Source organism: Oenanthe melanoleuca, chromosome 3 (genome assembly GCF_029582105.1).
Source record: "Oenanthe melanoleuca isolate GR-GAL-2019-014 chromosome 3, OMel1.0, whole genome shotgun sequence".
NCBI lineage: Eukaryota > Metazoa > Chordata > Aves > Passeriformes > Muscicapidae > Oenanthe > Oenanthe melanoleuca.
The window spans coordinates 17,785,601-17,853,005 of record NC_079336.1 but is presented as its reverse complement, the minus strand read 5'-3'; the positions used below and the strand labels follow the sequence as shown (position 1 = coordinate 17,853,005).

Here is a 67,405-nt window from a genome sequence, read left to right as displayed (position 1 = left end):
TAGATGCCTTCCTGTCCGTCTCCTCTGCGCAGGGCTGCCCCTGAGAAGCAGCAGCAGAGGAGAGTGTGTCCCTGCATTGTGGGTGGCAGCCTGGCTTTTTACATCCAGCAGTCCCTGCACACGTCAAGTTCGGTGTCCAGCCTGGGGGGACCATCAGGACAGGAAGGACAGAGGGACAGGGCAGGCAGTGGGGGAGCTGTGTACTCCTTAAGCTTCCACTTCTCTTTGCCTGTGCCCGAACCCTTGAGTGCAATATCATAGCTGCCTTTATTATCTCAGGAGGCTGCTGTGAGTGGCAGCACTTTTTGGCCTCCTGCTGAGGTTGTGCCACTGTGGAGGGGAGGAACAGATTTGCTGGAGAGGGAAAGTAAGCACAGGTGAAGGTGCAAGCTTTGGTAACCCAGCAGGCAGGGCGGTCATCTGGGGAGGTGTAATCCTGAGCTCTGGTGCCAAAGAGAAATATGCAGAGATGTGAGGAAGGTCTCATTTGTGTGCAGCTTAAAATGCATTTTACTATGACATATCAGACTTCCACATGGTAGTAAATTGTGTTTCTCATGGCAATAGTTGTAATTGCTTTGCCCTAAATTATATTAACTATTTCAGGTTGTTTGTTCTACTTCATGCTTGGAATGACAGAGTTGAATTACTTTCTGCAGTATGTAGCTCAAAAGAGAAGAAAATTCCTAGTTGGGGGTGGGGGAAAGTGGTTTTTTTTCAACTGCAGAAAAAAAATGTTTAGACAGTGGCAAACTTTAAAGTATTAGCATCATTCTTTTCATATTATTTTTAATACTGGTTGGGGTTAGCTGCAAAACTTAGTGATTTTTGCAAATGAAAGAAGCTGTTCTCCACAGTTCATTTTTATTAAACTAGGTTGTACTCAATCTGCACTGCAGCCCATGAACTGGGGCTAGCAGCATTGCACCTGACAGAGTGGGTTAATTTTTAAGTACCCAGAGAGAAGAGGTTGTTTTCCTTTTCTCTCTTCTGAGAGCTGAACTTTGTTGTTCATATGCAGCCTTGTTTAAAGATTCAGGTGCAGCTTTTGTGCATCCAAAGGGGAAACTTTACTTGATGGTGTCAAAAGTAGAGCAAGAAGAGCTTGAGAGTATTTGTTCTGTATCTCTGCCATCTGTGAAACTCCCATTGTATGAAATACTTATTGCCTTCCCAGCACACAGGATTTTAAAGCATGTAAATCCCTCCTTGTTCTATACAAAATTGTGATGGAATTCAAGAGAATGATTAAGTCACAACAGAAGAACTAGGGTAAGGACAAAGAATATTAGCAAAATAGGGAGAGAGGAGGAGAGGGAGGGAGAAATTGAGGTAGAAAGGCTGAGCAAATGGAGGGTGGGGATATAGGAAAGGGATGGAAACTGAAAATAGAATGTGAGATCTGAAACAAGGGCATACATGATGACAATGAGGGATGTAAACGTTGGAGAGCTAAGGGAGGGAGAGTGTCCTTGCCTGGAACATTGGCCAATGCCTGTACCTTTGTTTGAGAATTAGAGGGGTGCTCCCTCTCAGACATCAGTTCTGAGCATTTGGAGGTGTGTTACTGGGATGAAGGGGAAGGAAGCAGGATGGAAACTCTGAATAGAGCTCAGTCAAAAGTCAAAAGGTAAAGCATTTCCTGGTGATGCAAGTAAGTTGATACAGTTTGTTACAAGCATAAAATTGCACAAAATTATTAGAAAAATGTCAAAGCTGGAAAGAAGAACCTTAAAAGGGTATGATCTCATATTTTAATCTCTTGCCCAGAATATTTAAATCTTATCAATTTTCAGAGTTATTTTGTTGTAATTTTGCTCTTATCCACTCACTTAGACATTAGGTGTATTCACTTAAAGGAAAGGATGAATCAGTTGTATCTCAAAGCTTTGAGTAATGTAGGGAACACAGAAAGATGAAACTTCAGGAGACAAATGAGATCAAGGTAAAATGTAGCTGAAAAGAAAAGAGGAGAAAGTTACTGAAGGGTTCAACAGAAATTAGTGAGGAAAAGCAAAATCAGAGCAGTCTGTTAAGGACACAGACAGCTAAGCTGCCTGAACCTATTGGCTTACACACATGGGTCAGGTTAACTTTGACTCATAATGCAGGTTTAAATCACAGACCACAACTTCATTTTTGCAAAAATGTTGTATCTAAGCATATCCAAAGCCTCTTGAATAACTCTTCTTTGCCATTTCATTCTTACCTGTTTAATTCTCTGAGAACATTTTTTCTTGAGAACTACTGTAGTTGATCAATACAAAATATTCTGAAATATAAAAAAAATCATTTTAGACATAGGATGTTGCTAATAACATTTTTAATGGAGGACCTTTCACATTTCTGTAAGAGAGCCCATGTAACTAAGGTACCTTTTTCCCTTGCCTGCTCAACCTTCCAGCATTTTCTGAAATGGCATCTGGCCTCCAGATCTCAGATTCAAAGTCTTCAGTACCCAAAACTGAGCAAACCACTCAGTTCACTGCATAGGATTAACCACAAAGTGTTGGGGTCTTATAGGAGGAGATGAGCTCTTGATCTTCTGCAACTCCTCTTCCTTGAATTGAATATACATTCTCAGGGCTAAAGGAGCATATGTACACCTGTGCAAGGTTGTACATATGGAATATCTATAGCTTCATGTACATCTCCTTCCTGCTCAGAGAAACATTCCTGCATCTGCTGTCCTGCAGCCAAGATGAGTAATCTGTTAAACCATTACCCAGACCTGGCACACATACTATTTTAAAAATAATGTTATGGCACAAGCAGTGGAGTGCAAAAGTCATCACAAACTATGGTCCCTGTGGGGCTCTGGCCGTCTGCTTGCTAATTATGTATACCACAGCCTGGCTGTTGCACAGAAAACAAACATTGCTGCTGGCAGGTTTGTTCTGCCATATAATTACTGCCACTGGCACAGGCAGAATTCCAGGAATGTTGTCTTTTTTTGCCCATTGCTGTTGTCATTTTTATGTGTTCCCTCTTTAAAGGACCCACCTGTTCTTTCTGCCACCTCGTACCTTGTTCTAACCTGCTTGCATCTGCCTTTCCCAGCCTGTGCTAATCTCTCTCTCTGACAGTTAAAGTACATCACATTAGCTAAGACAGGATTGCTATAGGCAAGAACTTTGTTCATAGTAAGCCAGTGTTGATATAGCAGTGGAATATTTAGCATCTTTGTGCATATTGAGCTAATGTTGATGTCAGTGGTGTATTTAGCAACTTGTATGCAACCTTTCATGAAAGTCATCTTTGTAATAAGGCAGATATGTTCACTGCCTGGAGAAATGAAGCTATTATTTGTGTCAGATTAGATATCAAGAGGTGACAGTTAATTCAGAGCAGTCAATTCTCTTTGTGGTCAAAACTCCATGAAATACCGGATTTGTACTCATCACCACTTTTCTTTCCTCCCCACTGCTTTGTCTGTGAATAGCTCTCCCCTCTGCTCAAGGAGTGGTTTAACAGGGGGCTGTTGACTGTGCTCATCTGTTACACAGAGGCTTGAGTCAGAACAACCTGTGGGAATTAGCACTGAGGCAATGCCACAGGCTGTTTGGGCTGGTGTTGCACTGCTGGCTAGTTATTCTCTTGCACAGACACACATATGTGATGACTTTTAATTAATGAAAATTCAAGTACTTGGGTGCTGTCATATGCAGCAACTGAAAAATAAAAGGTAAGCATCTAAACTTCTCTGTGCCTCAGGGGAAAAGAATAAGGACATCATTCTTAGATTTATGTATATTAAAAATGCTACCTGTTGTCATAATATTATTTGGTTTTAAATGATATATGAAGATTATAAACATGTCTGTATGAGTTACACACTCAACTTCAGGCCCTACTGAATAATTTCTGCAGGGAGAGGAGTCATTTCTTATTCATGGTTCTTCAAGAGTATTACATTATATTTGTCACGACCCAAAGCTTCTACTGCTCCTGTCATCAGTGTGTTCTTATTTATGAATGGATACCCACAACAAATTGATTAATCATGTCTTCCTGTTAGAGCTCTGGGAGGTTCATTTTCATTCAGAGTCCTTCAGAGTGGTCATCAGGAGAGCCTGGGGCTATTCTATCTATCACACCGTGTAGAGTCTGATATGCTTCTGTCTTCCACAGTGGCCACATTCAATCACCTTGAAAAATTGATTGGACAGCAGCCTTTATAAACCAAGCTGTTTCTCTAGTGAAGTTCTCTTCATCTCCCTGATACAAATAAATTAAACTATGTTAGGAAATGGTTGGGACTTGGGTGATGGTTGCCTCCAAGGAAAATTTGTGAAAATTGTCTCTGATATATTTCTGCCCTAGGCCAGTTAACAGTGTGCTTAAATGGCCCTAGGCATGGCTGAAGAATTAGCACAGGCCAGATGCTGTTTGTTACAGGCTGTGTAACTGCACTCATCTGGATTTGGAGATCTCCAATAGTACAGATGAAATCTGTAGTGTTTCACACCCCATCAGTTCTCTCTGCAGAAGCAGCTTTCCATGTCAGGGACTCCACTATTCATATACAAGCTCCACCATATGGCATCGGTACCTTGTATCAGAGAAAGGCATCCATGTCTTCCTTGCATGCCTTGTGAACAAGAAGTTCTTTAATTTGTGATGGCTTTGTGAAAAACTAGAAAAAGGAGCTGGGTATCAAAATCCTGCAAATTGCACAGTATAATCATGGTATGGACTTACAGGCCTTAATATTGCAGTAACATAGATGTGTGTTTTGAGGGCATTAAGCAGTCCAATACGTTAGAACTCTTAACTCTAAATAGCTAGAACTCTTCGGGAGCACATGTTGCCAAGGTGCTACAGCCACTTCCCATGAAAGGACATTTCACTCGAGTCTTTATTCCTCATTAATACAAATTTTATTATTTCTCATGGAAACTGTGAACCTCTCAGAATGCAAATAATTCTGCTGTCAAATACCATTGATCTTAATTGTGCATAGATTTGGTTTTTTGTGTTGTTGAAGAAAAGGATACCTTGTGCATCAGGGATGAACTGCATACCTGAAGAAATAAGGGGTACATTGTTAGGGAAACCTGACTTAAATGGTTTTCTAACTGTGGTGCCTACTATGACAAGCAAAAGCATCTTGCTGGTTTAGAGCAATGAGCTGATCTGCCAGACAAGAAAGACTGGATTACCCAGTGTCCATCTACCATTACATACCCTGCAATAAGTGCTGTGTGAAAAAGCAGCAGGACAGGTGGCCGTGGAGGGGGGTTCCCAGGCAGAGCTCCTGCTACCTGCAGTGAGCAGGGCTGGGAAGCTGGGCAGGAGCACAGGAAGGCAGCAGGTAAGTGTTGCAGGCCAGTCTGCAGGAGGAGTAATGACAAGATGAGGGGGGCACAGATTTGGTGTTCTTTCTGTCACTTCTTGTGTTTGTTCTCCTTCTCACAAAGAGCTGGCGTGACAGTGCTGGACACTGGGACCCAAGATAATTGCATGCAGGAGCCTGGAGCTAAGGCAGGCCTGGGGGTCAGGACCCTGTGGAGAAGGCTTTCTTTCTTCTCTTTCTTCTTCACTGCACACCCATGTAACCTCTTTCAATTTTTAATTTTATTTTTTGCTATTTGCAAGCTATGTTTTATTTCATTGCCAGAGTAGTTTAATTCCAGTGCAACTTCTTATACCTTTTTCTGCAGAAATGAAAACACGCTCCCTCTAGGATTTTTTGGATTTCTTTAAGTGTAAATACTCAACCACTTACAATGCCAAAATTCAGCATTTTCACACCAAACCAAGCACCTTCACTCCTTTAAGCCTCACATTGTTAAAGCTCACTCACAGTCTGCAGATCTCAAAAGAGGATGTGATGAACTTGTAGTAAAGTTATCAATTCCAAATATTCACCAGGTTGGTTTTATTTTTTTAATTTTATTTTTTATTATTATTTTCCTTTTATATCTCAGGGATGCACATTATTTCCTCTTGCCAGAACACTAGCCTGAAAAGCCTGTTGAGAATCAGTGATAAATGATTCCTTTATGTCTTTTTCTTTCTCCTGAGTCACAGCTTCTCCAGATTCTCTTATCACACGTTTATTATCTATAAAATTTATTTCCAAAGACAGCACTTTATATTTTACTGTATTAAATTTTTTTGATTTGTCAGTCTACCATGTTATCTATTATTAATTTTGCCTCAGTTCATGTATGAAGACTTCAGTGAAAAAATGTATTCTTTTGTTGTGTCTATCTCTGTGTGGGTGTGGGTGTGTGTGAGTATACACTTTTTAATGTGTATGTACATACAAATATATACACATACCCTTACCTGTTCCTTCACTTATTTGGTAACCTCGACTAATTTTTCACAAAGTACTGATTCATATTAACACATATAAATGTGATAGGTTTCATGCATGCTATTAGCTACTATTTAATGCTGCAGGATTATTAATTCTTATGTGCCTTTTACATCTGGATGTTTCAACACAGAAATCATAAAGCTGTAGCATTAGTATCTCCTGTTTGTTCAGTCTGAGAGTTTTCTAAAATGTGCTTTAGCTACAGAATGCTTCAAAGCCATCAGGGCGTTAAAAACAACAGTTCAAGATTTTTGAACCTTGACATGACGTCAAATAGCCAAGATGTTTTTATTGCTCAGCCATAAGGCTCACTTGAACACTAAATATTCCAGAAAGTAGTGCTTTGTGACCTCTTAATATCAGCACTCGTGAAGAATGTTTCATTTAACTTCTTCAGATCATTTACTTTCCTGATTTGTGACAGACTAATGGAAATTTGGAGATTAATTTGGAAGCATACTCATTTGCCTGAGTGAATATGAACTTGGATGAAACAGTTCAAGAGTAACTCATCGGATTTAAAATGTGGTTTTCAATTAACAAAATGTGTTTATAATGTGGGATGTGTCTAGTGAACTGTCCATTTAATGAGCTGGTGGCCATCTTGAGATCATCAAACATCACTGGCTGTTTGCTTCCCTTTGCTACCTTTTTTCCCAAACTGATAACTCCAGCTCCAAAATTATTTCTTACTGTGTTAATATCCACAATTTCCTTTATCACTGAATTGATAAAAACAAATAATTAAAAATTAAATAATAAAGCTGGAAAGTCAATGCCATACTTGAGGAAATGTAACCTACCAGGCAGGTCACTAAAGCAGAACAACAGAAAACATTTCAGTGTGAGGAGGAATCCAAGCACAGCTCTCCAAGTTATTGCAATATTTGTGTCTACAGAGGGGCTGCCACATCACAACCATCTGTAATGCCTCATTTTGGATGTGGTATACAGCCTAAAAAAACTCTGGCTTTCTGATTTCAGACAGTGCAGAGAGAGACTCTTCAGAATGGACTGTACCAATAGTGTCCTACTGAGATTTCTGACCCAGCTCGTTAGAACAGCTGAAAACACAACTACCATAAAACATTCTTCATGCTATTGTATTCACACTGGTGTCCCTTATGACTCCCTGTTCCTCTTCCTTTATGGATGTCACCTTTTATTGAGCACTTTGACTACACACCTTTTTTTCCTTTCTAATTAGGGGTACAAAATGCAAATATTGTCACTGTCTGGATATTCCAAATAAGTTGCTCCTGGGAGGCAGGAATTCAAAAACATTGGTCAGATCCTACTGCTATCCAAAGAGCTCTTCTAAAGTGGGATATCTCTTTGTCATGATTCCTACCCTGGAAATATTTCACTACAAAAGCAGGACAGAAACATCTGCCATCCTTTGAGTATGGTAATGAATCACTGTCACTACTTTCACTTGCCAGTTTTCCCTCTGGAATCTTAAATTCTTTTGTGGATTTGTCACTAACCATGCTGAGAACCTCATTCACAGCAGGCTGAATACTAAAATCCGTCTGTCATAATTTATTGTGTGGTCACTGCTTTTGTTTTGCTAAATCAATTTCCGTTTTCTCCTAAGTTACAAAAGATCATGTCTTTTATTTGATCACTTTTATGACTATATGACATATATCTACTGTATGTAGATACTGTGTATCTACTGACCATTCTTAAATCCAAGAAATAAACTTCATCATATGAAACTGCAGTGGTCTCTGCAAGAAGGCCATGCATTGGGAGAAAGCAGAAAGTTCACCATTAAGCTTGCAATTAAAATGATCTTTCTGAAAGAGCCTGAGTTTGGTCTGGAACTAGTTCTCTGTGAAGATGAAAGATTGACTTTCTGTCTCATTTTAAAAGGAAAAGTTTTTGTGATTCAAGCCACTGAATTTCAGACCTTCCATAGACCTTAAAAATTGTTCATCTGTTCCACATCCTTTCACATAAATCATAATTTGCTCATTAGTTAAGGCAGAGTTTTCAAACAGTGATATACAGGGTTTGCATTAATTCAGACTCAAGAAATTGAGCAGGTTCTTCTCTGCAGGTAAATTTATCTTTGCACAGTTTTGTTCTGCAAGCTGGGTTACTCCAAAACAACAGAACATCTGAGAGATTCTTCCTGTAACTACAGTTTTTAATGTTTGCTTGCATGAGATAAAACATCAGTGTGGGTTTAAATCAATATTTGAGGACAATCTCACGTTCTATAGATGTTACATTCCACCTGCTTCTGAGAAAAACTATTTATCTGAGAACATGCTTTCATCATCATACACTAAAATTAGTATGTGATGACCAAATTCAGCTCTGATCCAGCCTGTCCAGATCCCTCTGCAGAGCCTTTCTACTTTCCAGCAGATCAGCACTCCCACCCAGATTGGTTTTGTTAACAAACTGACTGAGGGTGCCTTCAATCCCCTTGTCCAAGTAATTGATGGCCCCAATTCTGAGCCCTGGGGAGCCCCACTAGTGACTGGCCATCAGCTGGATGTGGCAGCATTCACCACCCCCTCTGGGCCCAGCCATCCAGCCAGTCCTAAGGGCCATTCAGGATCATATTTTTTATTTGACAACAAAAAACCCAAACAATCAAACAATAATTACCAAAACCAAACCAAAAAACAAACCAAAAACCCCGCAAAAAATAATAATAACAAACAATAGTTAATGCCTGGGAGAAGCCTGTAAAAAAAATAAAAATATAAGAAAAATCCCAGCCATAGTTAATTTCTGATTCAGGTGTCCTTGTTGTAAATCTTGTACCTCATAGGCCTTAATATATTTTTATTCCATAAAATTTTGAAAACATTTCTATGAACTGATATGAATTTTTTTTTACCAAGCACAAGCTGTTTCATTGTATAGCTTTGTGTTGTCTAAATAACAGTATTTTTTTGTTTGTTTTCAACCTGTGCGACCTTCAGTTCTTTGCTTGAATAGACAGTGAATGGTTGTTGCCTATTCACCTTCTTCACCCCATTTCTGGATTCAGACACCTGTATGAGGTCTTCTCTATCTAAAGAGAGTAATAGCAAAAAGAACCCTTTCTAATAAATTTAAATTGATTCCAGAAAAAAACCTAAATACTTAAAGTAACTAGAAGTAATGGCACCATTGAAACCCAGATAAATTGATCTTTCCCACTGAACTACTTTTCTTTCACCCTTGTCTTGCCTTTTTTGACTTGTGTTATTTTGCTCAACATATTAAAATCAGGCTTGTAGCTGTTGCTTCTATGTTGTTAAGCTGGAACTTCAGCAAAATTGCTTCTGTTGAAGTATTGGGCAGTAATATGCACTTTTTGCCTCTTCTCTTGCAAGAGTGTTCTTAGAGCTTTAAAAGCCAGAAGAGATTAGAAACTAATTTTTCTGCTATAGATTAGGCATCCATATTAACAGTGTCCTTCACGCTTTGCTACACCCCAGGATTGTCACTAAATGCCACAAAACAGTGTAATCTGCTATCAAAAATACTCCTGCAGCAGCACAGATTTGTGTTGGAGGTCTCTCGTTCTAATCCAATGCTTGTAAGAGCTGATGATGCCTCAGAGAGCCTGGCAGGGCTGCGGGCTGTTACAGTGCAACTATAGCCTGTTTTGAGATTATAGAACTGTGTCTTTTTCCTCTATCAATCATCAGCTGCAATTGCATCATATTTTAAGTATGAGCTAATTTTTCTAAATACCATAGTAAGTTTGCAAAAATTTATATATGTGAGTAATCTGAAATTTTCCCCTTTGGGGTATTTACTTGAGCAGAATTTATCTTTCTATCATCAACTCAAAGATTTATTTTAGTGGTATTTAACTTTTAAGAACATAAATACAACATTGGTCTTCATGTGAATATAGCAATTTGAACAAATTAATTTAAAACTTAATATGGTTAACTGTTAAGGGTCACTGCTGCTTGTCTCAAGAGTTTTGTTTAGCATAAAGACTGTTTCATACTGTCTTGTACTCCATGTTTAGACCTTCATTGATCTGTACAGCTTCACTGCTGGGTATGAGGGTCAGGACACCCTTTTTGCAGGAAAAATGGCTTAAGACAGCTTAAGACAGAAAATCTGGAACAAAGGGGGCACGTTCAGCAGGATATTAATCTAAATTTTCTGCACTTATAACAGCAATATGTGAATCTTGGATTTAAAAAATTAAGGCTTTTCTTGAGTAACTAACTTTTACCCTCCTAATTCTCTTTCATCAGATTTCAGTAACAGGATTCTGATAACTAAGAATAAGGATTCAGCTGTGCCTGTCTGTGTGAGTCCAGTGTAATTAAGACTTCACACGGGTTTTAACTAAAATTGTATTTCTCAGCAGACAGCTAAATATTCATACTCAGAAAAATGCAAAATAAATGTTGCCATTAATTTTTTTCATCACAGACCAATTTACTGTATGTAATCATTTAAGGCTCACTGTTGACAAATATTTCAACTGCAACCAATGAGCAAAAATTAAGATCCTTATTCAAACAAACTTTGATGTAGGTATGCTCTTTTTTAGCTAAATGGGAAAGCTTTGATTTTTGACTGCGAAACAGCAAAGAAAATCAAACCTGTTTTACACTTTAAGAAAGCTTCTCATCTCTCAGAAATTAAACCTGTAGTACTTGTAGAGTATATGAAAGGATAAAGTGAAAGCTTTTTATTCTATTAGATATTTGGGATGGATCTGCTTTCCTCATGCTTTGCTCTGCCTTAGAAGAAGTCAATCTCCTTTATACCTTCTTATATAAGGAATCATGATCTTAAAAGATTTACAATTTGGAACAAGATAAAGAGGCATGGCAAATTTGACTACTTGTCTGCAATCTTAAATCCTCCAGCCAAGGAGCATAAGCCTACTTTTCCAGTGGAGGTTGTTCCCATTTGCCCTGTGCTTCCTTCTCAAACATGCCCACTCATCTTTGCAGTGAAGAGGTTGTGGATGATATTTCCCAACTGCTGGAACAACATCCTGGAATTTGTCCTCACATGTCAGTTCACATGCTCCTAGTCTTCCTTTCAGCACCATGGGCCACAGCCCCAAGCTGCAGGATGCTCCCTGACACCCACCCCTGCTCACCTTGTCCTGTGGCAGAGACCAAACACTGATCTTTGGCTCCACCTTGTGATCTCCTCGTGTGACCAGCAAAGAGTGAATGAGGGAATCCTCAACACTGACTCCAGATCTGATTTTGATCTCTATAGGAAAATGGAAAAAAAAAACAGCCAAGTAGATTGTTTAGGTCAAACTACTGACTTTAAAAGAAGCAACAGGGCTGAAAAGTGTAACTAAAGAAAAACAGCTAGGCTCAGGAAAAAAGGACTAAATAAAAACTGCTGGTAGGAAGTTGGTGGGCAACCTGGGGGTTAGCATCTGAATTCCTAATGGTTATTTTGAATAGATTCCAACCGGTAATTATAGAATGCATAAAATTGGAGACAAAGTTGCTTTTTAGTCAAATAAATTAAAACAAAAAAAAAAAAAAAAAAAAAAAAAACAAAACAAAAAAAAAACTAATGAAAAAGTTTATTTTATTTTACTGCATAACATGTCAATTATATGTGTGTATATATACATCATAGACATGGACATAGACATAGACATAGACATTTAATATGAACTTGTTTTCCTTCTCATTTACCAGAAAGTAATTCTAATGTAAGAACTGAATACACAGTTATCTTTTGGTATCCAGCAGGAAAAAATAAACAAGTCAAGTATTAACGTCAGTTTCTGCTTTGTGGGAACATAACTGTGGCCAAAAAGATTTTGAAATAATTTACACTGCTAAAGCTTGTGTGAGTACCAGTGCATAAAGCTGATATCATAAACTGGGCCCCTGGAAAGTACTTGGCTTTCATAATTCAGAGCAGTTACTGCCATCGATAAAGTACAGAACTCTGGAAGATAATCTCCTCAGCAGACAAAAGGTCAGACAATAAAACTTTTTCTTGCCATTTTCCAGAAGAAATTGATCATGTTAACTCATGAAATGTAAAAGGAAGGGCTGGGTGTTTTCACATTGAATGTTTATGGGCAATATAGCTTCTCTGAATTTTCAGACTTGATTTTTTGTTTTATTTTGATAGGATATGGAGCTAAAAAGATTTCAAATATTTCAATTTTCAGTTAACATAGTGTATGTGAAAAATTATACCTCTTGGAGAGTTTACATATTTGCAGTGCTGTGAGAATTGCCAGAGTACCAGTGCTGAAACAGAGAATGCAGTTCAACCCAGCTGAGTGAGCATATTCACTGTGCTGCTTTGATACCACAGTTATCTGTGTATAGAAGCATGATTAGGGTCTGATTAATTGCTATAAGTTTGGCCATTTCATTATCTTATGTGCACTAATTTACAATCAAATCAGTCTAGTGCACAGAGAAGTTCAGAATGAATGGGGGTAAAATTTTGATATTTTTATTGATGTTATCTAATATATAGGCTAAGTGCTGCTGATCTTGTGAGAACATATTATGTTATAAAATAAAGTTATGTGTATCATTGTGCTAGAAGCTTCTCAAAATGTAAAAGAAAAGTAATAAGTAAGGAAGAGAAAAAGATAAAGTGCATTACTTTGAACTTCAAAAACATAGTCAGAACATGGCTGGAAATCTAATTTTAAAGTAAAATTTGCCATATACAGAAAATTATTTATAGTCTGGTTTATAATTAGAAGATGAAGGTATCTATATTTTCAACTGTTATCTCTTCTTTCTTGTAGATGAAAGTTTTCATTATTTTGGGATTTTCAGCAGCTATAGCCTTCACAGCTGTTTTCTTTTCTTTCCTTCAAAGAGGGAAAGACACCATCTTTGGTAAGTAACAGTAAAAATGCATGTTAGTTTCTTATGTTGACTGTTAAGCTGAAAATACACTGACACTGCACAGTTCAGCAACAGCAGTATAGCTCCATCACTTTTTGTGTGCAAAATACACTATCTGGCTTCTCTGAGAATTATTCCATGGAGGTTTCCTTTTAAAATGCAGTTTCACAAACTCAGTAAGTAAAACTTTGTATGTGTAATTTATTTCAATCACTTCTTTGACTAGGAGTGATATTACTTTCTTAGTGGCATTCATATGTCAGATGACATGTTGCCAAGCACGACTGCTGGATTTCTTTCCCCATTTGCTAATCATCCTGGGCCAGAGGCAGTTGTTATAGGATGTCCCACCTGGCACCCTCCTGCTGTCCTACAGGGGTGCTTCTCTCCTGTGGATCTGTTGGCTGCTGGCACTCTGAGGATTTTAGAGCATCTGAGATTGTTGTAGTCCCTATGTTCAAAAAATGTAATCTTATCATTTTTACCATCATATGTATTTTATCAATTAGATCAGTTAAATTGAATAAACTAGAAGTGCAGCAGATGCTATACTGAATTTTAAAAGAAGTTTGATTTAACGTGAAATTAGGGCAGATACAGTAAAGAAACAGGATTTCAAACCACAATCTTATACTATCTAGCTGTATACATGATTCATAAGGGATACTGATATGATTCCCTAGGAAAGTTTTCACCTGAAGTTAGTGTAAAATAACAAATAAAATAAAATTACATGCAAAACAATTTAAATTAAAAACAAATTCCCAAGCTATTACTTTTTATGAGAAATCTTTTTTGTACCATTACTGCAAAACTGGAGATCAGGTTTTCTTTCCATACTGAATTCTTTACTTTGAGCTTCCATACAAAGTGTTTGGAAAGATGTGGTCTGAAATGACCATGTTATATCATATGTTGGTTAATACAAAACGAATTCAAGAATAATAGAATGGTTTAGGTTGGAAGGGTCCTTAAAGATCATCTACATCCACTTCCAGGAATGAGGCATCCACAACTTCTCTGGGCAGCCAGTTCCAGAGCCTCACCACCCTGACAGAAAAGGATTTCTTCATAACTTCTAATCCAAACCTGCCCTCTGACAGTTTAAAACCTGGGCCTTTCATTCTGTCATAGAATAGATGAAATGTGATTATTTTTATAATAAGTGTTCTTGGTCTGATGAGACAGTACAAGATAATGTTTATTACTCAAGAACCACATTTTTGAAGACACTGTATTGGTACCAAATTCATACTTATTAGAAAGTATTTTTACATCAGTCTGAATCAATATCACACGATGAGTGATATTTCAATCATATTATATTTCTCAGAGCTAAGCCCACTAAAAGCAATTTTAAAATATGCTATATTAAATTCTAAAAGAATTACTAATTGTATGGCCTATAAAAATCAAACCTGTTTTTTAACATAGACTCAAAAAGGTTTTCAGAAGTAGCAGAAGTCCAAATGATAACACCAAATGAGTCATCTGAATATTTTATTATGCATAGGTGAAAAAGAGAAATAACCACTGCTATACTTAGATACTGAAAACTTTAGTAGAGTATAATTTAGCCTAGGAGAGATTACTTCTCATCACACATTTCTATTCCTTGACCTGAGTGCTCTATTCATAAAATACATGATAGAAATAGCACAGTATGGACTACAGATCAAACATGCTCCCCTAAAATTACAATGTACATAAATGATGAATGATTGTACATAAATTTGGTTATTATTTTTTATTATGTGTTTTCCAAGGAAAAAATGGGCCATCCCACAACATTCAGATAGAAATAAAGCAGTTGGACTTTAAACATGACTGGTTCTTTCATTATAAAGCAACATGTACACAAAAGAGGGATAAGCTAAGCCTCATAATAGCATTATACAAAATAGCACAGTTGGAGTATTATTATGTTCACATAAATCTTTCCATTAAACATAGGTGAAGAAATAAGAATAGGGCTTTCATGCACAGGCCTACTCTTAGGTCTTAATTTTGCTTGAATATGGACTTGAATTCTTCATTTGGCACAACCAGCTCATATTACCTGTGAGGGAGAGTCAGGTTTGTCCTGTCAATCCAAGGATAGTTTGATGAAAAATACATATGGAGTCTAAGAAACACAGCTGCATATAGAGAAAACATGTTTCAGCTGGACCTAGTTTGGTCCTATGTGACATGCCCATAACTGGATTTATACTTCAAGCAAGGAAATCTAAATCCCCAAGTCTTATAAATTATGGAAGAATTTATTTGCCACCCTTACCTTCCCTTGCATTTCAGAAAGCTCAGAAGCCACAACATTAATTTCAGGAATAAAATATGGAGATAGCTTTAAAGAGAAAAAATTGTACCTTAATATTAGAAACTTGTATATTTTCTAATTGCAAATATTCTAATAAATATGCTATTTTTTGACATATTTATCTTTCTTTCTTTTTGTTTTTTTCCTGGTTGAGAACCAATTGAAGATAACTGCATTACTAAGGCTATCCAGAAGGGTTCTAGTCTGGTGAATTATGCTGCACATTATGAAATTAAAAGGTAAAAAAAAAAAAGAAGAATGCACTTAGAAAAAAAGCTTTCATAACAAAACAGTTTGATGTCAATCTTTCTGTTTGTTTGAGAACCTTTATAATCACAGAATCACTGCTCCCATTATATTTGAAGGATCTGGTCTGGGGGAAGGTGACCCTGCCCATGGCAGGGGGGTTGGAACTAGGGGATTTCTAAGGTTCCTTCCAACCCAAACCATTCCATGATTCTGTCACAGATCATCTGATCCAATATGACCTTGTGCATTATCACCATGTAAGTTGCTCTCTTCAAATGTGAGACAAAATAAGAAGCACAGAAATGAATATGGATACTTTTCTGGACTAAATAGCACAAGAAATTCCATTAACTTGGGGATCAAAAATCATACTTTTATGGACCTATTTGTGAATATTAATTATGTTTTTGCCAGTGCAGAATGATATAAGAACAGCTCCTATGGCATCAGGAACCAAACCCTGTTGCCTTAAATTGGATTTAAATGAATTAAAATTAATTTCATATTTCCCCTCCCATCTACAACAGAAGTAGAAAAATATAGTGGAAAATTATTTTAAGAAAGGAAATGAAACATTTATTATGTTGGACTGTGGATAGGTAACAAATTAGGGTAAAGCTCCTTTGTGCTTGAATTATAATATGAGAATGGGCTCTTTCAACCATTTTCTGGCTAGATTTCTGTGCAACACAAAATTAACTTCTGTCCAAAATTTGGAACACATAAATGGAGTACAATCCCCACACGCTTGCTTAGACTTTCCTAAAGATTTATCCCTGTGATTTGAAAATGAGTCATGATTTGCAGAGCTCTTTGAGTGTTAACTGTTTTTACAGACAGAACTTGTCAAGAACTGTTGTCCCTCTGTATATAGAGACTGAGGTCACTCTTGGTTTTTAGTGACAGCATTTTGGTGACAATCCTAAGGCACTTAAAATTTAAAAACATAAGACTCCAGCTTTCAGTGGCTCAACTGCCTCATGTAATAGATGGAGATACTGATATTTATCTGCCTCACGGGATATTGTGGCAATTATTTGGTCAATATCTTAAACATGATAAATGCTAAGAGATGTTGAAGAAAAATGCTTAACAATGATTGTTTCAATTAGGAATTGAAGTTTTATTAGGAATAAAACTGAGACTATTAAGCTTCCTTTGAAATACTGTGTATGTGGATATATAGACTTTAAAGAGAATTGGTGCTCAGAAGTCCTACTGATGATTGAGGATGGTCTTGGGTATTAAACGTTACATGGAAGCAAAGCCTACTCACAGCAGTGAGTTGGGAGACCTCTTTTGTGACTATCACTTCTGTGACTATCCACTTAGTGCTGCAGGCTCTGCTCACCCCATAGTTTCTTTCTCATCCTAAAGGCTTCCCACAAAATGAACTCTTGTTGTCTGTGTCCAACAGAAGAGCAGTTTCTCTTTTAGAATTTTCACTTCAGAACAGTGTCATAAAATAGCCTTCCTCTTTGCTTTCCCAGTGTACTCTTCAATCAAAATATTCCTTAATACTTCAAATACCTTAAACTTACAACATATCCAGCAGAGACAGCTTTATTGTTATGAAAACGTTCTAAAAATGTTTACATTGAAAAATCTTCTCTATTTATCTCAAATATAGAAAGATTCAAGGAAGTGGAATAGCAACCCCTACCTTGCTGCTGGCTTTCTCAAAATTTCCTGAACAAGAGAGTCAAGATATTTCCCAAGCAGCTGAACGAATGGAAATGTCAATTCAGATGCTGAAACAAAAAGTTTGCCAGAAGCACAAACGTTCTTTGCATCCAACTGGTAAATACAGTATATTGACATTGGCAAATCACTCTATTGATTTGTTGAATGCTGTCTTTTAGATTAAAGTTTGGTTAAGTTCACTTTTATTTAATTTTGCATTTTCTTTTGCTCTTGAAAGCACCTCAGATAGGTTCATATTTTTCTTCGCTGGAGTGGGGGTGGTGTTCTTAAAGTTGGGGAGATCAGTATACACTATTGGAATCCTGTGAATTCATGATTGTGTATTTGTATTGCCTGTAAATCAGCCTGCATATCTTCAGTGTTGCAAGCTTCTTGTTTACAGTGAAATATCTATCTTCCCCAGCAATTTGGGTTTAGTGCTGGATCTTCTATCACACTAAGGCACTGGCATTTTCAAACACACTTCCTCCCAACACATACATATTCCTCTTCGAAAAAAAAAAAAAGCAATAATTTCCAAAACTAATTTTATAAGGTATTGCTGTTACACATTTATTTCCACTTTAGCTTTTTTTTTTTTTTAATATTAGATGGTGAAAGAAAGAGAGATAATCCAGAAAGTTAAACGTCGTCTAAGTAAAATACTTGCTGTTAATTAGACATGAATTTCAAGATGTTTGCCTGGTGTCTGGAAGGCTCAAAATATCAGAAATGTAGACTTTCCCCCCCTCTATAATTTAATTCTGTCACTTACATGAAGTATTCTGTCTTGGTATTAGAACACATTTTTCCAAGATTTAGAAGCATTAGAGTGCTGTGAACAAACATAAAGCTCCACAGTTATTATTTTATTTCCTTGCAGAAATATCTGGCTTACTAAACTAATGGGACATTTGTAGAACTAAAAATATATCTCCATCTATATGAGTATGTATGTGCATATATTTATGCACACACACACACATACACAGATACAATTATTTTTGTGCTGTGCGATTTCAAAAGGTATCGAATTCCTAAACTGCAGATGATGTACACAAAGCTCTTGTTAATTTTCAGAGCCAAAACAACTTCAATAGAATGTCAATGGACACTGTACAGTCTATGTGCCACAACAGAATAGTTTTACATGAATTAAAGAACTAAATTGACTTTAAAGAAAACATGAGTCTCTACCTAGGCAGCCCAGATAACTGGGGAGCTGAGCTCTGAGTATAATTTTGAACCTAAACTAACATAGAAGTACAGCTCTATCCACAAATTTGGCACGAGTTACTAGTACATAATGACAAGATTATGTAGCCAGTCTAACAATCTGTTCTCTCTGTTCTCACTGCTGCCTTGTGCAGGTTCTAACTGCTCCCCAGAACATTTTTTGAGTTGATTTAATTCTTGAACCTTTGTTGTCTGTTTTTATGGCTTAATATTTTGGTTTGAACAGTAGAATAAAGCAGCTTACTTCAGAGTTGAATGGGCAGAACAAATAGACATTGGGACTGGGTGGCATGCATCAGCCAGTGGGGAGACAAGGGCAAAAGTTTTATGTTACCTCTACACTCACCTTTCATCATGTGATGGTTGTAGTCTCTTTGAATGTCAAGGGTTCTCTGAGTTCAGGAAGGATATTCATTGAACCATAGAAAGGTTTGGGTTGGAAAGAAGTCCAGGCCCCCTGCCATGGGCAGGGTCACCTTCCCCTAGAGCAGGTTGCTCCTATTTTGTGCATACACCCACCTCCAGCTGGCCATACATATTTCAATTCCTGCAGAGGGGAGAATAGGTGCCAGCTCTCTGCAGCTTACACAATAGTGTGGCTTTGTCCCTCATCATCAAATGCTCACAGGGAGACCCATCTCAGATTTTATCAGAAATATATTTATAACATGCTGTCTCCTGGTATAAAGGGACTTGATTTTATCTAGCTTCCAAATTCCAGCTAATAATTCTGATTCTCTTCCGCTCAACACTGAATTCTGTTATTAGCTGCAGGGTGTTCTTTCCAGTCCCACATTTTTCCTCCTTGACATATGTTTTTCTTCTTGAAAAGCATTTTTAACACCTTTGTTAAAAACACAGGGACCAGGCAAGCAAAGAACTACAACACAGGGAAAGAAGGAAGCAACAAGCAGGTCAACATCAGTTCTCAGCTATTGCTGGACCTTTCTTCTTATTCTTTATGCATCAACTGATAAAACCAGCTCTTCCTCTAAGTCCCTGACACTCTTGCAGCAGTTCTCACTAAATGCTCTATCTGAGGAAGAGGGAGAATTCTGTAGATGCAGCTGAGAATAATGGCTTTTCTACTCTAGCAGCTAAATCCAATAGAGCAAATTGCTTGTCTGGGTTCTTCCTTTCAGATCGTTTATCAGCTGATCTGCTCACTATGCTTGCTAATATTTCTGGATGTCTGCCTTACATGTTGCCACCAAAATGTCCAAATAATTGCTTAGCTAATAAATATCGACTCATCACTGGTGCCTGCAATAACAGGTAAGTATGATAAAAACTGTGTTCTTCTTTCTCATTCTGTAAACCCAAGAAGTTGTGTTTACTTTTTGCAAAGAAAATTGGTGAAGGGGGACTGATGTTAAGCAGTTAACTTTGACATCAATGTGTCTGTAAATGAGGTGCCTGTGAAAGTTCCTGGAGGAAGAAGTCATCATTTAAACTTTGGTACACTACTTTTTATAAGCAGGCTTTCCCTCTGAAAGCTTACAGGATTATGTGAGGAACTTTACATTTAGGGAGAAATGATTTAGTAGATACCATCCTCTATATGAAAAGAAATCTTAATTCTAACCCAGCATTTATTTTTGATTGAATTGAATAAAATTATATCAAGCAAGAAAACAATATTACTTCCCAAGGAGAAATAGTTTTGTATTTCCCCACAACTCTAACAGTTGGCAAACATGAATCTAAAAATTCTGAATGTTATTTTTAATTTTACATATCTATTTATACATGTTTAGTGGCTATCTTTTATAGCTAGTATCTCTACTTGTTGCCTAATCTATTTGGCAATTGTTTTCTGCAAAACCCAACACAATAAATGTGCCAGTATTTTCAGAATGCTCCAATGCAATGAGTGTTAAACTGAGAATGAGATTCCTTTTAAGTACCAGGGTAAACAATATTTGTACTCAGCAGCCCCTGGATACAGAGACCTAAGGCCACAAACTGAAAGGTGGGCTGTAAGTTTACAAGTGCTATAGAGATGAAAATGGAAGGCTGTTACCATTGTACAGGCTAAGGTGCCCTTCAATGTGGTGAATAAAGAGCAGTACCATTCTGCTGTTTTATTATTCAGTGAGTCTGGTTTCATGAGATGAATCTGGTTTGCTACATCACAAGTCATTTGCAAGGAACATGCCTGATGGGCTCTTTGCTGAAAGGACACAACCTGATAGGTATCAGTGTTATAAGTCTAACTATGTGGATATCCATAATTTCCCCCAGGCATGTTCAGAGTTGCTTGGAATCTAACCTAGCAGTTAGTACAATATTTGCACTGACAACTCCATCAGGGCTTGACTATATTGACCAAGATTCATGCAGCTGAACACAGACACATGGCTGAAGTTCTTAATTTACAGGCATGGCTGTGTAGGCTTTCTCCCTAGAGATAGAGAGAAGCTCTCTGCTCTAGGCAAGGTAAAAGACCTTTTTGTCTTCAGTGGCTGATAATACTAAGATGTGTACAGACATTTCAGTCTAGTATCTAAAGCTGGGTAGGGTAAATATGATTCATTAAGTTGGTCTGTAGTCACTCTGTTCTGCTGTGTATATTTTTATGCTTGTACAGCATCAGAATTTAAACCCACCACTTATATTAGGTGTTATTTTAGACTCTGCTCTGAATGTCTGTAAAAGGTGTAAGGTGACAAACAAACCTCCAAAACCAGGGGCTTTGAAACCAGTGATTCAGATTTTAACTGGGTCTAAAACTTTGTGAGCCCCTTGAAATATGTCTAGTTCTACTGAAATACATCAGTTTAAAAAGCCTATTATACTGTAATGTAAGTAACATATTCTGTGGTGTAAACCAGCTTCAAAGACTTCAGACATTAAATGAAACACCAGTCTGTGCTTTTCCTTGCTTTACAGCTTCCACTTTCAGGCAGAAAATATATCAAGACATTTGTTGCATTTGTACTTTTGCTCACTCTGTTTGAATATGTAGCTGTACTGTAGATCAGGAAATTCTACATGTCATGAGTGAAATTTAGAAGCAAAATTTATAGTGGAATTAATTGTGTGCCCACAAGAAAAATCTATTTAAATGTAGTTAAAAGTGACCAAGGGAATGCTTTACAGATGTTCTGCTAAATCAGTTTGCACTTTTGGGACAAATTAGATCAGTTACAAAGGATTTTTTCCACAGCACTGAAATTGCTTTTTTTTAGTGTGCACTTCCTAGAACAAAGGTGCAGCAGAACAGCATAAATGATGACCTGCTATGGAGAATATCAACATAACATCAGACATTCCCAGCAGTTATTATCCTCTTCTACTAGATATTAACAGATTTTAGTTTCCTTTCTGCCTAAACAAACAAAATAAAATTCCATTATTTTAAAAAGAAGAATAAGGAATAGAAGGAAAATCCAATGAGCTATTTTTTCCCATTTTTTAATCCCAACTAGCTAGCATTGATCTGTGTATTTTTTTAGTGTCTAGTACAATAAGAGGAATTCAAGGGTGAAGGAATTGCAGGAACTAAAGAAATGGACTCTCACAGTGCATTTAGCATCCCCTAATCTTAGCTTTCAGAGGTAGCTATATGTTACAGCAAGGCTGCATCCTTGGCTGTTCCTGCTAATGAGAAATAGAATGGAATGGCAGGATGGCACCCAGGAACTGTCTGTCCTTCTGGCTTGATGGACAGGTTGTCAGATGATTAGCTAACTTTTTGTACACATAATATTTGGGGCATCTGGCAGTAATTTTATCTGAGGCATTTCTGTTTCATTGCTGTGTCATTAACCATTCTCTCAGGTAAGGACCTGATGCTCAGTCTGGAGGTCCAGTACCAGCAGGATTAGGAGAATGGGAATGGCTCACTAGTGGAAAGAACAAGCAATCCTGGCTGAGTCCATGGACTTCCATAAGGAGTTGAGATGTTTCCTTTAGGTTAGATACTTCACCTCAATGCAAGCTAAGTGTTCAATTAGTAGCAGGCTGATTTTCCAGAAGTGTCCCAGGTTCCCAGAAGTTACACACATGATAGCTCAGCACAACATAAAACATCACAAACTCCAATTATTAAGTTGACATATGGCATTCATTCCATCTACTTGAAACTAGGCAGAACGTTAAAATAGGATTCAAAAGATAAAAATCAGGATAGTGGATGGCAGCTTAGGACTCCAGGTTGCTTCTCAAGCAGCTGAAACAAAATTCAAATAGTGCAATTCCAGTATTTCACAAGCAAATGAAAATTCCCACTTTCCATAAACAGAATATGTAGTCAAATCAAATTTGAGAACTTTATAAAGCTGCATGGTAGCAAAATCTCATTATTTCAGCTGCCTTTTTAACTCAAGCAAGATTCCAAGACATTAACATGTTTAATGCAATAATAAAAAGGCATGTGAGAGGAGTTTTACTAAAGTAGCATTCCAGTGATCTCCTGAAATACAAAAGCAATCAGGAGAAAAATCACTGGTTAAGCAGCTACATTAACATTTAATTATTTTTAATTGAGTGAAATAGCACTACACTATGTGCAGTATTTTATGCAATTTCAATAAAGGCAAATCAGCTGTAACTAATTTGAATGCTTTATTAAAGCATACTTCAACCTTCAAGTGTGAATTATTGTGGATAATTAATAATGCACCATATAGCTTGGCAAATTGAGTCTCTTCAGTGTGCTGGAGATCAATGAAATATTAATATAATAATTGTGTAGTGTCCTGATAAACATGTATGTTCTAACACTATGTATTTCTACCAGCATTCCAGAAATATTTCTGGTCCTTTTTGGCTTAGTTTACAATTTTAGTCAACTAAGTGCATTACAAAAAATTTATTTCTTCTTTTTAATGTTGATATATATTTAAGAATTATGAAATATATTGAACAGGACCTGCTGAAGAACAACCAGACAAAAAACAAATCCTAAAATTTCTAATATTCATGATAGAGGGAAGGAGCTCACCTTCACAGCAAGTATTTAAAAAATGTCAAAAGCTAACCAATTTAGGTTATAAACATGAGTAAATTAGTAATAATTCATTAGCAATTTAAATTTACATTATCCTTTTGACTAAAATTAATATTGACATACATGAAGGAAAGTATTTTATGCCCTTTCAAAGCAATCTTTCAAAGATTGGTACATGAACATCTTATTGTGATGGCATATTGCTCTGTGGCTGATAATTATTTCATATTATTTTATTATTATATTTTTATGGCCATTTTTTATTCTGAATAAAACTATAATATAAATATTATAAAAATATTATATGTGTATATACATACATATATATTAGCTTCAGAATACTTTCAGAGGTTCTGCTGCTGCTTTTGGGGGATTTTTTGTTTTGTTTTTCTTTTCATAGGGAACATCCTAGGTGGGGAGCATCCAACACAGCTTTGGCTAGATGGCTTCCAGCAGCCTATGAAGATGGCTTCAGCCAGCCTCGAGGATGGGATCCCAGCATCCAGTACAATGGATTCCAGCTGCCCTCGGTCAGGAAGGGTACCTCTAGATCCCTTGAAACACTTACCCTGGGCTGTTATCAAACCTGGCACCTCAGACCTGCATTTGCATCAGTAAATGAAGTATCTGTAAAACACTTCACAAGTATCTGTGGAGCTCAGTTAAGGAGCCAGTGGCTTTGCTAAAGCATAAGTTCAGCTACATGGAGAGAGTCCCTGCCCCTGGCTGGGATAAGCCCATGGAGCAGTGCAGGGGCACTGACTGTCCTGAGGGGCAGCCCAAAAAATTGCTGCAGGGGAGAGCAGGCAGGGCAGGAGCCAGCCAAATGTGTGCCCTGGCAGGCACCAGGCACCAGGCACACAGGGTGATGATTGCTCAGTTAGAGAAAAGGGGCACAGTGCACCTAATTTTGACCTTCCCATGATGAAATTGGAGAGAAGAGAGAGGTTTACAAGGATGCATGCTGCCTTGGCAAGAGGCAATGGCCACACATTGCTCCAGAGAAAATCTTCTCTTGAAACAAGAAATTAAATTTATTGTGAGCACAATTAAATGCTGGAATAGGTTTTTGTTGGAATATGGATAATCAGCCTAGAGAAGTTCTGGCATATTCCTCATGGGAAATACCCAAGGTCTATCTTGATGTGCTTCTCAATAACCTAATCCCTTATAAACAACCTTAACCTTATCCCTAATCAATAACCTTTCAATTTAAAGGTGCTCATTGTGGTCTCCAGAGTTTCCTTCCAACCTAGATATTCCAGCCATTTTATGATTCTTTGCATTCATAATGGCACCTTTATTCAGGGAAGGAGGAGGGGAAAAGAAGGTTGGGTGTTAACTAAACAGATATAAAGCACATGGACATGCTAGCATGTGTGTAGGTGTGTGCCTGAATGCCATTCCTCACAGGCCAGCAAGCCCTAACTGAACAAATATTGCTGTCAAATCATAACTTCATTTTTTAGCTATTCCAACTCACTGATCTTAGAAATTCTTGCAATATTTATGAATTTTAGCACCTCATATACTTAAAAAACAGCAGACCTGCCAAAGAAGGAAGTTTGAAAAAAGAACATTTGCACACAGGACTGGGTGAAAAATTCCCCAGTGCAGTGTACAATGATTTGGGCTGGATTTACAACTTGTGATTTGTCATCATTGCTATGAAACCTGACTTTTAATGGACTCAAAGTCTTGTTATTTTAACCACTGTATGTTTAATAAGGATAAGCAAGAGAATTTAGTGTTAATGTCACTTGCAACTCATGTTATTAATTAAATAACATTGTCTCTAAGTTGCACAATTTAACACTCATAGATGAAAACCTGACATTTACACAGGCAAATTTCCAGTAGATAGTACAGACTGCCTTTTCTAGATCCATTAGGGTACATGCTTGCAAAGTAAAACACTTTAAAAAAAGATTATATAACTATACCAAATCTGATCATCAATGTCTGACCATCAGCAAGGTCCTCTGCTTTGTTTTGGAATAAGATAGGATAAAACTAATGTCATAAATGTTTGTTTTTTTCTCATTTACATAATTTTTCTCTTTTTTTCTGTATTTTCAGGTATCTATAATGTTAAAAGCAAAGTGAAAATATTGTGAAAGTGATAGATAAGTGTGAGGATTACATAAAGCAAAACAGTGATAAGAAAATTGTATTAACTTCAAGAAAAAGTTTGTGCTTTATGGCCACCAAAGCTATTAAAATACTGATCTAAAGGTTTGAATTCCTGATGAGCTGTAGGTAGCTTGCTGTCAACTATTTCAGTATAAATCCTGATGTTACTAACAAGTCCCTTATTGTCTGTTGTCCTTACCAATCCTATTTAACTGAACCTGCCTTATGCATTCATTATATAGCCCTTATATTTATTACAGGCTCGGTGATTTTATTTTATGTGCTGCCCTTTCAGTTGCTTGACTTCCAAGGCAGCTATTATTTGCCAGGGAATATTTTGCAGCATGAGGGAGGAATCTGTGTATAATGATACCCTTAACATCTCCACAAACTGAGTGCTGATTTTGCCCTGATGGTTTTGCTTGGTTATTAATATAGGCTGGATATGTAGCATGGATATCTCCATGTGCTCCTCCTCAGAGCATCTGTATCTCTGTGCATCTTGAACAGAACTGCATTAGAAATAGTTTTTGGCTTCTCCCTGCCTGGGAAAAAGGAAGCTGAACTTTCAGCTACCACCTACCTCCATCAGCTCCTTCATTTACGTACAGAGCAGCTCAGACCTTCTGAGTATCAACAGTGATTTGAGATTTCCCAGCAAATCCTTTTGTTTAAGGAGATGAAAACCGAATAAATAGGCAGTCTAAAATAAATGTGTGGTTTTCAAAATTCTGGAAAGGAACAGATCAAAGATACACTGTTACTGGCAAACATAGAAACACTCATCTGAAATGTCTTTGAAACTGCTTGTGGCACCTTGGTCTCAGTTTCTGAACAGAAATAAGAGCCTGATGGAGGTTGGATTTTGTACTGTTGGTGGATTTTTTGCTTGGGTTTGGTTTTAGGTAAACCATGAAAAGCACTCTACCACATAAATTTGGGGAGGGAGAAGATAGCTTTTATCACTGTTCTCTCTACTTTTTAGTGTTTTATCATTTTGTGAGAAGCAGAAACTGTTTGGCACTCAAGGTCAATTAGTTCTCTTCTCAGGTTCGTGAAGTGACAAGAAAAATTATTCATGCATCTAATGAAGCTGTTACTGAAGACAACCTATATTCTGATATGATTATGGTATGGGGACAGTACATAGACCATGACATTTCATTCACACCCCAGAGCACAAGTAGAACCACCTTCCTAAGTGGGATGGAGTGCCAGATGACTTGTGAAAAACAAAATCCATGTTTTCCAATAAAGGTAAGATTCTAATTTAAAATCTTCAAGAGAAATTCTGGATTCTAAACAGGTGAGTAAAGACAAGAAACATTAGAGCATACCATGACAGAAAAATAGAAACCAGTACAATTATTAAATGAAACAGGTAGACTTTTTTTTTTTTTCTTTGAGATAATAAACTATAGTTAATGTACTTAATGAAAACATAAATTTTTAACCTAAGGTTTGCGTTAGAGAGAAACCTTACTGGTCCCTCCTAATGTTATTGTTCTCATGCTTCAAGGTTTTGAGCTTCTTTGGGGAAAATAGCAAAGTAATCATTTACATTTTCAGCCAGATAAAGTAAAAGGATCTTAACGTTACTCATTGAAAGCAATGATACTTCTTCCAGTTAATGCAAACTTTCAAAGAGAGCTATCTTTTCAATGTTTGTATAAAAATGATCTCCAGGGAGCTCCTGAAACTTACATACATCACATCTTTGCTTTGAGCAGATGGAAAACATGAGCTCAAAGCTTGTTAGAGGGCTGGAAGAAACATAAATAGGTATAAATATAGGATACTGTATTTTTGATCGCTTAATTTAGAAGTATAGTCTTTCTTTCACTCAAAAAAAATGAGTAGCAAATTAAAACCATGCTTTTGTTTCTCAAAGCACAGCCTGTCCAACTCAGGCTACAGGAAAACCCCATGCCCATCACAGTCCTTGGTGATGTTAAGTCAGAGCAACATAAATTGCTTTACTTGGTGTTGGATTATTGACCAGCTTCTCTATGTGCTGCACTGTAGGGCTTCTATAAGAGTAGAAAGCCTTTTTTGCCTCAGCAAGCTGTAGTTGATAAGCATTCCACAGTCTCCTTTTGCTTTAAGTGCCTCATTCCTCTTTCATTAAATGTAGAGAAAAATATTTGACAAACTGTAAAGAAAACCAGATCAGGCTGTATTAAAAGGTGATTTGTCTTCCATATGGTGAGAGAATTTAAAATACAGGGAAGGTTAAGTGGAATTAATGAATGCTTACAATTTCATCACAGGCAGGTAAATCTAGTCCCTCTCACCCTGGAGACAGGGACTTTTGAAAGTTTGCAAACATATCTTGAGGGCATTCAGAAAGAGCATAGGCTTCTTAAAAAAACACATTTTTACAGACAGTGAGCAACTGAGAGCACTGAGTAACCTGAATCAGCCACAACAGCCGTATATACTAAGAATATGCCATAGTTCTGACAAAAATCTCTAGTTTGCTGTGTTTAAAATTTCTAGCTGGGGCAAGAAATTGTTTTTTTTTCTGTTTATGTTTATAAGTAATAGTCGTAAAATTATTCCCATTCCCAAAGTCTCACCAAGAGAGGCTAGGGTGGTCATCCACTCCCTGATCAGCAGTGCTTTGCATGATGTGAAGACAGATCCACCTGAAACATATAGCACAATAAACTGACTCCCAGTTTTAAAAAGTCTGTTTGCTATAGCTATAAAATCACAAATGTCTTCAAAAATCTTTGTGCTTACTATATAGTCTTTGAAATAATGTGACTAGTATTTATTTTTAAATGCAAAACCCCCACATTTTTTATTATTACATGGATTTTTTGATTCAGAGAAGACTCATACTGTTTCCCATAACTTGATAGAAATGTGGATCACGGGGACCAGTGGTCTAATCACTGATCCCTGACTAATTCAAGCCTTGAAATGCCATCTGCTTAGAAAAGAAGACAATATAAGGGACCTTTTAAAAATACTCCAAGGCTAACATTATTCTCATGGTAGAGGCATTCAGCACATAAAAGGAGCACAGATTGTCATGGCAGAGACCTGCACGTGCATCCTTCAGTGCTCTAAACAAGGCACAGACTGGATTTCTGTCTTGAAGCTGTGAGGAGGCTCACAGTGTGTTTCAAGGATGCTCTTGAAGGCGAGTTACATGAACATGTACTGTCTTTGAGTATTTAACATGTAGCTAAATCAAGCACTGGATGCTGCTCCTACTCAGCAGGGTAGCCCAGAAGAATGGCTCAAGGCTACCTTCAATGTAGCCACAATTGGCCATGGCAGGGGACATAAAAAGAAATTCAGTCACAACCCTAAAGTATTAGATAAGTTTCCCAAATTGTGGGCTCTTTGCATGGTTACAGTCCCATGAATTTTTCAGCTCCATTTTGTTATTAACCTGTTATTCACAGCTTTGATGGACACATACAAAGATGGTTGTTCTTTAGCTTTTATTATAAATGTTCAGTATTTTGTGACTGTTTTTTCTTAAAGACAGATAATAGGCTCTGTATTAAAAAAAAAAAATTAGGAAGGGCTGTTGCAGTAAATAGTGTGATCAGAGGAACTAATTTTTGAACACCGAAACAAAATGCTAGTACCATCTAGAGCTAATCTTCTTTCAGAATTATTAACTAAATAAATCTCCACATATTAAATATTTGGAAAACTGCCACAGTTAGTTTTATACATTCATTATGTAAATAAAGAAATTGTGGCTGGTTTCCAAAGGCAGTGAAATCAATAGCATATTATACAACAATGTAGACATAGAGGCTGCAGTTTGCACTCGTGCTGTTCCTACAAAAGTGGCACCCAAGGGAGAATCCACCCACAGAAAAGGACAACTGTGCCTGCAGCTGCACATCTCCTCTGGGGGTTTCAGCAGGGAGAGGAGGGTCCTGACTGCACAGGTTAGGGAATCTGCCTAGAAAATATTCAGAGTAAACCCAATTCAATGAAGAATCCATTAGTAACACATGTAGGTAAATGATTCATAGGCTACCAGGAAGCATTGTGATTTTCTGTTCTGGACATTTTTATAATAAAGACTATAAAATTTCTCTCAGCAATTCTCACATGTAATTTCTGGTAGGGCCTGAACATTCTTTTTTCTATATATTTACAGGGTCCCCTAATGGGGGAAAAAACCCCAAAACAGCTAGCTTTAGTCTACATTTCTTTTATGACAGCCTGACATGCAGAACAGGATTGTGGAGATAACTTGTCATTCCTCAGATTATTATTTCAGGTTAGGGCTGACACATAAAGAAGCATTAGAAAGATTTTTATAAGAGAGCTACTGACTTTATGCAGTATTAATTACGTTGCTGCCAATAAGTTAGACACGACACATGCAGTTAGCATGATGCAATCCAGGAAAGCTTTCAGTTACCTGAGATACAAAAAGGTGGAAAAGAAACAGAGTCACAGAAAAGTGAGGTGATTTTTAAAAGATGACACATAACATGACAGGTGACTATTTCAGCTACAAATAGATTAGTTGCCTGCACCCAACAACCAGCAGAGTCCCTGCCTTTTTCTTCTGTTTCACAAGCAGCAGCTCGCTGTCAGATGAGATCATGGACTCTTCTCCAAGCTGCATGTCCACCAATGAGCTTCATTATTTTCCTTTTTTTCAATCTTTCACAGACCATAAGCTAGGTTTTCTTTTAAATCTACAGCAAAAATCCCTTTACAAGGTCATTTCCCACAGGATAAACTCGCAATAAGAAATATTTTTCTTTAACAGCAGTTAAATAGCAGTTTAGAGATTGTGGTACACTTAAGCAGTTATTATGGTCCATTTTCCTACACATGGAAGATTTCACCATAACCAGGTTTGACTATACATATGTAATAACCATTTAAATCAACATGCAGCTATACAGGAAAACTATTGTCACTAACCAGGGTTTTGTTGCAATTTTTTTTTCCCTCTAGAACTATGCAACACAAACAAAAAGAATCATATGATTTTTAATCATTAGTTTTGAAAAATAAAATGTTATACAGTACCCATTTCAGCAGAAAAAGCGTCCCTTTTTTCACTCAGATTATTTTTAATGTCTTAAAATAATAATGTAAGGAACCTCTAATTTACACATTCTGCTGCTGGCTGCAAACTACTTATCCTATGAAAGGGGAAAGGACAGCATTATGCAGCTCTGCCAGTCCCTTGATGTTCATTACTGCTGTTTTTTTCTCCACTGGGGACAAGAACAGAATGAATTGAAATTGCAGAGACAGTTAACTAAAGATTATTCAGTATGAACTTCATTCAGTGTTTTGTTTTGCTGTGAGCCTTCCTATTTAACAGCATAAAGGCATCTCCTACATTCTTTTCTCAGTGATACCTGAATTCTACCTGAATATCTCCTGATAACTAGAAGCCGAAGACATTCAAACACATACAGGGCTGTGTCTGTCAAGTTCACATATTTGTAGTAATAATTGCCTGCTTATATTACCAGCTGAAGAGAAAAAGAAGCCACACTAATAGCAAAAGACTTAATAACAAATAATAAATAGAAAACACAAGACAGAAAAAATATTGATTTCAAAAATCAGTGAAAGAAAATTATTTATTTTCTTCAAACATAACCTACTTTGATTTGCTAAAACCTAGGCAAAGAATAAATAATGGTAGAATTTCTTTACAAAACAAAATTAAACTATTTCTAAATGTAAATGATTTGTTGGTATCAATCCCTACTGATATGAGCTCTCAGTGGTAAGAAAATTTTACTTGGTATAATAAATGTGGTAACCTTATTATATAAAGTTAATTTCATTCCAAAGTTGCTTTGTAACTGTTAACCCCAATTTAATGATTGTTCTATCTTTGCAGACTGATGTCTGTATTATTAGAAAAATGAAGAAATTGCATCACATATGCAGCATTCACTGTCTTCTGCCAAAGAGTTCTGAAAAATGAAAAGCAAGCAGATATAATACAAATAAGGGTTAGCTCAAGTGTCTGTACAAAACATTTATTTTCTCTTAGTTTGATTTTTGAACCCTATTATTTCACCTCAGTGAAACTGTGTGGGGATCAAGCCAATAGAGGATTGGGCAATCTTTCATTTAGCTTAGTCTATGTGCAGCCTTTGACTTTTATAAAGATGGTCAGAATTCAGTACTTGTAAGACAACTGTTGCAGCAAAATAATACAGCAGAAGACTTGTGAGGGACTGGCAGAAAGCAGAATGAATATTTACATCTGTCCTTATTTGGGAAACTGGATTAGAATTCAGTAATGAACCAAAGCTTTTACAAAACTGCTGCAGACACTTAAACTCCTCATTATGTTTTTATGCATACAGGTAAACTTGCTGTTTCCAAGTGTACTTCAGTAGAACAGAATCTGACCAGATGTTCATGTCTTCACTCTGATACATTTTATTGTGGATTCTGATTATAAAGTCAGACTGATTTAGATGTAGATGTATTACATAAATAGTTAATGATAGAGTAAAAGTGTTGGGGTTTATTTGCCTCTGCTTAAAAAATACTAATCTTTTTCCTTAAATCTAAAGAAAAACAATCTATACAGATTTAGAATATTGCACTACAGTAGATGAGGTCTGAACACTGAAAAACTGAGAGTGTGAAGGTAAATATTTAGACAAGACTCTATTCAGCATCCACAGCTGTTCCCCTCAGCTCAGAAAATGCCCTTATTCTGCATGCAGGTACCCACCAACGACACATTATCAGCAGGGATGGATTGCCTGCCCTTCTACCGCTCGTCTCCTGCGTGCGATCACGCCATTCTCTTCGGAAATACATCCGTGCTAAATGCAAGACAGCAGATCAACGGCTTAACTTCTTTCCTTGACGCCTCCACAGTCTATGGCAGCACCCCTGCTGTTGAGAACAAACTGAGGAATTTGACAAGCCAAGAAGGCCTTCTCAGAGTGAACTTAAAGTACTCGGATAACCATCGGGAATACCTGCCCTTCGCAGAGCAGCTCCCGTCGCCCTGCGCACAAGACCCAAGCGCGGGCGGGGGTGAGAGGCTGGAGTGTTTCCTGGCCGGGGACGGCCGCTCCAGCGAGGTCACCTCTCTGGCCGCCATGCACACGCTGTGGCTGCGGGAGCACAACCGCCTGGCGCGCGCCCTGCGCCGCGTGAACGCGCACTGGGGCGCGCACACGCTCTACCAGGAGGCGCGCAAGATCCTCGGCGCGCTGCACCAGGTGGGCTGCGCGCGCGCCCCTCCACGCGTGCCCCCGAGTACCGCAAACAGAACGCACTCAGCTTCAAATATGCTTCTGTCAGGGGCTTCTGAGAGCACGTTGCCTTTTCTTTCCCACCATTTCCATGGCACGGTTAAAGTTCGTTTTGCTTTGTCTACGCAAGTCTGGCTCTGATTTTATGGCAACTTCTACATTTATGCTTCTCCAATGTCTGTTTTGTCTATAAAAGAGGCTTTTTCAGATGCTTTATTATCTTTCTTTTTTTTGGTAAAGGAAATTATTTAAAAGTAATGTCTCCATATTTGTATAATGTTCAAAATATTTACTTTCTCACAGGTATTGCATAAATAAGAAGTGTAAAAATACCTGTGAACTTCTAAATGAAGTAGTAATTACAGGAGATAGTAGGAGAAATAAGTGTGGGAAAATACAGAAGGGTTCGTAAAGATGTTTATGACTCTTACAGTTTTTATATTTCAGTACCAAAGGAGACTTTTTGGAAGATAAATTGGGGAAGGGCGCAATATAACTTCACTTTTCTGATAAAACACTTTTCATGTCTTCTGTCATCATTTTTATACAGTGGAATACAATACAAAGCATGTTTCCTTTATGAAACCACCTGCATTGTCTCATGCATTGCTACTTGCACTCGAAGCCATATAGCTTCAGAGAAGTAACATACTTCACCTAATTGTATTTAGTCAGTTCTTTTGAAGTGTTTGGCTTTTAGTTTGCTTTAACCAAGTCAGATCCTCTGCCATAAATATGCCATTTTCATTAAAAGAGTGGCATTGACAAGTCAGAATGCTAGTTAATACTTGTTAGAAGAAAAGTGCAAGTCCAAAAGCAGGCCTCTGTGCATGCAAACCCTCCTGGTTTACATCCACAAACATTACAGCCTGAAAGCAAACGCTTGGTGCAAGGCAATGCAGTGCATGGATCAGCACTGCTCGTTATCTCTGCTGGTGTCACAGACTAATGAGATTTGCCTATGGCTCATTAGAAATGTGTGTGTGTTATAGCTAGCTGGTTTAGAGACATTTATTCAGGACAGATAATTGGAGTATCTCTATTAGTGTGGTGTGTTAACTGGCACACTAATGACAGCTCTGGTTGAATTTACCTTGAGATTTCCACTATCAAGTTTTGTTTCAGTTGCTAGACATTTCTACAATTCTCTTTTTGTGGAAGAAATGCTTTCAAGCATGTCCTGACAGTGGGTTTGTAATTATAGAGAATTGAACAAAAAGCATTTTCTTCTTGCTAGAGTAAAGATGAAAAAATCTCTCTTTAGGCCATACTTTTTTTCCTGGATGTTTTTTTGGCTCCATAAATATCTCTAGTGACAAGTGTTTGATAACACAAATTTGACAAAGTTGCCAAACATAACAAGTGTCTGTTGATAACCTGAAGAAAACATTTTTTTGGCTGTGTTATATAGTTTCACTGATAAGGAATAGTAACTGTCCTTTCTATTTCATGACACATGCTTAACTTTAAAAAGTATTAACACTGCAATATACAGTGGTAAAGATTCATATTCTGATTTACTTCATGTTTTGTACATGTTTTTCGTTGTCATTTAATATCTGAGGAAAAAATGTTCAATTATGCAACTGCTGATCTTAACATTATTATCTTATACATAAGTAGATTGCACACACCTATGCTCTTCTTTCTGGAGACAGTTTCTCCTGATGTGCCATTTGAAAGATGGATGATTTGGCACTAGTCATATGGAGCAGGACTCTTGCAGATCAATCTGAATCCAATTCTCTTTGATTTATTACTGTAGCAGAGAACCAACTCTGAATTAATGCAGTTGCTCCCACTTAACCCCAATTATAGGTGACACCTGCCTTTAGTTTTCAGTGCACACATAGGTATTTATTTCACTTCCTTCTACATCTGCTTGTGTTCTCTGAGCATCTTGCATGGTCCAAGGCATGGGTTGAAAACGGGTGACTTCTGAGACTTACATACATTGCCTACTTGGATGAAACTTGTTTTTTAAATTAGATGATTAGCTGGCTCCTCTCAGAAATATGAAATCATAAGACTAAATAGATAAATAAAATATTATAAAATAGTATGTCTTGAATAATGTCAGGACTATTAACATAATTATAATAATGTGTTCATTTTTCAATTAAAAATTAAACTCTCATAAAATCACCTTTTACCCAAAAGTTTAGGACTTCAACATCATCTTCATTATCTGTAAATCCTTTAGTATTTTCAGTGAGAACTGCAAACTAACCATGCATAGCACTTTAATGAATTAAACATCATTGCTATATTTGATAGTTCTCTATCATTTCTGCAGTCTTTCCCAAGTGCAGAAGTTTTATTTAATTGGCACTACACTATCTTAGTGAGATACCATTCCTCTCCAGTTACAGCTAGCCAATGACAAGATGCACTTTTGGCCTTACTTATCTTTATGGTAGCTCATATATTTCTATATTCTCTCCTCCAACCTTTTTTTTTTTTGTTTTGTTTTCCTGCTCCAACCATTGTCCTGCATTCATGCCTACTTTGGGATATACTTGTGGAGGTTTTTGCAAGTAAAATTGGGAAAATAGATAAGAATTTCTGGATCTTTTGCTTCTAATTGATAATAGTGTTTAACATGAGCAAAAAGTTTTAAAAATAAAGAGAAATTATGTAGCCTATTTCCAAACCTATAACATGTGGCTGACTTCTGCTGAAGGTGGCTCAGCCCAGAGAAAAATGCAGCCAGGGTACTCAGTGGGTTCATAAGGTTTGGAAACTCCTGCTGTAATTCTGCCTTCTGGATGAGAGGAGTATTGCCTTTAACAGTAACATCCTATCTGACTTGCAGTGTTTACAGGTCAGGATTCAGTTACTCTTTCTGTAAACAGTGCACATGGGATTCTTGATATGATGCAAAATCTATACAAAGCCTTTTCTCACGCTCAGATGCTGTTTCTGTCTGGATACTTACCAAATAATTGGCTGAATTGCTAAGAAATGACTGTTTTATTTTCTCTGATATGACTAAATGAATAATATTTAAATTATCTTAATTTCTCAGTTAATATATGGTTCTATAGATTAAGAAGATAATATAAAAACACCAAGCATATGGGCCTCTGTTTAAAACACTGCTCATTTGTCATAATTTTCCACTAAATTATACTGTTGGAACAATGACTGCCATGAGATACTAGAAATATTGATGTTATGGATTAAAATTGTTTTCTTTATGAGGCTTCTGCAGAGCTTGGATGTGATGGTATGAGGTGATGAATGTAGCCTAAGAAGAGCTGGGATCACCATTTATCTCATAAATGTTATAAAGTGTTGAGACTACTCAGTACCTTGCAGGTTCAGATTTAGCATATCCAATACATTCCTTATGCTGCTGAAAGCACCCAAAAGTTAACTTTTTGTTTACAAATACGCTCAAAGTAAGCCGGAAATGAAGGACCCATTCATTATATTAGTTTGTGATTTCTTTTCCATATAGTCGCTTTCTGCCTGATTTTATTGATATATTTTGCAACAAGCACATTCCTTTGTTTCCACAGGAGAATCTCATTTATTGAAGGAATACTCTACTGAAAGAAAGTGCTGTATTTATGAAAGAAAATAAACCTTTTGTATCATTGTCTGAGAGAAGGGACCACATGCAAAAGAATTTTTACAAAAATCATTTTGATGCTTGTCAGTTGTTAACATCCTTAAAATGTATATATATGTCAGTTGTGAGAACCTATAGTGAGCCTCTCCTTGACTTCACACAGACAAATTTGACCACATCCAGAGACTACAGAAATTATATATGCTATTTCAGATGTGGTTCTTTGGCAGATTCCAGTAGCAGCATCATATTCTTCTCTATTAGTAGCAACTTAGCCTGTATTGTCCAAAACTCACCTCTACTTGATGGGGCCTCATTTAGCCTTTGGAAGTTTCCATCAGAAAAATGCCTCTTCTAGTGCAGGGTAGGCAGACAATAGACCCCTTTTTACCCTTAGCCTTTTAATTTTTGTGTCTTGAAATGGCAACCCCTCTTTCCCTAGCAAGGAGATTAGAAAAGAATATGTTGCCTCTGGAGCAAACAAGAAATCTGAGTTGCCCTTTCCTTCGGGGAGTCTGGCCTTCCTGAGCAGCTTAGCTTGGGATTTCATTTAAAACGAGCCAAAAAATTAGTCATACCAAGATTTTTTGTATCCATGACTAACCTACTCCTCCATAAGGTCTTTGATTGTAAAAACTATGCATCTAAAATTAGAACTGCTGTCTTGCAAAACCTTTGTGAATAAAGCAAAAGATTAGCTTTTCAAATGACAGAGTCAGTATTAATTTCTTGCAATAATTTTATTTGCTACATATGCTGCACTAAAGGAGCTGTAAAAGGGATTCTAACATATTGTCCTTTATAAATTTTGTTCAATGCACACCTAACCTAAAATCCTAAACCTCTACTTTCTGAGAAAAGTGATCAAATTTTGGAAAGGTTTGCTTGTCCGTGTTTTATGCCTAAAATAAAGATACAAGTTTTTTATAAGGTCATTTTATGCCTGCTAGTTTTTCAATATGCACTATACCAAGTTCAAAGTACATTTGTCTGTATATTTATTGCATATTATATTGAATCTATGAGGTATTTTATTGAGTTCATTGTGCTTCATATTTATCTCATATTGCTTTATTGAGTTCAGCATAATCTTTAACCTATAGTGCATTTTCATTTTATTTGGTACATTAGAACATTTTCCCCTATTTCCTTTTGCCATGATTACTCCTATGCTTTTCCATGTCACTCTAATACTATTACATTACAAAAGCATTTGACAGAAGGTGTTTATCAGGCTTTTCACTTTTGAAGTGTGTTTTTCAGAAGTCTCTAAATTGGCCTAAGATTAGTATAAAATGTCTACAAGGGGATTTTGGGCACCAGTATTTTAAAGCCTCATCATTTCAAATAATAATAAAAGAGGATTTGTGTCACAAACATAGGTCTGAAAATAGCATCTGTTCACATTAGAAAGTGTTCTTGAAAGACATTATAGTGCTTCTTGCTTTCACTGCCATTTTTAAGGCCATTATAATTTACATTTTTAATCTCAGCACTGGATTACCCCCGTGGTTTATAAATGAGCAGTCCTGGTAATCTCTGCTCAGGAGGCTTTGGTCTAGCATCTAAAGTGAGACCTGGGCCTGACTGTTGAATTGTTCTGGGCTGTACCAAGGATTCTCTCTGGCCATTTGTCCTCTTGCTACAAAAATAAGACTGATATTGCTTTCCAGGTAATACTGCTCATACTTACACCAAATGCTCGGGCACAGATGAGTGAAGAAAAAGGCATTTAACACCTGGGATTCATTACTATTCATATGTCTCTTTTTCTTTTCTTTCAGATTATTACTTTAAGAGATTACATTCCCAAAATCATTGGCCCAGATGCTTTTAATCTGTATATTGGCCTTTATACAGGTTATGATCCCACAATGAATCCTACAGTTTCTAATGTATTTTCAACAGCTGCTTTTCGTTTTGGTCATGCAACAATCCAACCTATAGTAAGGCGATTGAATGAACAGTATTTAAATGATCCTGAACTCCCAAATCTTCATTTACATGAAGTTTTCTTCAGTCCTTGGAGGCTCATTAAAGAAGGTATGGTGTTATTTAAACTGCTTCTGTAGTTTTTTGTCTTTTTCTCCCCAGAATATTGTAACCTTCTTCGAAGTTACTTATCCTGAATTAGGAATGGGAGCATTTATTTAATTAAATAATTTATTTAAAGTTGTTGGTTGGATTCCAGAGCATTAAAAAGAACTTGAATGATTATTCTCCATTAAATGATTGACTGAATCAGAAAAACATTACTCCTCTCCAGATTAAACCAGTCTGGTAGATTGGCAATAGAAGGATGAGTGACAGTGAAGATGTTTCTGGGATTTCTTTTGTGTATGAATTTATTAACAGGTTACAAGTTCTTTTACACCTGAAGAAGATAGAGCTTTTTACATACCACTATTTCTTCTACTTCAAAGGAGATTTCTGCATGTGTTTGAATGTAAAAGCCTGTGTGGATAGTGTTTTAAAAACAAAGAAACATATATGTATTCACATTTGTTAGGAAAGTTATAACAGTTTATATATATCTGCTATAATACCATCATTTTCATCTTTAAAGGAGGCTTGGATCCTTTAATAAGGGGTCTTCTAGCACATCCAGCAAAACTGCAGGTACAAGATCAACTGATGAATGAGGAGTTAACAGAAAGACTGTTTGTGTTGTCCAATAATGGTTCACTTGATTTATCATCATTGAATTTACAACGTGGCCGTGACCATGGACTCCCAGGTCTATTGATTTTTCTTGATTTTTCTTCCAACTGGTAACTGAAGTATAACTGCTTGTATTTGGGATGAAATCATAAGCTTGTAAATAATAGCTTTGATAATCAAAAAAGTCACTTAAGTCTCTTTTAAAAATGTACATTGCTAATATTCTTAACTGTTGATGGAAAGTATTTGACAGCTTTTGAGATTAAAACAGTCTGGTAAATCTGGAATCTAGAAGAACAGTACTAGTGAGTGGGTCTGGATGTGCTTGGTGTGGGTACCTGGGGCTGGTTTTTGCTGGAACAGCACTGAGAAGTTTCTGCCTGAAGCAGCCACTTCCCATCAGCAGGCTGTCCCCAGCCTGAGGGATAGGTCATTTTAGGCACAGCCTCTCTGGCTCCACCAACCACAGAAAGTGCTGACAGATGTCTCCAGGAGTGCACAGATGGCCTAGTTAGGTACACTCTGTATTTTAAGAAATATTACATGTTTGTCATGGGTTTTTCACACTAGTGAAAAACAGCCCAGGATAGGACTGAATTAACAGTCAGGGAGTTAATAGCCCATTACACTATAGATATACCTGCTTAGAGGAAGACTGCTGGAGAGTAGTTCAGATCCTGCCATAATTTCTCTGATCAATTTAACCAATAATAGCAGACTTTTTTTATGCATAACTGTCTATGATTATGATTATGATTAAGGTTGTCAAAATTCAGTGCTTTTAAATGCATTAATTTCATATATCATGCCTAACAGACGAATCTAATCTTCCTTTAAACATCATATTTGCAGGTTATAATGAATGGCGAGAATTCTGTGGTTTACCAAAGCTGGAAACTCACACTGACCTGAATACAGTAATATCCAATCACAATGTCACTGAAAAAATCATGGAATTGTACCATAATCCTAACAATATTGATGTTTGGCTTGGTGGTCTCATGGAAGACTTTCTACCAGGTGCTAGAACTGGTCCCCTGTTTGCATGTATAATTGGGAAGCAAATGAAAGCACTACGGGATGGTGACCGGTGAGTTTATTATGCACTCAAATCACGTGCAGAAACTCAGTAGCAATGAAGATTTCACAGCCACTTAAACATGCTTCAGACAAATCATTCTCTGCCCCTTGCACATTTTTGTCTCAGCTCCTTCAGTTTTGTTGGGTGAGGTTTTGATTGCTCTTGTTTGGTTCGTACACAGTCTCAATTCCAGATGGCACGGAGTTTGTTTCTATGGTACTGAGGTGTCCAGCTGTTTCTGCTGAAAATGCAAGGTCCCACCAGAAGTTAATTGTGGCAGGGGCCAGTACCTTCTGCATGGATGTAGTACTGTGCAGGCTTTATTCCCCCTGAGGGCTGCATTGGGCTCAGGAGCTGGAAGAACCTCAATATTTCTCTTTGGCAACTGCAGCAAAGTCAGAAGGGATAGGAAAAGCTGTAATTAAGGCTTCATAGAGGGGATAATAAAAATACCACATACTTGGCCTTATGTGAATTGGGACTGCAGAGTGTTCCCAGAGTTGCCTCGTTAAACACAGCATAGGATGTCACTTCAACCAACCCTGCACAGGTGCCACCATGATCTTGTGCCAGTACAACCCTTCACACCAGAAAAGCAGGAGGAATGTAGCTTCAGGTCACAATGGGTACAAGAAGCTGTTTATATCTTGCTTCTGCTCATGAAGCAATTTTGAAACCAAACTTTTTTTATTTATATCATGTAGTTGTGGCAGTAATTTTGGATGCCATGAGATGACTAGTTTAAAACTGCTCACACCATGCTAGCAGGGGTGTTTTAAGTATGTCTGGTCCTTACAATGACCTTTAAGCTCCTCTTATAAATCGTTGTTGTGGAAAGAAACCATTATGGAAATAATCATCCAAGGCAGAATTTAAATCTGAACTTTAAAGAATGTTAATTAATTAGCTGACGAGAAAAAGCAATGCTAATCATAAAGGTGGTTTGGTTTTTTTTTTGCAGATTTGCAGAATCTGTATAGACAACAAATATCCTGCTCAGCTGTATTAAAAACATGGTTGAATCAAATTTGTCTCAAGTTTTTCTCTCAGAATTGTAACATTTTGTGAACCTGCTTAATCAATGAAAAGCAATTCTGCTGGCTTTTTTTGCTAGCCTGAGTTGACCAGTGTATCAGACTCACACTAGCCTTTTTATGACTGATTCTGTATGGTCATGGCATTTATTCTTATTACTGTTATATTCACCTATTTTGGCTGTAATTCTTATTTTTGGTCTTTTATATACGGTATTGTGAAAGTAAGAACAAGCAGCTCTTTGAATTTGATCTTTTCAAAAAATGTTTCTATCAATCTTTTCAGATTTTGGTGGGAAAACGATAATGTTTTCACAGAAGCTCAAAAGCATGAACTCAAAAAACATTCACTGTCCCGCGTCATTTGTGACAACACAGGAATTTCTGAAGTGCCAGCAGATGCCTTTCAACTTGGAAAGTTTCCACAGGATTTTAAGCATTGTAACAATATACCTGGGATGAATTTAGAAGCTTGGCAAGAATTTTATCAGGAAGGTAATCTAGTAGTTGCCAATCTTTTGGAGGGGAGGGCAGAGGAGAGTAAGGAGCAGCTGAAGTACTGACCTTGGTTGTGGCAGAGCTTGAATCTGGTCTGAATCAGACCTTTAGTATTTCTATCGCTTAGAAGTGGGATTACAGAATCATAGAACATTTTGGCTTGGAAGGGATCTTTACAAAACATCAACCCACCTGCAATGACTAGGGACATACTCAGCTAAATCAGATTGCTTAGGGCCCTGTGCAGTCTGAATCCAAATGTTTCCAGGGATGGGGTATCCATCTTTCTGGGCAACTTGTGCCAGTATTTCAGTACTCTTGTCAAAAACTTGTTCTTTATTTTTAATCTAAATCAACCCCCTTTTAGTTTAAAAACACTACCCCTTGTCCTAACAGGTCTTGGAAAAAAAACTTTGTTCCAATTATTTTTAAAAGACTTGTTTAAATTGATAGGCTGCAATAAGGTCTCCCTGGAGCCTCTTCTTCTCCAGACAGCAAAAACAACAACCCCAACTCTCTCAGCCTGTCTCTTCCAAGGAAAGGTGCTCCAGCCCTCTGATTATGTGTGTTGCCCTGCTCTGGACTTGATCCAACAGGTCCACGTCCTTCTTATGTAGTAATGCTAGTTTTATGAGGATTATAAGTCACACCTGTGGTATTCCATATAAATTCTTTCCCAGAAATGAACAATTAAAGTCTTGATCACCTTAAAACATGTGAAAAATTTCACTGAAGTTAATGTTTATAGCAGTTATGGAGAATACCATGCATTCTGTAAGGTGTAAGGTGCAATTTTTTTAAAGCCTGTAATGCAGACTTTTTATTTGTAGATGAAATATGTGGAACACCAAAAAGTGTGGAAAATGGTGATTTTGTATACTGTTCAGAATCTGGAAAATCTACTGTGACTTACACATGTCACTATGGATTTCAGTTACAAGGAGAAGAACAATTAACCTGCACAAGCAAAGGATGGAACTTTGAGGTTCCAGTTTGCATAGGTATTTATTATTATTACTATTATTATTATTAATAATGTCTGAATTTTCTAACACCTAAAGTCCACCACAGATGATCATATGTGCATTCACATACCATCCTGGGGTTATAGGTGTAATAATACAAAAATGTGAAACTCTCCTTTCTCCAGAATTGCTGTCTCAATCATCCTGATTCAATAATCAAGTTAATTATAGGAAAATGGCACTAAAAATTTCCCAATTAAGCAAAAATCAAGTCTATTAACAGCCAGTAAGGGAAGGGGGGGAGGAGAAAGGGGGAAAAAAAAGGAAGCAAATCAGAATTATACATTGCTTCTTCCTACATTCAACATAACAGCATGACAGAGAGTTCTGATTTTCCTGGCATTGTTTCAATGGATGCTCTAGATAAAAGTTGAGCTCTACACCACTAGGTCATGAGTCATCCCAATAATTTGAGTAAAAGTGAAAGAAAAACATTCAGTGAAAAGAATAAGTGAAATTAAGGAAACTAATAATCACCTTAGGTCCAACCTCCCTCTCCCAAATAGCTGTGAAAAGATTTGCCAGAAGTTAATTACTTTGGCAGGTAAAGTAGAGCAGGTGAAAAATCAGTAAAAGGGTATATTTCTAGCACATTTCACAGGAACCCCTTTCTGTTATTTTAATAATTCTTTCATCTTATGTTTTCTTTTTGCCTTTAACTGTTTAGTAAAATATGTTAGAAAGAGAATGTGGCAAATATTTCAAGACTTTCACTCTTCATGCTATGAAGAATTAATTCTCTCTGTTCACATTTCAAATGTTTGTGTTTATGATGGGAGTGTGTGTACATATATATATGTATATAGGTATGTGTGTGTGTGTGTGTGTGTGTGTGTGTGTGTGTGTGTGTGTGTGTGTATAATCACACTCTGATTTATAATAATGTGAGAGAAATCGTAACCCAAAAAGGCCATATTTCAGAATATATTATGGATGGTGGTAAATTAATTTGAGTGCCAGTGCTGCAGTTCATCCACAATAAAGTCTGCTTATTGGTATTTTTGTGATATGGAATAGAAAGCTCTTCATTCTAATTGTATACCTGGTATAGAAAAAGTCAAAGGAAATCTGCAGCTCTTTCCTTTTTCACATCCTATTTATCCACTGAATTCCTCCCGCATAAATAGCATATAGAGAAATAAAGCTGTTAAATGAATTATAATAAAACCTTTTCAATACATTAATGTTCTGGCACAGAGTGGAATAAATAAGTTAAATGAGTGAATCATTCCTTGTCCTAGTTTCTTTTAATATGTTCAGTAATGTAAACAAAAGACTGTATATCTGCTATAGGAAAACAAGCTGCTGCATATATTAAAAAAGCAATGCCTTTATCAAAGGAAAGCCATCAAAACCCACTTATGCAGATGCTACTTGAGTTTTACAGTAGAAAGCACTTTGTTCCACGCATGTCTGTGCAATATGTTCACATTCTTTTAAATATTCAGCAAATTAGGGATAAATCAAGCAATATAATGAGGAGGATAGAGCTTAGCATTTCTGCAGATGGTTTCAAAATTATATGCTGCTCTGGAAAAGACAGAGTGGCTTGCTGGCAAAAGCATAGGATTCTGAGAGCTGTTAATTCCCCCTTACTAACTTGGGCTTTGACTGATATCATTTATATTGATTCAGGAAGTCATTTAGTGCTAGAATATGCTACCTTCCTTTATATTAATGATGTCATACTCCTGAAAAATAACTCTTTACTTTGCTGTAGTAAACTACTGCTCTCTGAGTAGCAGGGTAGGCTGGTCAGATCTGACATGCACTATTTAGTGATGAAGAAGAGTTAGCTAGTTAGCAGACAGCATGACTATGGATCTACAGAAGCTGAAGCAGCACATTTGAATTACAGTGCAGGCAAAGGTGCAGGTTTTCTTTCCTGGAGGATGATTAAGCCAGTGAACATTAACTTAAAATGCAGTTTTGAAGGGAGTGATATTCAGACATCTTCATCCTGAACAACAGATTTTTTTCTCACTTCAAAATGTTATGAAAGTGGTTGTTTCTTAAGAGTTCTGAAGTTTTAGATTTTTATTTCATCATTTCCAGCTTTAAGACAAACAAAAAATCAAAACAAAACAACAACAACCACCTACGTTGTCCTTTAAACAGTAACAATACAGATTTTTATCATTATCTGTCTCATTGAAAGTGTACAATGCCTTTCATTTATGAATCCTTGTAAAAAGTGTTTATGAGAAATTAGTAATCCCTTTTTAATTTGCAGTTATTACTGATCAGTGTGTACTCATTTTGCAGACATCGATGAATGTGAAAATGAAATTAATCCACCATGCCCTCCTTCTGCTATATGCATTAACACTAAGGGAAGCTACAAATGTCTCCAGACTGATCCCCACAAGCTGGCAGAAGATGGAAGAACATGCATTGGTAATGGTTGTGAACCTACTGTCCATTAAAACATTCTATGTTCCACTTTTTGGTGTAAAATTTCATCAAATTGTTTTTTTTTTTTTGAAGAGTTGTTAACATATGTGAAAAATCTCTACACAACCATGGGCATAAAGATACAGACAGATTCTGTAAATGAAAGTGTGGAATAAATAATACTGATACATAAATAAGCTTTTCATTTCCATTCCTATTGCAAATAAACAACTAAGTATTTCCTGAGAGTGAATATGAGGAGGGAATCAAATTTATCTCAGTTTCTCCTAATTAGTATATAAATTCAGCATCTAAATATTAACTAAGTTCCACCTGACACCTTGAGAAACTGTCAACCCTTTCAAGGCTATCAGAAATTATGCATTTTCTTGGGTTTTTCAACTTTTCAGCATGCACAGAAACTGTATAGTGGAAGTTTAGGTGGAATATGAGTGCAGCTGCCCACTGAAGCTGAGCAATATCTGTTCTGGGGAAAGCTTAATGAAAGCCTACAATCCAAACTCAAGGGAATAGGCATTTGCTTTATCTGAGTGCCCAAGGGAAGCACATAATGTTTAAGCCACTCAGATCTTGCATATGGAGTGCCCCACATAATCATAAGCACACTGGATCTCACTGATGGCACACTACTTTTTTCCTATTTCAGCGAACTCCTTGGTTATGATGTGGGATTACATTGTCCCTTATTATTAATTGTTCTAAGAAAACATAAAATTATAATTTCCCAGCAAAAAAATACCTGGTTGCAAACAAACATATCTTCAATGATATGAGGTGCATCCAGTCAATTTTCTAGCTGTGTTTCACATGAGCATATATCACCAGTGAGACCTCATTTCTCAAATGACACCTTAAATGAGGCCACATGACTTCATCAAAGGCCCAGGAATGAAGTACAATGGGAGACTGCACTAACACAGCAGTAGAAAATAGATACCAGCACAAAAACCTCCCCAAAACGACGTTGCCAGAATGGATCTACCTCTCTCTTACTGTAGCAAAAGCAAATACAAATCTTCAGGGCTTAATATTTATGAGATTAGACTAAAAAGTTATAGTGGTAGCCATTCAGTTTCATCTGAATCAGAAAATAGGAGAAAACCCACCCTTTTTTTAGGTGTTTCTTAACTTTATTTTTTACAGTTTATTCCTTTATCCAATCAACCATGGTTACATTTATTCATCCCTCTAAATTCAAAGACAAAAAACTGCTTTCAGATTAATTTAAAGTGGTTAATTCGCTGGTATCGAATGCAAAAAAGGTAACGTGAGGGCACTGCATTGGCATATGGCTGCTGTTGAAGTGGGTATGTGGGAAGTCCATAGACTTCCTGATCAGAAAGAAGTAGATGGATCTTTCTTCAAGCAACTGGAAGAATCTTTGTGTTTATAGACCCTGGACCTCATGGGGAATTTTACCCACAGTTGTAAGGACAATAGAGCAGAGTACATGCAATCTAGAATATTTTTGGAGAGCATTGACAGCTTCCTGACATAAATTGATCAAGGAGAGAACAAGCAAAGATGCTCTGTGGGACCTAGTGCTTAAAAATAGAATCACAGAGTGGTTGAGGTTGGAAGGAACCTCTGGAATTCATCTTGCCCGTTTCTTCTATTCAAGCAGAACCACCTAAAGCCAGTTGTCCAGGACCATGTCCAGACAGCTTTTGAATCTCTCCAAGTATGGAGACTCCCCAACCTCTCTGGGCAAACAGTACCAGCACTCACTTACCCTCCCAGTCACAGTTTCCTGATGACACCACTGTGTACCAGTTTGTGCCCATTGTCTCTTGCCCTGTCACTGGGCACCACTGGAAAAAGCCCAGCTCCATCCTCTTTGCACCTCTCTTTCTGATATTTATACAAATTGATAAGCTTCCCCCTGAATCTTCTCTTTGCAAGGCTAAGCTGTCCCAGAACTCTCAGCCTCTCCTCATAGGAAATACTCTGGACTCCAATCATCTCTGTGCCCTTTCTCAGGACTCTTTTCAGTATGTCCTGGTGCACCAAGGAACTCAGATTGCCCACCCAACTGCAGATGATGTCTCACCCAGAGCAGAGGGCAAGGATCACCTCTCTTGATCTGCTGGCAATACTTTGTTTAATGCATCCTAGGATACCATCATCCACCTTTGCAGGAAGGGTGTATTGCTGTCTCACGTGCAGCTTGCTGTCCACCTGGCCCCACAGATCCTTTTCTGCCAAGCCATTTTCTGGTTTGGCATTCCCTGATGTGGACTGGTACCTGGGGTTGTTTCTCCCCAGTTGCAGGAGTTTGTATTTCCCCTCACAGCTAAACTGTGAGGTGCCTGCCAGCCCATTTATCTCATCTGTGGAGGCCCCTGGGCAATCTGCCATGGCTGATCCCTCTTGAACAGGGAGATTTGACTAGCTGACCTCAAAAGGTCCCTTCCAACCTCAATGGCTCTTTGATTCTATGTTTAGGTAAAGAGAAAGTGAACAGATTTTAGCAGTGCTTTAAATAGTTTCTCTGTAAACTGTGGTTCTTAACATACTAGTGTACATTCCTCACTGTCATTTCTTATACTTTTTTAATTAAGAAAGGAGTCAATTAACTACTCGATGGTAGATTGCTCACAAAAATATTAGTATTACCAAGGGAAATGAGAATGTTACAGCTAAGTATATTCTAGTTTGTTTACTTTCTGTATTTAAAAAACAAAAAAAAAAGAAAATTTTACATAAAACAAGTGTTTTTATTTCAGATAATAAATTTTTATCAAGATCATTGAGTGGCTTCATTTGTTGGTCTACTGTTTTCTTGCATTTTTAAGGACATCCTTTATAAAGCCTAGCCAATTTCATCATATAGCTAGAATAAGGTTTTGAGACTTGGTGAAAAAAGGCAGTGCAACACTTTTCTAAACCAACATATTGGTGATAATAGATGAGCAGCTGAAACTGAGCAGTAATAAGAATTTGGGAATCTGCAGTATAGAGTGATTTAAAATTATGAGAGCACTTCACATTTTTATGAGCATTTCAGTCTTCAAAACTAAAAAGCTCTAAAAAATTTTGAAGAGTTCTAGTAATGCTAACTATTCAATACTAAAAATCTATGTAACCTTCAATCCTACTTTTTATTGATGGAATTCATCAGTAATCTCAAGGCTTTTTTTTAAGTTTGGATAATATCTTTGACTCGGAAACTTGTGTGGGGTAACTTTATTCAGGAAGTGAATTTGTTGAATGGTCTCAAATCAAAATTGCTCATCCCTTACCACTCTGGCCCATGGTTTGTGATCTTTTTAGAAGTAAAGAAAAGCAAACCAAACAAACCCAGATAAAAAGAAATAAAAAAAAAAAAAAACAAAAAAAAAAAAAAAAACAACAAAACCCATTAAATTCCCAATTTTCCATCTATACATACTGTAACCACATTAAAAATACTATCATGATTTAAATATCTTCACTTTTGATCCACAGTTATTTTACCTCTGCATAAAAGAATTTACTCAAAAGATTTCTCATAGTCATTCAACCCAAAATATTGTCATTGGCCTCTAATTTAAATTAGCTTTAGCTCTTGTTTAGAGTTATATGACAGTGACAGATTGTAACCTTTGGATAAATGTTCTTGCCTTTTTGCATGTTTTTACTGCCATGTCAAAGGAACATAAATCCTGAAAATGACACTTCCTTATACTTTGATGGAATTATAATATTGGGCCAACTTTCTTTGCTGTGCTGCAGAATGCTGTGAGAAGTGACTCATCACAGCAGGTGCTTCAGCCTGCAAAGTCAGTTGGTACGCTCAGCACTGCACCCTGCAGGGTTGAGAAAGCCAGCTGCTTGGAGACAGCAAAAAACAAGAATTTTGACACTTTTATCAAAATTATAGGGAAAATATAGCTCATTTTTGGAAAAATTTACACAGGAGCTTTATATTCTCTGCTAACCAGGTGCTTGCAAAATGAATCTTTTTGTATGCTCGATTTTGTGTTTACCAGTGGATGGATTAATATTGTTTTAAGACTTAACTGGGAAACTGAGATAAATAGTGAGGTGTGTTCAGGGATAGGCAAAGAGAAAAGAAAAGAATGAAGCAAAAGAGTTCAGCACTTCTAATTAAATATGTACTAAACTCAAAACACAGTTTTATTCCACTAATGACTGGGATGTGTAAAAGCAAAACTAAGTACCTGAATTAAAATAGAATAGGAGATGGTTTTTTAGCAGCATTGTTTAGCAGCTATGATATTATTTTCTGTCATATGACCTTTAATTAGATTGTTTTAATGAAAATATTAAAACTCTATTATGATTTCTGCGAGTTTTCATGGCAATTCCATTGTGCCTTTCAGCATACATAAGAAAAGTTTCTTACATTTATATTAGTTAAAAACATTGACAACTTACCAGTGTAATCAATTTTTAAATCTGCAGAGCTTTTGGTGATAAACTAAGAAGGAATTAACATTTTCATTTTACTATTCTTCATTCTGTCTCATAGCCTGCAAATGAAGTTGGTGTGTCTCTCTTCAGAAGTCTGTCAATCACATAGTCACACCCTTTGGATACTGGAAATTCAGGAAAAAATGACAATCAGACATGTCAGCCTGGAAGGTCATTTTTATTTTGGATGGTGCTACATGGCATTGGAAGCACACACATCTGCCAAGCTGATGGCCACCTGCCCACTCCCAAAACAGCAAACCAATTTTGCTAGGATACAGATGGCAGCCCATCACTGCAGAGGCAAATTCCACCCTCCAGGAAAGTTTTGTTGCTCTATCACCATGTGCCAGTTTGTACTTTAGCATGTTTGCCACAGAAAGACAGAATCCAGAATGAAAAAGGCAAATGATACTGTGGCACTTGATGCAGCAGAATAGATTTGTTGTTATGGGCCACATGCTGGATCCCCAATTCCTGCACACAGCAGACAGACAACCTCCAGGCTGACCCTGTTAACTCCAAGCTTAACTCAGGAGCAAACACTTCAAGAGAAACCCAACCACAAGGCTGACAGCCTTGTCCAAACAGGGCTGAACTGAAGAGCCAGTGGAAAGGCAAAGGTTTGGTACTGACCATTTCCCAGCAGGTGTTTGCTCTGTGCTGCAGGGTGCAGCCCCAGAGCTGTGAGTTTAGACTCCAAGTCATTGCAGAGTGATGTCAAGGTGCCTGCACACTGCCTGGAAAGGGGCAGGCAGCCCATCCTCCATCAGGATTTTCATGCTCTTCCCATCCTCCTTTTGGGTGTTTCATGCACCTCAATGCTTATCATATACATGGCTTGCATGCTCTTTAACTGACTTTTTACCATAAAACTGTGGAGTGCTTATCCTTTATTTCCACTCAGGGTTTCTTGAGGTTTCTGTATTAAATGTAGTTAATTATTATTTTGCTGATTTGATTGCAGAATGCTATTTGACCACAAGAGAAAGGATGAACATTATCTTTTGAAGAACATAGGAAATGTTAATACTGAATGAGTGCCATGAAGGTACCAAGAGAGACTTCATCCAATGCTCAAAATGAGTTGCAGTTTTCCCAGTAATTATCTGTCATTCCATTTGTCTAAGCACTGCACAAGTGCCCAGTTTCAGATCTTTTTTACTTTACTGAAATGAGAGTCTTGTATTCCTTTTCTAGTTCCTAAAATAAAGAATAAGTATTGGTACTGCTCTCTGTATAGCAAAATAACAGTAAAGGTAAATAAGCACAGGCTGAGGTTCAGGCCCCATTAGATGAGCTATAAATCAAAGTTAGTGACCCATTTGGGTCATTAAAATCCCAAGATCCTTTGTGTGGATGGAATGACTCAGAGCTATGGACCAAAGTTTATTCCACAATGCTTTAGGGATTTTTTGACATTTCTCACTATAATGGCAAGTAACCAAGATGTCAGCTGGAAAGCATTTAAGAAACACTGACTTCTTTCACAAAGAAAAATGCATCAGCATTTGTAACTTTTGTTTGTTTGTTTGTTTTACCATTTTCCAGTCTGTGAGAAAATTTGTAGAATTTTTCTGTCTTTTATTATTAATTTTAGGAAAAATACAAAGCTCTCAACTTCTTTGGGTCATTTTGCAGCCAGAATAGCTCTAGCTTAGTTTTACACTTAGTTTTTTAACTCTGCCATGTCAAAATTTATGCTAAAGACTCTGATCTGCTACAAATGTTCTCTGAATATCAAGTAGGTAGACTGTTGACCACCCCAAAAATTTGTGACCTTTAAAAGTAGAGCTGGTGGCAGGATAGTCAAGTTGTTGCTGGCTACAAAGATCATGCTGGCTATATCTCTAAAAATTTGCTGATGTTTATTTGTACCCTAAAAGTCAAATGTGACTCTTCATTTTAACTAAAATATAAGAAATATGTGACAATGACAGATTTTACTGGAAGGAATTTAAATAATTGCTATGTTTTGGAATTTGCTGCTCATAAACACCTCTGACCCTTTTTGACTGTTTTTTAATTAATTTTCCCATTACTTTCCTCTGATATATTATTCACATAAACTCACTGAATGATGTTGTTATTTCACATGGAACAAGTCCTCACACTGTAGAATTCTGCCATTTTCTTCCATGGGAAGGAAATTCTTCCTTTGGGCTGTTCCCAAGTAAAGCAGTACTATTTTCTTTGACCTCTGTCTGAGCTGGTGATTTCTGTCTTCTGTCTGGTGTGCATTACATTTTCAAAATAAAGAGAACCTGTCTGTTTAGTTGAGGTAAGTACCTTGGGAATACTCCAGTGACCTTATTGTAGAGTGATTTTCTTGAGTTTTGTGGTATTTTTACACTTTGTCTTGGATTATTGCAAACTCTGGTGGCAATTCTCTTTATGCTAATCATAAACCCAAATAAACACACATACCTTCAGTGGAAGAAACCTGGCAACAATAGGATAAAAAATTTAAGCAGCTCATATAAGATGTCGCTATCTCCACAGAAACTTTGGAAATTTTCCTGCAGCAGATATGGATGTTGATTTCTCACAGTTGAAGGCACAAAACCAAAACCATAAGTAATTTAGTTTAAAATATATGAGGAAAATGAAGTCATTCATGCTTGTAAAAAGTGCTCTGATGCTTTTTCATAAATGGTGCAACATCTGCTCTTCTTCCATTTTTGTATTAAATTACCAGAAAACTTCCATAAGTAAGCATGTATGGATGTAACCTTTGAGATTTCAATGGGTAAAGTCAGACAGTGCTCTTTCTCTGATTCTGCTCTATTGACTTGCTTAATAAACACGTATTGAGGTCTGGTAACATAATGTTGCATGTTATGATACACTCCACTACACGTTGTTATTCCATATGCCAGATAAAGTTGGAGAACAGGATTTACACCACTTGATTTTAGATTTCTGACTGTAGCTGAAGTCAGTCCATTTAAGCAAATACTACAGCCTTATTAATTAATCTTTTTTTTTTCTGAGGTTTTCCAATCTTTATGCAATCTTCTTTATCTTTTCAATATGAGGTTTCTCCCTGTTAAAATAAAGATTGCTTGATATTTTACAGCAGAAACACCTCCTGTGAAAGCTGTTTCCAGTTGATGCTAATTTTTTCTGCTTCTTAAATATCTCAAAAATTTTGTTTAAGAGAATGTTTCATTTAATTAACCTGTCACTACCAAAATTTGATAGACAAGACTGAAATTTGTTTGACAAAATTAATAATGAATAATTATATGTCTGCAAGGTATTTTTCTACAGGCTCTAGAAACACTTTGGAGATTGCTAGCCCAATGTGAGCTAGGACTCTTCTTATTATACTTCTAAGTAATTACAGCAATCTTTCTTCACTAGAAAAGCTATGAATGAGTTTTTTGGGTTTTTTTTTTTTAGAAAAAGAAGCAACACAAATTCTTCAGTTTTAATGGCAGAGAGGAATTAGATTTTCAGTACACTGGAAATTTAGAAGCAGTAAAAAATTTAATATTTTGAAAACCATTCCTGAGACATACTTACATTTTCAGTAAGAATTTGTGACAAGGAAGCTGGATGTTTATTAAATATTTTAAATATAATCATTTTAGGCTATCCAGTTAGCCTATGTAGGTAAGATTATTGAACATGTGAGCATCTGATTATTTTCCCTGTTTTGACACCCAAAATGCTTTCCTGACTCCAACAATATCAGATCTACCCTCATATCCACCATGACAGACCTATATTCTTACATTCTTGCACTCATCCCAATTCTAGCCTATTATTCATGATGATGCTATTCTGATACATGTAAGAAAAAATAAAAATAGACACATCTATATATTCCAAAGAGTTTTCTGGTTTCTGAAGAGACTCCTTTTTTTTTTACATAACACCAAAAACCTCTAGTGGTATTATTAAAAACAGGAAAAATACTGTGACAGTAAAGTGATGCTAACTACAAGCCTGGATTTACTTCTCCTTTCCTGTCCTGAATCAATTGTCTTTGTTACACTTCTTTGCCCTCTTTCTCCTGAGTATGCTGCCTGCAGCATTCCTTCAGAACAGTTCAACAGAGAAAAATCCCTTGTTTTAACCCTGATGCAAACCTCTAGGAATTTACAGGTAACTAATTATTTTAATAAAGATTGCTCTCTTAATTTGCCTTTCATACAAGAAGAAATTTACACAAACTACTGGAATTTCCTGTGCTTATTCCAAAGTGAAACTACATTTACTATTGATCATTTCAACAGAAAATCTTGGTTCATTTTCATCAGAAAATATTTATATAAAAGTACATAGGAGCCCAAGGGTTAAATCAAGTACAGCAATCAAGCAGCTAAGCCTAGGCAATCCTGAAACCTCAGTTCCTGGCTGAAGGAAAATTAATTTCTGAACATTAGATTCTGACCCTGACATGAGTTTTCAAATAGCTGGGATGTTTCTTTTCTTTTGCAAATCAACTCTTATCCCATAACAGCTCACAGGTAGGATAAAACAAGATTTCACAGGGACTCTACAGCTACATGCAACTCATCCCAGGAGATTGCACTGATCAGGAGAGCGGGTCTGATGCCTGGTTAGAGTTGTGCCATGGTGGACTGATATCCAGGGTTAGCAGTATAAGGAGGTCTTGATTTTGTATATTATTTTATTTTCATTTTTATTAATATATGAGATTAATTGCTTATGTAAAATTTTTTAAGTATCTGTTTGTCCCCCAAAAGCTTGCTATGCCTGATAGGCTTTATTGCATTGCCCTCCCTTTGTAGAAAAAAACAAAACATTGTGATGAGTGGACTCTATCGAATTAAATCTTTTGGTGGCCCTGCAGGAAGCACAGACTGCATCTCCATTAGGTGAGAGAAAAGGATCAATATAATAACTCCTGCACTGATCTAATTTGCATGTTTGACCCACTTCTATGATCCCTGTGCATAATAGCTGACCTGCTTCAGGAGAATTGTATAGATGATGAATTTACATTTGCTTGTCAGCATTCTCAGATAATACTGTGTTGAATCCCTGCTCTAAATTCACACAGCATGGAGAGAAACACCATTGCAAGATCTTTTTTTGTGTTTAATAATTATTCTGTGGCTGTAGGTGCAGACATGTGAACAGGATTTAAATTCATCTTCTTTCTTTCTTTCTTTCTTTCTTTCTTTCTTTCTTTCTTTCTTTCTTTCTTTCCTTCTTTCTTTCTTTCTTTCTTTTCTTCCTTTCCTTTCCTTTCCTTTCCTTTCCTTTCCTTTCCTTTCCTTTCCTTTCCTTTCCTTTCCTTTCCTTTCCTTTCCTTTCCTTTCCTTTCCTTTCCTTTCCTTTCCTTTCCTTTCCTTTCCTTTCCTTTCCTTTCCTTTCCTTTCCTTTCCTTTCCTTTCCTTTCCTTTCCTTTCCTTTCCTTTCCTTTCCTTTCCTTTCCTTTCCTTTCCTTTCCTTTCCTTTCCTTTCCTTTCCTTTCCTTTCCTTTCCCTTCCCCTTCCCCTTCCCCTTCCCCTTCCCCTTCCCCTTCCCCTTCCCCTTCCCCTTCCCCTTCCTTCTTTCCTTTCTTCCCCTTCCCCTTCCCCTTCCTTCTTTCCTTTCTTTCCTTTCTTTCCTTTCTTTCCTTTCTTTCTTTCCTTCCTTTCTTTCTTCCCCCAAATTGCTGAGGAATAATTTTGATTTAGGGATCCTATCAGAACTGCTTAAATCCCCATAACAAGGAAAGTTATGTTTACCAGTTCTATGGGAGTTTTATTGCTTGCTTTACAGTAAATTACTCTGAGAAGAAGAATGACTGCAAAGTGTTAAAACTGATATTTTCCTTGCCTGTGCACATGTGGGTGTTTGTCTGGGTGTACACGTGCTCTGTGGCAAAATACTTGTCAATTAGTTGGAGCGAGATGAAAAACAAAGAAATTTGAAGGATTTTAGAAGAGTATTTTGAAAGCATCTCCTCTGCCCCACTTAACTGATATAAAAGAGTCAGAAACTCTTTTCAACAGCTAAGGCTGAAACCTGAACTATCCAGACAGCCACCAGCACTGACATTCAGCTCTCAGAAGCTTCACAGAAGTACTCCAGGTGCTCTGTGTAATTTTCCTTTTTCTTTTAATGTTTGAAAGCTGATTTAATAGTATATTTCTTTTATTTCAAAATTTTGCTCAATAATTTCTTTAGGCTTCACCTGAAATGACCCAGAAGATATGTTTGGATTCATGCTGAATTGCTCACTTTATTGGCTGTATGAGAAGTTCAGCATGTTTCCTTCTTTTGTTTTGAACAGGACAGATTTTGTTAGCACATCAAGTCTCTTGAACATATTCAATAGATGGAATTAATCTAGTTAGTAAACAGAAGCTGCCAAAAAATGACATGATGATGAAGACATCTCAATCCACCATATTTTCTGATCCAGCCAGTAAGGTCTAATGTCACCAAAATTAAAGCATCATAAAGGATATTTCTGAAGTGAAATCCTACATCTGATCAAAGTTTTTTCTTACAGGGAAGATATTTACTTGAACTTCAGCAATACCTTTACAGAAGAGTGGGCATATATACATAGAATTATCCAGTTTCCAAATCCAGGATAACAGTGTAGAAAACAGAAAAAGTGTGGAAGTGTGGAAGTGTTTATATGAAGTCCTGAAGATTCACTGAGACTTTCTTACATGTTTTACCCATTATTTATTCATTAGTTTTGAGCAAATTATTGGATTTTGGTTTTAATATACCTTTGAAAATAAGTGAAATATTTGAATCGCAGTCAGAGACAACCTGTCAACTGTTAATAAAACAAAATTTAATCTCACCCAGGAACCTGACATCAAGTGAATTCTTCTTTCCTTCCACATGAAGTACCACGGAAAGGAGGATTACAAATAAGCCTTGGAGACTAGGGATATCAACAGAACACTGCATGCAAATTGGGGTGCAAACCTGCTTGCAGACTGTTCTCTGAGCTGAATACTAAATTAAGCAGGGAGCTAGTGAATCTGTATAAGATTGGATTTAGCTGGTTTTGGACTTTGTGGATTTTAGCAAACACATGAAAGGGCACATGACAACTGTGCTCTGAAAAAAGGTAAGGAACATGGACTTTGGGATGCAGAAAACATTTTTTTTAAAACCCAAAGTGGGAAAAGATGAGTGAGTGCAGGAATCTATCTGCAAGTTGCAAAAAGAGCCATTGCTAAAGTGTGGATGCTGAGAAAGGTGCACAAAATTTGCAACTGGAGCTCATAGTTCATGGCATATACTGTAGTACCAGTGAAAGTTACTTTGGGAAAAAAAAATCAAAAGGTCAAAGACAGAGAGGAAAAAAAAAAAGAGAAACTCTCTTCAGGAAGAGAAGTGATGGAGGTGCCCAGGTAAGCAGCCACCCCAAGACTCCTCTCCAGTGCAGCAGGGTTTCCCCATAACAGTCTCTTGCAGTAGAGACACAAGCTTTAAGTTCAAACTCTTGCTGAATGTTCCTGACTATGTGATAGTATCTCTGACATGCTGACTGGGGCTGGTGCTGCCTCCTCACTGCTACACTCAGTATTAAGAGTATTACTGGATCTCCTATTTATCCTGAAGACCCAAAAGAGGTGACAATAGGTCAAGATTGAGTGCTGCTTCCTTTGAGAGGCCACCAGAGCCACACTACCAACACAGCAGGTGCAAGGCCACGAGAACAGATCATGGAGAGGAAAATCCAGGCTCAGGGCCCTGGGAGATCCTGTCCAAGTGGCTGGGGGAAGGCAGGCTGCACACCTGCAGACAGGAGGCTCTCAGTACACAGGAGGCTACATCACCCAAAGCACTGTGCACCACTCTGCAGCAAATTAGCACCGAGCATCACCATTGTCTGATCAGGCTGAAGAGTATGAAAATTCTCTTCTGAGCTGTGAGTCATAAAACAATTTTGTTAGTGCAGCCATTTATCAGCCTCAGCTCTCTAAAATTAGATACTTGGGATCCAAATCAGCAAAACATTTTCTACATGTGCATGGAATTCAGGCAAAGCTTGAGATGCAAAATTTAAGTACTTTTTCCTTGTCTTTAGGACCATCATAATCTACCTACCATGTAAAAATCTTAAAATGTCTTCTAAGACAATGGAAAAATTGTGAAAAAACTCCCTATTTTGGGAGCATTCAGTGTCTGGACACTTTTGAACTTCTTTTAACAAAGAGCTTGCATATTTTCTTTCTTCTTCCTTTAAACATTTTAATTTTAGTGTCCTTTATCATGATTAATATCATAAGAGAGAGTATGCTGAAATTTAATATGTGGGCTTTTCTAGTGATTCTAGTCAAGTAAATGAAGAGCAGTATAGTATTTGCTCTGGAAAATCAAAAAAAACAAATTAAGAACCTATAAGAAATACAGATTAATATGTTAAGAAATGCAGATTAAATTAATTGCATTTATACCACTGTATGGCAATATTTCATATTCTCATTTTTGCTGTTATATGTATCCTCAGTGATCCCTGCACATGACTCATGGTTAACACACTGTATCTTGATTACAGATGTCTTTTTATTTTTTCGAAGGTGACTTTTCAGCTTTCTCATGTGCACAGCTACATAAAAAAAAATCTGTGAAATTTTTTTACATTTTTTATAAATTTGACTGTGTTTTGAGAAAAGTAAGTTCATTTTTATTGCTCTTTGTTGAGTTAATTTTAAACACAATCCCATTGCACTCTAATAAAACTTGCACAGAATCACAAAATGGGTCAGGTTAGATGGAATCACAGTGGGTCATCTGGTCCAACCACCCTGCTCAAGCAGGGCCATCCTAGAGCACTGCACAGGATTGTATCCAGACAGTTCTTGAATATCCCCAGGGACAGAGACTCCACAGCCTCTCTGGGCAATCTGTTCCAGTGCTCAGTCACCCACACACTACAGAAGTTCTTCCTCAGGTTCAGGTGGAACATTCTGTGCATCAGTTTCTGCCCATTGCCTCTTGTCCTATTGCTGGGCACCACCAAGTAGAGCCTGGTCCATCCTCTTGAAACCCTCCCTTCAGATGTGACAGACATTGATCAGGTCCCCTCTCAGTTTCTCTTCGGGAGGCTGAACAGGCCCAGCTCCCTCTGCCTTTCCTCATAACAGAGAAGTTCCAGTCCCTTAATCATGTCTGTAGCTCTCCATTAGACCTGCTCTGGGTGCTCCAAGTCTCTCCTGTCCTGAGGAGCCCAGAACTGGACACAGCACTCCAGATGTGCCTCACCAGGGCTGAGCAGAAGGACAGGATCACCTCCTGTGCCCTGCTGGCAAAGCTCTTCCCAATGCACCCCAGGATACCTTTGGCCTTCTTGGCCACAAGGACACACTGCTGCCTCATGAGCAGCTTGCTGCCCACCAGGACCCCCAGGTCCTTCTCCAGGAGCTGCTTTCCAGCAGATCAGCCCCCAGCCCCTACAGCTCCATGGGCTTGTTCCTCCCCAGGTGCAGGACCCTGCATTGGCCTTTGCTGAATTTCACAGTTCTCTGCTCATCTCTCCAGCCCATCGAGGTCCTTCTGAAGAGCTGCACAGTCCTCTGGGGTCCTCACAGATTTGTGTTGCTGAGGAGGAACCGGCACCTTCATCCAAACCAGTGACAAATAAGTTTCAGTAAATTTAAAAATTCTCAGTCCAGTGTTGAGCCTTGAGGGATACCATTAGGGACAGGCCTCCAACTAGACCCTGTTCCACTGATTGCATCCTCCAGGACCTGCTGTTCAGCCAGTTCTCTATTCACCTCACTGCCCACTTACCTGGTTCACACTTTCTGAGTTTACCTATGAGGATGTGTCAAAAGGCTTTTGTCTATTTTAGTTACTTCTCCCATCTGAGCTTGTCTGTGGATTTTCAGGCACCAGTAGAATATGTGGTTTTTCACATCAAGAATATGTGGTTTTTCACTTGAAAGAGAACATAAAAAAAAAAAAAAAGATTTTTTTTAAAAAAGAAAGAAAATATTTTTATATTTAATAACTGTAGAAGACAGTCAGACACTCTAAATTCATTTTAAAAACATTTACAGCTTTGTTTGTTTTATGCAGCAATTAGAAAGTAACCAAAACCAGTGTGAATGCAAAATACTTTTCCTAAGACTAATGACTTGTTACAAACATGAAAGCATGCATAAATCAGGAAAAAAACCCACATACTTCAATGCCATCTAGACCAGAGACATAGCAAGGATTTAGTTACAAAGACTGACAAAATATTTGAGTTGTGTCATTGCCAATGGGTATCAAAAATATGTTTAAAGTAGTCACACTGAGGTTTTCCCAACTTCACTGTGCCTTCACAGTTTTCCTTTCCTTTCTGCTGTAAAATTTACATTGTGTTTTCAAAGGGAGGGTTGAATTTTGCCCTGTTTCTGCATTGTAAGACATAGCAACAATGCACTGTGGTACAATGGATTTACTTTAAGGCATTATAAGATAACAGGGAACTTCTACTGAGCTCCATTTATCACTCAGGAATGAAAAACTATACAGGGAGAGAAGATATTAAACTCTTGCTACAATACTGGGGAAAAAAAAAAAAAAGAAAACTCAATAGGTCTTGAACTGTTATTTCTTGCAGTAAAAGGAAACAATTAAATTGTTCTGTAGGGTCTACAGTTTAAATGTAGACCACAAAGAAATAATCAGTTTAACTCCAACGCTGTTGTTAGTTCTGCACAGCACAGCATAGAGACAGTGTCTCACACTTCTGGATGTATCAGTGAGGAGCCAGCTTTGGGGTTCTCCCCTGCCAAAAGTTACATAGGATGTTGCAGATATACCCACAGGCTTCTACAGATTTGTGAGCTTGCCACAACACTGACAAATTGACATCTACTTCACATTACCCCCAGAAGGCACCAGTCAATAGCAGGGCTGACATTGTTCATTATCAGCAAGTTGTATCACACAAACTACTTGTTCAGCAAATGTGCAGATGGTGTCAAATTAGGAATGACACCATATCAGATGGTATTATCTGTAGCAGAATAAACACTGTCAGACCTGTAGGATGCTAACAAGCAGATGCAGCTCCAGGACTGCTGCAGACAAGAGAGGTCAGCATAAAGAACCATTTTATCTTTGTATACAGGCTCCATCTGCATTAGGAAAGAAGGCCCAGGCTTGTGGTTGATACTTGTCTCACAGTCATCCATGTGGGGTTTTAACCCCTATCACTAAAAATTCTATCTTCTTGGGGCTCTGAGCATCATTACCAGCAGCCAGTGTGATTTGCTGCAAGATTGCTCCAAGGCTGAATTCTGACATTAAGATACTATCATGAGAACCACAAACAAAGGAATCATTCTGAACTGGAGCTGAATTTTAAAGGTGTACAGTGACTATGGCATGGGACAATGCATTGAGCACAAGAAAACACTGAAGGCCATAAGCAATGCTGTACTGGTTTGCGTGGGAAAAAAAAATATAAGCATATAACTATGCAACAAATTATAAATACAAGGGACAAAAGTCACAGACAATCTTCAAAATGTCATCCCTACTTGAATTTGCAATCTTAATAAATTGTTTTGTTGTTGTTATCGCTACTGGTTTTATGTAGCAAATATTTTCTTTTTCTTATTTCAGCTTGATTTCCTCTACCTTCCTGTTGCAGATCTTTAGGATAAAAAGAAAAAAAATTCTGCCAGAAGCAGAAAATTGGCTTCCAAGAGTAAGACTATCCAGAACAATGAAGCTTTCTTAGAGATAATCAGAAGAGTTAGAAATCACTTTCACATTGCATTCCTGTCCTGGACTGAGTTGGTTCCACTCAATTTTTCTATTTCCTTCTATGTGGGTTTTACATTATCTGGTTTTTGATAGCAGGGGAGAGGGAGACAGAGCAGGCATGGAGGTGACTTCTGTGAGAAGCTGCTGGAAGCTTCCACCATGTCCTTCAGACCCAGTCCCTGATGGCTCTGAAGATGGACATGCTGCTGGCCAAAACTGGGCCAATTCAATATCTGTCTCCCATGGGAGGGACCCCACAGTCTCACAGGGATTCCTCTCCCAGAGGAGCACAAGAAAAAAAGTGATGAACTGACCAGTCCCCCACACCCTGTCTCCCTGTGCTGTCAGTAGGAAAGAAGGAGGGGCTGGGGGGGAAAGAGTGTCTTTAAAGGCTTGTTTACTTATTATCCTCCTCTGACTCTGTTAGTAGTGAATTCACTTTCTACCTCTAATCTGAGCCTGTTTTGCCCTTGGAATGTTTTCTCCTGGTCCTTATCTCCACTCATGAGTCCTTCATTACTTTTTCTCTCCTCTGCCCAGCTCTGGCAGGGGAGGGTGAGCGAGTGACTTTTGTGGGTGCCTGGTATTTGGCCAGTGTCAAACCACAACACCCTCTCTCCCACATTTGTCTGTGAATCAGGATGTCCCACAATGTTGATGCTGAAATCCACCTCAAGTTCACAACTACCTCCTGCCTCTACTTCCTCACCAGCTCTTTTAGCTTTGACAATATCGATATTGTGGGCACACATCCCTCGTATCCTGGTAAGCAAAATAGTAAATTTAAGATTTAAAAAATTTTGCAGGCATTGGAAATTCTGCTTTTGGTTTCAATGAGACTGAGATGTCCACCTGAATAAGCAGTAAATGTTGGCCTGTTGATTCTAATAATCCTTTTCATCATTAATCCATCATAGTTTTCTTAAACATACTTTAGGTGTAGCAGAACTTCTACTTCACTGTATCACATGGGCACTGAAAACAGACTGTCTTACACTGGTAGTGTAAAGGTGTTTTAATACTTGTTTATTAAGTCAACATAGTTTATCATTGATGTTTGCAAAGCATTGCTTTGGTAGAAATTAAGTCTAGACTTCATGAGTCACATAAAACAGGTTTCTGTCATGAACCATCCTTGGCCTTCTCTGTACATATTTAATCAGCAGAGACATACAGATTTAGGCTTGCCTGGCTTATAGCCACATCACTGGAGTAGGGCCCAGTGTTTGGAATCAAACTTTCTGACCAGAGACAGCTTCAGTGAGAAATCACTAGTTTGCAACTCCTGACAGACTAATGCCTATGTATGGGGCTCCAATATAATTTGTCTATATTGATCCTGACTATGCAGTGTGAATTGCTAATCTAAACCCCTGGAAATCCCTGTATTGTGCTCTATTTAGCTGTGTATGTGTGCTTGCCATTTGTTGCAGTGCTTTTACAATGATGGTTGTTCTGCATGGTTTCAGGCAATGGTGTTGGGGAGAAAGAATAAAGAGAGATTCTAGAGATGTATCATCTGTGATCAGCCAGCTCTACCAAAATTAAAGCATTACAGATGAGTAGACCAGAAGTTATTTAACAAGTGCTGAGGGAAGAAGAGCAATCCCTTCCCCCTTAGCACACCCAGGCTGCTGTTGATTCTTGCTGGTGCCAGGGCTCAGTGCTGGCTCAGGCTCAGCTCACTGCCCACAGATTTCATAAGGGTTTATTCTCCCTCCTCCTCCTCCTCTTTGCTAACAAATATATGCAGAGGAGTGTCCTGAGGTGCTTCACCTGCTTCAGGCATTTAGGTGGAGCACAAGGCATTGACCACTACTGCCTGGGCTCAACAGCTGGGACAGTTTCTCACCCAGCTGGAAGTGTCCCAGTCTGGACAGTGAAACATCTAGACATGAGGATCAATGTTAACCAGGCCTCTCAGAGAGAAGATGACAAGCAAGGACCTCCTCATTCTGACATCAGCCTGTGGTGGGTGGAATGACACAACAGGGTGCTGCAGGTGTTGAGGCAAATGTGAGCAAAGTAAACTTCTTCACTGGTCTGGATGATTTCACAGAAGTTTTGGTTGCCTGCAGAAGGCCATAAATTGGCTAAAATCAAGCACCTTAATATTTCTAAGCACCTACTAGAAGCTGTGCATCATCACAGTCCCTCCATGGGTCTTCTTAGCCATAAAATGGAAGTGGCCAAATATATCTAATTACTTCCAGTATTTTTTATGACAACAATGAAATGCAAATTAATGCAAATGTTATTGTAAGTTCTGATACATTTTAAAACTAAATGAATATACCATGGATGGCATTGCATGTCATGGGAGCCACTCTAACTGAACAGGCTGCTTGGGGAAATGATATTGCATGCAACCAAGATCCTCTGCTGCTGAGCTCTGCCCAAAAATGCAACTTCATCTGACAAGCGGAGCTGAAAGAATGTCCCTGAAGCCAGCACAGACATTTCTTTCCTTCAAGCCTTTGCCATTAAAGCTGAAATTTCACTACACAACTCTAAATGAGAAAAGGGGAGAAAAAAGTCTCTGTTCCTATATGCTCCATCTTAGATTCCCTACTTCATAATTGCCTTCATTTTATATTATTAGAGCAACATTTAAGATGTCCAATCAAAGCCTCTGGGTACTGAGCTCATCTGCAGTGTTTATTGCAGGGTGAACATCCTGAAGACAGACCTGGTTTAACTACAGATCAGATTTACCTCTGCTGATGGGTACACCAGGCCCTGCAGGCTGGCTGGGAGCTTGGTATCTCTAATATTTTTCATTCTTCCTTTTTATCTTTTAGATGTGTTTGTTTAAGTGGGAAAGCATGAATTATAGTAAAATGATCCCACTGGTTTTTCTCTCAACTTCAATCTTTGAAAACAAAAAGAGGAAAACTTGTTTGGTTTTCCCCTTTCTCTTGCATATGAAGTTAATATTCACCTAAATGAGAGCTTGTCAAGTTGTTGAGTTTATGACATCATTTTGAGTTAGTATAGTTGGTGTCTTCCAAAAAAAAAAACGTTTTAGGGTAACAGCTTAGTTATGTGGGGTTTTTTTATCTGATGTAAATATGTATTTGAAAGAAAATTATTTCAACATGGCCGTGTCCACAGATTTTGGCATGCAGGAAGTGAAATGGTGCATTTTGGTAAAAATTTAAGCTCTCTGCAGAGAAAATATGTTATAAAATCAAAATTAAATTATGTTACTGAATTAAGTAACTGAAATTCATAATTATGAATTTCATCACATAATTTTTATTCTACAGATGTAAGTGCCTGAATACTCTGTACATGCACTTAATTTAAAAACCTGTGCAGCACTGGCTGATTCACTCAGGCTTTTCAGCTCTTCAAAGTTGCAGAAACAATTTTTGAGGACTTATACCTGCTCCTTTCAATCATTAAAAATAAAAATTATGTACGGGCTGGTGAATCTTTGCCCTTGAGAAGATGGGATTTTCATATTTACTGTTGAAGATACTTGTATCCAACCTCATTAGTTACACTTTTCAAAAGACTTGTACTTTGTTTCATACTGTAAGTTATGAGTCTAGAAGCCCTATTAAACCCAACACTGCTGTTCTATATATAATTCAGATGAAAATATACATCATAAAATATGCATTAATTAGGGACTATCCACATTAAGATAAAAATAATAGTGAAATTCAACCTGGGAAATTCAACAAAATTTCACTTTTACATCAAAATTCTAAAGTAATGCTGTTCTGGACAGATATATTTAGGCCACTGCATATCCTCCAGTTTGATTACAACACTCATATTTCTATTATGGCTAAAAATACAGAGAACAGATCAATGTTATACTATAAAGTAGATAAGGTATTTTATCAGAGGCAAAAACTACTTAAATTAACTAGCCTTTATCTGTGCTATTAATTTTTGTCTTAATTAATGATATGCTAAAAATACTAAGTAGCTCTTTTATGGTAATGATGCTAATTTGTATTCCAGTGTCCTTCTGTAATAGAAGATATTCTTTGCTTTTTCTAGCAGTTGCAGGAAAGCATACAAATGAAAATACAATGACTTTATTTGAACATATGGGAGAAATGACATAGCTCTATTTTTCAGGACTGTATTTGGTCTGCTGGCAATTATATTAAACTTTATTTATTAGTTCCATTAAATTGGGAACCATCAATAGGTCAGATCCCTAAATGCAGTACATTGAAGACAGTGCACTCAGATTGACCTATCTTAACTATGGATCTGGTCCACAGTTCAGAAGACAGAATATTCCAGGGATTTCCATTTACTTAAGGTTATGAGTGAACCCATTCACTTTTAAAAAACTAAATCTACTAGAAGAGTAAAAATCTCTAGGCCAATTAGAAATATAAGAAATTTATACAACAAGCTTTTGAAATGCAATAATGATGAAATATATTCAGTGGGATTTTAAAGGCATCAAAAGCCAAGAATTCAATGTTCAAAACTGTTATCTAAAACCCTACCCATAGCCTGAGCTATTTCCTTCTTTAGGTTTGGTCACTGAGATAAATTGCTATTATCAATATGTTGAACATTTGGAAGGGCACTGGAATGGTCAGGCTACTGTGAACCTGTATCAAGGAAGTCATTTATAGTAAAGCAAAGCAGACATAATCCCTGAGATACCAATGGTATCCCTTCAGCTACACAACTGGGAAAGAAAATACCCTTAAAAAATTACAGGAATTTTAGTTATTTTTCAGCAGTCACTCAAAGTAATGGGGACTTTGTTGTTGGTTTTGGGTTGGGTTTTTAGTTTGGTTTTTTTTTTAATATGTTATTGTTCTTGACATATGTTACTTATTGTACATAGATCTAAGGCAATTAACAGAAATATGACTTAAATTCAGGCTAAGAAAGACAAATCAAATATTTTTTAAAAATATCTTGTGGCTAGCCTGTGGTTTTTTATTGACACAAGCACTTTATCAATGCTAAACAATTTTCTCAAATAACTTCAAGGAGTTATCAGAACAGACAATTTCTGCTACCACATTTTGCATCTTAATGAACTTTCTGATAACACAGGCTGCTGCTATTCCAGTGTCTGACTGGAAGTGGCATATTTTAAATTTTCTTCTCTGCTTCATCCTGTAAAATACTTCAGAAAAGGAGGTGGATGTGGGAAGCAGCAGCTATGCTTGGAAAACAAATGCATGAGGGCAGAAAACACAGCTTTTACCTTTCAGCTTTTACATCAGAAGCTTAGATAGAAGTGCCACCAGGATCAGTCCCTCCTCTTGGCCCCCAGCCTGACTGTCCCCATCAGAGAAAGTGCTCCTGGATGTCCAGACACCAAAGACAAAGACCAAATCCTGCCCTCCACAGTGAGAGCACAGACAGATTGACCTCAGCTCACTACTACAATCTCTCCTTTCAGCCCTGCACCTTTTGCAGAGCAGACTCCTTGCATTGCCCAGCTGTGTGATTCAGCTTGCTGTCTCTTGATAATTTTGCTGAGAGGATCATGGTAGTAAAGCCAGCCTCTGACTGCTTATCAGTCTTGCTACCAAGCTACTATTTAGACAGTCTGCTTTTAGGCCATCCTATCACTGCTTTTAACCTCTTCTGTCTGCATGCAGAAGACTGGAGCCAGAAAAGGACATGCTTGAGCATCTTTCTCAAAGTAAAGTTAGACTTTACTTCACATTCCCTGTGTCCATGAAAGCAAAACTGGCCATTCTTCTGCAACTGCCCCTGCTCTGCTTCTCCCAGCACCACACAGAAGATTAAGAACCGGACTTTTTCCTGTGCTCTTTCCCTAATAATTTAAGAGCTGTGACTGACAGTTTTTAGAAAGGATGAAAAAACACCCTATAGGGTAGAAAATGAGTACAAGCTGATGATAAAAATCTTAAATGGTATTTTACCAAATATTCATTCTAATGTGATGTTGATGATATAGACAGTGTTCTCACTTGACATCTCTATCCTGATCTCCCTTTTTTGTCTTACTGCTTTCTTGGCTTAGGAAGAGTCCTGTTCCCCCAGAGTGGT

At 37.4% G+C, this 67,405-nt stretch overlaps 1 protein-coding gene across 1 annotated transcript; it reads left to right on the top strand.

Annotated features, from left to right (window-relative positions):
- The first annotated feature begins 13,064 nt into the window (after positions 1–13,064).
- Positions 13,065–45,282, top strand: TPO (thyroid peroxidase). Its single transcript, XM_056486275.1, has 13 exons — positions 13,065–13,158; positions 15,639–15,723; positions 17,364–17,533; positions 19,795–19,927; positions 24,007–24,136; positions 26,790–26,996; positions 32,441–32,947; positions 38,342–38,600; positions 39,124–39,294; positions 40,071–40,308; positions 41,620–41,828; positions 42,662–42,832; positions 45,122–45,282. Exons 1-13 carry the CDS (start codon positions 13,065–13,067, stop codon positions 45,280–45,282), a joined length of 2,535 nt encoding a protein of 844 aa, XP_056342250.1.
- The last annotated feature ends 22,123 nt before the right edge of the window (positions 45,283–67,405 follow it).

What these genes read in the sequence shown, in the direction of transcription:
- TPO (XM_056486275.1), top strand. Translation starts at nt 13,065, where the DNA reads ATGAAAGTTTTCATTATTTTGGGATTTTCAGCAGCTATAGCCTTCACA. An exon ending in ATCCATGTTTTCCAATAAAG is followed by an intron (nt 26,997 to 32,440) that starts GTAAGATTCTAA and finishes TTCTGCATGCAG; the next exon opens with GTACCCACCAACGACACATT. An exon ending in TGAGGTTCCAGTTTGCATAG is followed by an intron (nt 42,833 to 45,121) that starts GTATTTATTATT and finishes CTCATTTTGCAG; the next exon opens with ACATCGATGAATGTGAAAAT.